Raw genomic sequence first — 72,089 nt, forward strand, 5'->3', positions numbered from 1 at the left:
TAGATTGGTATCAATTAACAGGTTCCTAGCAAACCATGCAAGCAAATCTACTCCATTCATTAACACATTGAGAAATTGCTTAAAGAAAAGCCAATTCAAGTGGACGCCTGAGGCCGAGCAAGCTTTCAGTGATATAAAAGAATGTCTGATAAATCTGCCTGCGCTCACAGCTCCACTACTTAGTGAAACTTTAACATTATACCTGTCAGCAGGAGAACGCGCCATTGGCGCAGTATTGTTGGTGGATCGCAAGGGAATCCAAACACCAATTTATTATGTAAGTCGGGTGCTGACAGATCCTGAGACGCGCTACACCATCATAGAAAAGTTAGTTTTATCACTAACGCATGCGTCGCGCAAGCTTCACAGATATTTCAATGGTCATCCTATTGAAGTCCTGACTGATTACAACATCCAGCAAGTCTTGCGGCGTCCCGCGCTCTCAGGAAGGCTGACAAAATGGGCGCTGGAATTAGGGGAGCACACGATCACCTATAAGCCTCGTCCAGCAATCAAGGGACAAGTCTTAGCTGATTTCATCGCAGAACTCCCTGAAGGAAAAGTTGAAGAGGCTCAGCGCGAAGTGGACCCTCCGCAAGCCAATAATGAAGAAAACGTTTGGAGATTATTCACTGATGGAGCTTCAAACAACGAAGGGTCCGGCGCAGGCCTCAAACTGGTGGATCCAGAAAATCATGAATACACCTACGCAATCAGGTTGGATTTCAAGAGCACCAACAATGAAGCTGAGTATGAAGCCCTGCTGGCTGGTTTGCGCATCGCGCACAAGTTCGGAGTTAAAAAGCTAGAGGCTCATGTAGATTCATACCTGGTAGCAGCACAAGTCAATGGCCTTTATGATGCCAAGGAGAACACCATGCCTCTGTATCTAGAGCAGGCGAAGAAACTCACTGAACAATTTGACTTTTTCAGAATCATACACATTCCGCGCAGTGAAAATAAGTCCGCCGACGCGCTAAGCAAAATGGCATCAACCAGCTTCGATCATTTTGGCAAAGATGTCAGGGTGGAAGTAATGAGCAACCCGTCAGTGGGAGCGAAGTCTGTCCTTGTAATTCATACAACACCTTCATCATGGATAACTCCAATAATGGAATTCTTGAAGGAGGGAAAGGTACCAGACGATCGCGCGCAGGCGAGGAAGATAAGACATAAGTCGCAGAACTACGAACTGCTTGATGGTACGTTATATCGACGCTCTTATCTTGGACCGCTCATGAAATGCCTAGACGCTGAAGAAGCAAGCTATGTGATCAGAGAGATACACGAAGGAATCTGTGGAATACATGCTGGCCCGCGCATGGTGGTTGCCAAGGCAATGAACGCAGGTTACTATTGGCCAGGCATGTACTTGGACGCGTTAAAAGAAATCCAAAAATGCAAAGGCGTGTCAGAGCTATGCGCCAAACACCATGCGGCCAAAAAACAACTTGATTCCGGTGACCTCTGCATGGCCTTTCCACAAGTGGGCAATCGATATTGTGGGTCCCTTACCGCAAGCGCCAGGGCGAGTAAAGTTTTTGGTAGTGGCAGTAGACTATTTCAAAAAATGGGTTGAAGCCAAGCCACTGGCAAAAATCACAGCTGAGGCAATGAAGCAGTTTATTTGGAGCCACATCGTATGCCGTTTTGGCCTGCCCATGGAAATCGTGAGCGACAATGGCAAACAATTCACTGACAGGAAGATATCCAGTTGGCTCAAGGAATTGCGCATCAACCAGGTCTTCACTTCAGTATACCACCCTCAAGGGAATGGCCAAGTGGAACGCGCGAACCAAAGCTTGCTAAATGGGCTGAAGAAAAGGTTTGAGTGAGAGTCCCATGCATGGGTTGAGGAGTTACCTTATGTCCTGTGGGCGCACAAGACATTAAGCAAAACCAGCAATGGCGAGTCCCCGTTCAGCCTAACATATGGAACGGAGGCTATGATTCCAGCAGAAATTGGATGCCCATCCTATAGAGTGCTCATGATGAGTAAGACAAATAATGAGCAAGAAAGAAGGTTGGATCTCAATTTACTTGAAGGGCGCAGAGAGGCGGCTATCATCAGTGAAGCCAAATACAAGAAAAAACTAGAAAAATATTACAATCAGCGCGTGAAAGAATGCCCTTCAAGAAGAATGATTTTGTCCTTCGAAACAATGAAGCTAGTCGCGCAATACCCCCGGGAAAGATGTCTCCCAACTGGGAGGGACCTTATCAAATCTCGGAAGAATTGGGAAAAGGCGCATACGCTTTAAAAGATTTAAATGGAAAGAAGATCCCGCGCACATGGAACGCAACACAACTTAGAAAATGTTTCATGTAAAAGTTGTCAAGTTTGTAATAAAGGCTTTTTAAGCCATTATGAATAATGATACGCGCTATTTTCTCTTAATATGCGTTTTATTACCTTTTGCATACATGTTTCACACTTCCCTTTATTAATTTTGAGCAATATGACAACATTGTATTGACGTCAAACTAAAAATAAAACGAAGTAAAACATACATGCGCGAGCTTCAAGCTCAAACGCGTTAACGAGTTTTAACTCTAAAACGTCAGGGCCTTAGCCCAATAATATGAGCCTTAGCTCAGGGCCTTAGCCCAATAATATAAGCCTTAGCTCAAATTACTCATAGCATCCATCATACGTATTGCGCAGCTGGACCATAAAAATACCTAAGCACAACTAAGGCAAAAGCACATGTCAAAGCATAGTTGTTAAGGTCTCAGGTCGGGGCCGCGCATGGGGTTATAATGGATATAAGCAGAGTAACACACTAACACGTAAAGGCTAAAAAACTCATTCATAATTCCCTATAATAAATGCACGATAACGTCGCGCAAAAGAGGAACAATGAAATGCTAAGGCACGTGTCAGCATATTCAGAATATTGCAAAATAACTTAAAATATGACAACTGTTAAGGATTAAATAAAATAATTTCCTTACAGCCTTGTCCAAGTTTCAATGAGTAAGCATACCTTATATTCAACGAGCACAAACATGCAATATAAAGAGACGAATTGGGAATGCGCAAGATGCGAATAAGGGAAAAACAAAATTTCATTCCATAAACATAGAAGTTTACAAATTTACAAATGATGAGGTAAAAACTACAAAAAAAAAAAAGAAAAACAAGAAGGGCTTTTCAAGTCTCTATATCAATATCAGCCTCTTCATCGTCCTCATTATTACTGCCTCCCTCAGCATCTGGCGCAGCCCGCTCCTCATCTCCAAACTTACCATAATCAAGCTGTTCGTCTTGAATATAGTCGTCTTCTATTATGATAGCGTCAGGAGTAGGTCCTTTGGCCACGCCAGAGCCGCTAGCAGAGGTAGCGTTGCCCGCGCCATCATCATTGCCACCAGTCCCTTCACATTCATCAAGTAATTTCTTTAAAGCGCCAAGATCGGGCTGGTCAGCAAGCGCGCTATCTGCAAAGTCACAAGGAAAAGTATGAGTACAAAAGATTATGAAAATAAGTCAAGTAAACTCATTAAGGTTAAAATACCTGCTCAAGGATGGGAATTGGAGTATTCAGGTACTTCTCCCCCACCTCAGCCATGTCAGCGCAGACAACGTCGAGCTGATAAGGATAGTCGGATGGATTCTTCTTTAGCATGCCATATTCATAGCCATCCTTAAACCCTTCAGCTCGACCCACCAAGCGCGACGCTGCATTACAATCCATCACAAGGGTCTGAAACTCATCTGAGTATTTCATCACATAAGCGCAACGAGTCACACCCTGTTAAATCAGCCATTGACGGTCCTGCGTGAGGGAAGAAACAGACGTCTCAAGAGCAGGGATCTGAGAGTTTAACAACTCAACAGTTTCCTTGGCTTGTTTTAGCTTTTCTTTGTCAGACGCCGCTGCCGCCAAGGCTTCATTCTTTTCCGCTCGCGCAGCATCGAGCTCTTTCTTTAGGCGCGCAACCTCACTCTCCAATAAGGATTTGTCAGTATTAACCTGCGCAATAGTTTGGTCACGCGCCTCTGCTTCCAACTCCGGGTCACGCGCTCGACGCGCGTACTTGGCCGCGTCTGCCTCTGCCGCTTGCAGCTTCTCCCGCGCAGCTTGCAGCTCAAGCTCGCGCTTCACAAAAGCAGCGTTGGCACTTGCCCGGGCATCAGAAAGATTCCAAGCAGAAATCTTAGCCTTTTGCTTGGCCTCCGCAAGGGCATCACGTACCTTTATATAATCATTGCGAAGCTCTTGGGAGGCAGCAAAGAACGCAGACCCAGCAAAAATGTGGTCATTAAGCAAGTCCACACGAGCGCGGTCCTCTTGAAACCTCCTTTCAGCCGGAGGAACAGAGTGAGCCCAGAAGTCTTCACATACGCCCATGGATTGAAATGAGCTATCTTCAGTAATATTCCAGCTCGGGCGGTATATGTGATCGGCTTCTTGCAAACACAAAGCAACACAAAGAAACGTTTTAGTTATCTAAACACTAATTCGGAAGTCTGCACAGCGGAGCAAAACAAACTTATACATGAGGAGAATCGGCGGAAAGATTAGCGCCAGTTGATGAGCTCCTGCCTGCCCCACGAGAAGAAGGCTGCGCCACGAAATCTCGTGGCGCTATAGGGCTTGCGCGGCCACCATCAGAACCTTCAGAATTAACCTCCTCATCATCCTCTACAACAGGTCTCTTCTCCTGCGACTGGGAAGAATCAAAAATAGTCTCACGAGGAGGGCTGCGCGCAGGAGGAGGTGAGGGAGGTCTTGACGCTGTTAGAGTAGCGCGAAAAATAGTCTCCTGCTCCTTAGTGATCCCAATGAGGGGAGATTCAGTATTTGTGGGAGCAGGAGCAGAACTAGCGGCGCCAGCGCTAGTGGTACCACCAGCAGCTTGTGTGCTAGCTATAATGCCTATGAAAAAACCAACAAGGAGAAGTGATTCATGACTTGAACTAAAGGAAAAAATCAGACAATCAAAGCGCAATAAATACCTTGGCGCACCGCAGTCCGCGAATTAAGCATCGCCATGAAGTCCATTTTCCCCCTTTTTGAGGGCAAAGCAGAGGACTTCAAGACAACCTTCGGCATAGCCTGGGCACCTTGCTGCGCCTGAGGTTGAGCCACCAACGTTGTCGGCTCTACAAACATTTGAGTGAACAAAGCTTTATTAATAACTATCAGAATCACGCTCATAAAACCACAAAATATAAACAAAGTATACCTGTTGGAGAAGACGGAGCAGCAGGCGCAGCGCCGCTTCCCTTGTCCGCCGCGCGAAGAGATGAGGTGGTGGCACCATACCTCGTGTGGACGGGGGGACTGCCCACACCTCGAGGCAAAGAAGACGAGGAAAACTTGGATGTAAAACCCTTGGTTTCTCAAGTCCTTTCGCTTGAGTAGGAGGAAGATCCTGGGCAACAGAGGCATCACCTTTTTTCTGTTTTTTACTGGCCCCTGCGCCAGTTTTGCCTTTAGCCTTGCGTTTGAGTTGCGGCACTTCAGCTTCTTCCTCCTCCACTTCCTCTTCCACAAGCTCCAACTCATAATTCTCGAGCGCATCTACAATACGCGCAACAGAAATGGTAAAACAAAACGCAGGTATTCTAAGAGCCTAAGCACAAATACAAAGGCTTACCAGGCGCATCGCTGTCAAAACAAAATTCTAAATCGACAGGGATGAACATATCATCGAAGCGATCAGGGAAAGCAACTTCCCCAGCGCTCAGCGCGACAGAGCCACCCTCCATATGCTCGTCATAGGCGGCGTGGATGTATTCCTTGATTTCTGCATAAAACAAGACAAATGATATCAGCAAAACGAATTATACTCGCGCAAAATTAACGCAATGAACAAACAACCCACCTGAGCCATCAACTTGGATGACAGGCTCAGTCCCGCTGTCAATCCACCTCTTGCTCATGCCAACCCCCACCAACGCTTCCTCGCAAATTTTCCTGGCGGGGGATGGTTCAGCAGATAACTTCTTAACCCACGCGCCCGTTGGGTTCCTAAGGACATTATCATCCGCGGGCGCAGAAGTGATCGCGCGCATAGTCATGCGAATTGGGATAACACCAGCCTTGATGAAAAAGAATTTTTCAGCCCAGTCATGAAGGCTTTTGAAAGAAACAGTGCAGCACTTAACCTTCTGACTGCGCGGTGTGAATGAGAACCAAGAATCTTGGATCTTTGGCTTATAAAAATATTGAAAGCGCCGAGGGGTGGGCTCCTCGCGCTGAGCTTTGCACATGAACTCAAAATGAGTCATGCGCACTAATCCACAGGGATGGACTTGGGATATGTGAATCCCATAAAACTGAAGGAGCGCACCTATAAACCTTGTCATCGGAAGACGAATGTTACAGTGAGTAAAAAAATGAGAATATAGAGAGATGTAGCCGGCAGGAGGATCTGCCGCCGTCTGCCCGGCTGCCGGAAGCAGACAACCATACTCAGGGAGAAAACCCTGAGAAGCAAGGAGACTATCAAAATCAGATTGTTTCAGCTTACAGGGAATCTCATCCCATCTCTTCACTGCCTTGTTTTTCCCTCCCTCCTCCGACGAGGCCTCGGCAACCCGTTTACCCTTGCCGGTCTTCTTAAAAGTAGACATAACCACTGATTATACACGGCGTTTACTAGGAGAAATTGTGATGTCTGGGTTATCAGACATACAATTGCAAATTGAACAAGTATGGTCACTGTAAGGACGGAATTCAGGGACAAAGACGAAGGCTCTTAGTCGGATTGTAAACTGAAGAGGCAAGAACTCTGAAAATGACAATGGAGATGAAGAAAAAACCATTCAAAAGGTTTGGTTTTATAGGCCCAGGGGAGAGAGAGGAAAAAGTAATAATCAGATCTACGCTCACGCGCCCCCACTCGCAGGCGTAGGCCAACATAAGCGCGACACGTGTTCCTGACACTGTATGAGGAGACGTGAAAGGCAACTGTAGCACCTCGAGCACGCGAAGGGTCTGACACATAACGTCTCCATCTCTGATGCATGTCAGCATCAACCAACCACGTGCATTGACGATTCGTTTTAACCAAAGGGATAGAATTTCGCGCAACACACATATGAGAAATGAAAAATAAAAGACAGACCCTGTTAAAGAGCAAACTATTAAGTCTAATATCTATCTTACCTCGCTCGCGCGAGACAAGACACACATTAGACTGGGGGGGCTTGAAGGGGTATGCACCCGCCTTAACATCGAGCGGGGCGGGTCAACCCACAAGATATAGACAAGAGGCTTGAAATCAGGATGTCATGAAGACATAAAGCCAAAACCTATGCGCGTGACGCATATCACATATGCTCACGCATCACATATGCTCACGCATATCACATATGCTCACGCATCACATGTGCTCACGCATCTCATGTGCTCACGCATATCACATCTGCGCATGGCGCATATCACATATGCTTGCGCATCACATGCTCATGCATATCACATCTGCGCATGAAACATCTGCGCGTGAGAATAAAGAGAAGACCTTGCGCATCCCCGGGATAGGCGCATAAAGGACAAAACAACAAATGAGAATAGTCTAATTCAAATCAGGATAAGGACAACCATGATTGTACTCACCAGACAACCTTCCAGAAGGTATCTTTTAAGGAATAAAGAATGTGCTGATGTTGACAGCTGCCAATGAAGGGTGGACAACTCAGCAAAACCCATGTGCCACCACGTGATGGCACATGGGTCAGGTAAAATACCTTGGTCAGAGAATAATCAATGAAAAAGCACCAGGTGTCCCAAGTACACGTGGTGCGCGGCAGTAGGAGGAGGTCAAAAAGGCCCTAATTGGGTCTGAGCCCAATCATTGGAAACCCTAATACTATAAATACCACACCACCTCCACAGTTGGTGGCAAGCAAGAAATACATTCTGAATCCTTTACTCATTTTCACATTCTTATCTTCTGCAATATCTTATTCTCACACCGGAGGGTTACCCCAAAGAGGACCTCTCTGTCCCTTTCTGAGGGGTAAGCTCACGGTGCTGTTCATTTTGTAGGTGAAAGAACTCGTATCTCGGAAAACCATCGGTGATATAGCACACTCGTACCCGAGGAACGTAGATCGAATACAAGTAAGTCGATCCACGCTTCTTCGGTATGATGTAAACATGAATGAATAGACATGAATGTGTGACACATAAAGCTAAAGTAAAAGGTGTATAATAATTAAGTGAAAATGTGAGGTCTAGAGGAATCAATGGAAGTTGTAATGATATCAAACAAAAGCGAAGGTTGGAATGTAGAATGAAGGAGAAGCCATAGCCTTTGACTTTGTTTTGTTGAGGATATTAGTGGCAAACATATTCATTCATGTCAACAAGTATCTTTGTCTTTCTTTCATCAAATAATAATTAACCACACTTTTGTTATTTTCATGTAACTTTTACATATGAAAACATGTTTCATGACCCAATGAAATTATTCATGATTTGACACTTTAGTTGACCAACAAATCTCTTTCGTTGTTTCTCTCATCATCCTTTGAGTCATTTGCAAGATAAGTGTGTGGTTAGAATAGTGTGCAAAAGTTAGGAATCGGTAACTATATTAATATACTCGTTATATTCTCTGGTAATGCAGTGTTATTAGGCTGTATTCGAGGGTCACACTCATCTGAAACCCAAACTCGTGTCAAAGACACGAGCTTTAGTACGTTGACATATGACAAAAGCATGTAAAAATTTGAATGTTAGTTTTTCATTTCGCCCTTTACACTTTGACGTAAATTAGTCAACGATTTTAGTTTGGATATAAAAAGTACGAGGGTTGACCCGTGAACCGGATGAGTCAACCAAAGCACGCTATGTATATTCAAAAATGTTCTTGAGAATTCAACCCGAAAAAGTTTCCCATTAAAACATGACTCGATAGTCGATATTCGATAATGTTTTGTCTGATACTAGAATAGTGGTCCGGTTCAGTTCGGTCCGGTCCGGTCCAAATCCTTTCTCTGGGTATAGTTTTATTCAGTGACTATAAAAATTTAGCCCAAAGTTTGAAGATAATTTCTTGGGCCAATGATACCTTACTGTTAATACTGTGAAGAAAAAAAGCCCAACTGTTGAGAAACTAAAACTAAAGGGGCCAGTGGCCTACTGGCCAATGCCATGGCCCATTTAAGGTTCACTTTGTAGCTCAACCCATTTGGAAAACAACACACAATTTCAACTATACCTTCTGTAAGTTCTGTTAAACAAGATCAAGGGAAATTGCCAAAATGTTTATTTAACCAATGAAAGTTAAAAAAATGTCTATTTACCCAGCTTTTTCTTATACTGTCCATCCTCAATTTCGTCGACCCATTCAATATTTAATCATTAGAGACGAGATTCTCAACCAATAAGATGTTGTCACGTCATAAACTGTCGAGTCGATAGTTTTTTCTCATAACATCTGAGCCGATAGGGTTTTTTAGGTGTCCAGTGATTAATTTTTGGCTTCCGACGAGATTATTTTCTGCTTACAACGAGATAGAATCTTGTTTTTTGAAAACCTCGTCGATTAATGATTAAAAGATGTACGAGTCAACAAGGTTCAGGGTGAACAAATGAATGTTATAAAAAAAAGGGCTGGTTAAATGTACATTTTGTTTATTTAAAAATTGAAATGTAAAATGGACCTTATGATATTTCCCATAAAATCAATTATATTCCTTTCTGCTTTTCAATACTTCAAAGTAATCCTGCTTTTTATATGGCACCATTTACTAAATACCTTAATTCAAATCAGTTATACTCCGTTAATTATTTAACGATGAATACTTAGATACCATTTGTCCTTTAGACTAGACCAAAATCATATTAACAGAATCTCATTACTTTCTTTTTCTTGAATGACATCTACCCACTTTCTAATGAGTAGATAACCATGAAGATAAAGTTAAAAGTATGGGTAACTCATAGTGAATTTTGCTTGTGAAACATATATATGACTCATGACACGACGCGCGTATTTTATGACTACGGTATATATCCGTTAATTATAAGTAATTTTAGGCGTGACGTTATAGTAATTGAAATGCACAATTATATTTGCATGGCTTGTTCATTCGTCAGATCTTAACGACTTAGACACGCATATACATGTTAGACGTATCTATGTAGTAAACAGTTATGTAAGTTTGTAACTAAGTTAGACGCACTGTTATTTTTACACAAGTACGCATGCTTAATTTTTTTTGGGATGTGATCCTCTCACATCAGCCTCACATGCCTATACGGCTCGTATAGGCCTATACGGTCATATAGGGTATACATGCCTGACAAGGGGACAAAAAAATAGCTTTTTGCAGCTTATACGACCGTATAGACTTATACGACCGTATAGGCATTAAATGTCTCGTATTGCATTCAGACAAAACCATAAAAGCTATATGGTCGTATAGAGCTATACGACCGTATATAAAACATTTGCAGAAACATTCAGACTGCCTTAATCGCTGCAGGAAAACGATTTAAAAAAAACCTCAAATTTTGTGGTGCATTTTTATTTTAATGTATGTTGACTAGATGTTAAAAAAATCTCAAATTTTTATTAAATGTAAGCAACAAATATGCCTAGACAGTCTTGAGCTTTTGACGAGCTAAGCTTGAGCTCAACATTTAAACCCGTTAAGATAAATGAACCAAATACGACCCGTATAAATAATATATATTGTATATATGGTCATCAATTAAAAAAAAGTGTCTATAAACGAGCCAAATATGACCCGTATAAATCACATATATTGTATATATGGTCATCATTTCTTTTTTTAAAAAAAGTGTCTATACGGCCGTATAGGCCTATACGACCCGTATAGGCCTATACGAGGCACAATAAACGATGGCAGACAACCTCTGACACGATTCAGGTCCTATACGACCGTATAGCCCTATACGAGCCGTATAGGACAAAAAATGGTGTATGAAGATCCAGGGTGGTGTGGGATGATCCCTTGCCTTTTTTTTTAATATGAATTATATTTTTAGGTTAAATAAGAATGAATTATTGATTTAAGGCATAATCTGTTTTGTTAAAAAAAATAGTTTGTACATGTAAAAGGCTATTTAAGCTCTAATATTTTGATGAAATAGATTTAAGTAAAATTTTTATTTTTGTAACAAATTTTACCTTCTTGTTACTTACACTTTTATCATTTATTAACTTTAACCATTGAATTAATAAGACCAACGAAACATATCACTTCATATGCTTCTTATAGAATGTTTACTTTATATTTAAACTTAAACCTCTCTCTACTAAAATCGTATTCAGTAAAGGACCGTGTGGTAGCCTCTTTATAATTCCATTGCATCTGAATATTTCAAATGAAGAGTGTGTTTGGTTGTTCTTGAAACCTCTTAATGGACAATATTAGAAACATGCTGACATATTCGGATGCTACCTCTTTAATCAGTCAGGTCTCTTAATGGCTCAACACAAAACGAATTTAATTAATAATTCAAGTTGAACCATATAAACTCGGCTATTTACATACTTCATTTATCCTTTTGTGTCCGAGCTCAAAAAACACATAAAATCTGACAAATAATTACACATAATTATTTTTTTTCTTTTTTACCGTATTCAATAAACTCCTTAATCCACATAACATATGCATGATTAGAACCCTCGACCTCTAAGAAGAGAGCACATATTACAAACTCAGATACCGTTGAGCAAAATGCTCATTGGTTAAAAGATCCTTTATTATTGCAACAAGCAAAATCTACAATGATAATTTGAGGTTCAAACTCTCGTCACCTTCTTCGTGCTCTTGATCACGTGGTTTGCAGTCATGATCATTTACGAGGGCGACATTGAAATCATCGCGTTCAAAGGACGAAGAAGGTGACTGAAAACAAAGTAACTTTCTACTTTTATTTGCTTTCTTCATTTCTTCAAGTTCTTGTATTCTCCTATCGCGTGCTTCTCGGTAACTTCTGATCAAGGAAAAGAATATCTCCATCTTCTTTTCATCGTTGTCGTCGTCATGTTTCAAACCCGCGACTATGTTTTTATGATCTTCCATAGAGATGTATCAATTAATAAGTTGAAGAATGAGATGAACAAGTTAATGTGAAAGAGTTCAATATTTATACTACGAAGTGCATAACAATAATAATAATAATTGATATGTTGGGATGGTGGTTTGGAATTTGCCTTTGCTTTTGATTGTCTAAGGCATACGTCATGTTAGGACGTAGGTTATGTTTATGTCATCAATGATTATTATAAATTTTAAATGCATCAACAAGCCGCCATATAAAGCCACCCTATAGTGTATTTCACAAGTTAAAGAGTCCGTTTATGCTTGATTCGGGTTGTAAAGGAGTCGGGTCAAGCCGGTTTGGTTTATAGATGAGCATGACCGAGCTCGGTTTGGTTTAGATCCGAGTTGAGCTGGTTTAGTTTGCAAACAAGCCGATTTCGAACAAGTTTAAAACCATAGATTATTTAAAGATATCAAGAATTGGTAATGGTAAGTTGACAACAATTAGTATTGGCACAAACTAGTTTAAAACTTAAAACTGGATTGGGTTTGTCAGCAAAATTCAAAACCAGTTTATGATCGGTTTCAGTTCAGGTTTTAATTGGTTTTGGTTCGGGTTTTGACCGATTATTGCTCGGTTGTGGTTGGTTTCGGTTCGGTTAACCGGTTTGAAACTTCTTTTGGTGATAAAACTTACAAACCAGTACCGAACCTACAATTTCAATCGGTTCCAATCTGGTTTCTACATAATCGGTTTCAACCCGGTTCGATTTCAGTTTGAAATTTGGTCAATTCGGTTAACCGATTTATTTGTCCACCTCTAGCCGAAAGTATTCACCCCTCACACTATTTATATTTGCACCTAATGAATAAGTAACATTTAATGTCACGTGTCACAATTCTATGTTAATACATGTTTCTTCCTGCTCATTTTATTTTAACATTCGCATTTCATAATATATATATTTATAACTTGTAAAATTAAAGTAACTTGAATTCAATTTGAATTGGGTTAAAAAAAATCGATTTTTATTAGAAACAAACCGGGTTTAGTATTTCATTTTTAACCCGTGTAATACTTTATTCTGTGTAATATACATGTTTACAACCGAGCTTGCTTGGCTTGTAAACGAGCAAATTTTGAAAGAGTTTTTTATGTTATTTTTTCAAACAAGCTTTTAGCAAACTTTACGTTACGAGCTATTGAATAGCCATATGTTCTGGTCTCATAAACTAATAAAATTATAGTAATTTAGGTCATTTTCTTTTGATTTTTAATTTTTTATATAAAGCATAACTTATAGAATATATTCTTTTAATTTTATTGGTAAGGTAGACCACCTTTGAACCACCACAAAAGTAACACTTATCATTTATTGAAAAAGTAATATCTACTATTATTATTTAAAACATTTATAAAATGTGGGGTCAAATTTATATTTGAAGCAAGCATTTCATATGAAAAAATTAATCACTTGAGATCAAACCTGGTGTTTGAATTAAACTGACCGAAAGCGACAGAAGAAACGAAAGCAGTTACTATTGAAGGCTTGAAACCGCGCATGAAAAACCCGAACTCAAGTCTATGATTAGAAGAAACTAAATCAACCCTACTTGTATTTGAAGAACTCGTGCATTTGGAACGACGTAGAACATTAATGTTGTAGAACTCACTAGACGTTAGGCAGTCGATGGGGCAGAGGCTAGCGATTAATCATGATTAATAGAGATTGACTAGGATTAATCAGATTGAAACCTACATGTAACTTTTCAGATATGTACATATATATACCAAGGGGTGCGATCTAGAGAGAACTCCTCTTAAAAAGAGAACTAGTAAATAATTATTTTTAACTATTTAAAAAAAATTATTTTGTGATTTTTTTTTCTTTCCTCATTCTAATAAGATGATATTGATACTAAAAAAAAAAAAAAGTTGTCGGTGTGGTACTGTAGTGCATATGTGCACTAATGCCTATTGCATATATACAATAGTGTTTTATTGCATATAATACAACACAATTGCATTATCCAATACACACTATTGAATATATGCAAATACGACACTAATAATTGTATGCAAAACACATTATCGCATATACGTAATACAACATTAATGCACACATGCACTATATCGTTTTTTTTTAATTTTTGTATATAATATAACACTATTGCAAATAAACAATACAAACAATTATATATATATATATGTTATTCAGCACTATTTCAAATATCAAAATGCACACTATTGCACATATGCATTATAAAAAAAGTCGATGTATTGCATATATGCATTACTCGTTAATTTTTTTTATTTTTTTTTATTTTTATTTTGTGGTGAAAAATAACAACATATAAGAAGGATGAAAAAAAAATTTAAAAATATTTTTTTTAATTAAATTAAAAATACTTCATTATTAGTTTTCTAGTTTTCTCCATAAAATTGAGTTCTCTCATGATCCTCTCCCTATATACCAAATATTATATATATATGTGTGTGTGTGTGTGTGTGTGTGTGTGTGTTAATTTTCAATTTTTGATCGATTGTAACTAGATAACAACTAATAGACGATTAATCGGTGACGTACCAAAACATTAAATCAATAATCGACGTCTAGGCACGATTTTTACACATCTGAACGTATAATTTAAACGTATCTTTAAGGGGGTCTTTGTTTGCTTGTTTTTTTCCCAAGTTAGAATATAAAAATTAATTTATAAAATAAAACCTATTTAAATAAATATTTTGAAAATCACCTAACTATCTACCAAACCTTATTTTGGAGGGGAAAAAACACACCAAAAACATGACATCATTCTCTTCCACGTGATTCACCATCATCATCGTCATCATCTTGTCTTTTGTTGCTGGCCCAAAACAGGCAAAGATTGTAAAACGTGTTACACATATTTTGTATCTCAACGTGTATAAACATGTCTCGTAGCAACAGTTTTTTAGTTACATTTTTTTTCAAACAACAAATTTTATAAAGCAAACAGCCTAACAAACCCGCTAACAGGCAGTTTTTTAGTTACATGATTGTTATCTTATGAAGTATTATATTTGCAAGCCTCTACTTTTCTTTAAAGGCGCCTGGCGCAATAGCATCGATGTATATTCCAAATGGTCATAACACATGTCATACCTCGTTACCCAAGTTCGAATCTCCATGACAGTGGTGCGCCCATAGTTTAAAACACGAATATGAGCCCGGATTCGAACTTGAAACACCCTAAAATGAAACCTATAGAAACATCTTGACCACCCCACCAAAATAAACCTTTTTAAAATAACTACAATGACATGTAATTTGAATTTCAAAACTATTTGAATTTTGTAGCGAATTTAAAGTGCGTTTGAGAAAGTATCTTCTTTGATACACAAATCTACATATGATGTTTAAAAGCTCATTAATATTGTAATCTAAGGTTATTAATAAAATTACCTAGCTAGAGCCTAAAAAAGAGGTTTAATGGATCTAACATTGCCTAAAGTATCTTTATTAGCTCTAATAAGGTGCTTTGATATGGCATCTTTTGATGTCAAATATGACGGTTTTAGTAAAGCATTTTAAAGTGGTTATATGTAATCGTCTTAAAAGGTTTAGCTACAAAAATAGACGGTCTATGATCAAATACTACGGTAGGGTTTAAGGCGTCGCCGAAAAATTTAAACATAGTGTAAATTTACCCGTTTCCGACTGAAATTTTGAGCCCGTCCCCCTTGGTTTTTGCTCGGCAATGTAAATTTATCATTTTTTGCCCGAAATTTTTTATACATAGTGTAAATTTACCCTTTTCCGACCGAAATTTTGAGCCCGGCCTCCTCTGTTTTTTCGCTCGGCAGTGTAAATTTATCATTTTTCAGCCGATATTTTTTATACATTGTGTAAATTCACGCGTTTCCGTCCGAAATTTTGAGCCCACCCCCTTCTAGCCTATGAACTTTTTTATATATATTGAGTCCAGCCCCCTCGACGTGTATGTCCAAGCTTTGCCACCGAAAAAAACGTCATATTAAGTCTAGTTTTTTTTACTAGTGACACTTATTATTGTTAAAAGTTTGTCATTTTCTCTATTCGCATCAATGTAGTCAGTATTCACTAACAAAATTTAGTAGTTTAGGAAAAAGTGTTTTGGTCGAATCCATTTTCTCTATTCACATTAATGGTATGTTTTGAACTGGGTCCTTCATGTTATATCTTAGATTATTCACGAAAATGAAAAGTTATGATAAGTTTTGCAATATATTATCTTCTACTACTATTTGAAATTGAACAAACGCAACTTAGAAAATAAAAAGTTTTCAATATTAAAGATAAGGAAAATATCAGCTTTATCATATGATTTGTTTAAAACATGCAAATAACACAATTTTGGTATTTTTTTTATGCACGCTATTTTGGTAAATATTTTTTCTATTAACACTTTTTAAAAAAAAAATCGTTGATAAGAAAAATAACCATGCAGTTAAAATGTATTACCAGGGTGATTTTCGCCTTGCGATATTAAAATGTTAAATAAAACTTTGGTTTTCATTATGATGAAGGCTCAAATCCCATAGATAACAAAAAAGGGATATTTTAGCTTTTAGAAATAATGTAAATGTAATAATTAAAGATGTATTACTATATATAGTGTCAATGAGTTGGTGGTGGAGTGGTAAGAAAGAGACTCGTTGTTTCATATGACTCATGTTTGATTTCAGCTCCCAACATTTAGTTTCAATGGCACCAGGGATGATGAAATTTAACGAGTTTGATCTCACCACACTGTCGTGCATTCGAACGATGAGAGTTTTTCCCATATCAAAATGTGAGTGTTGATGTGGTAAATTTTGTCAGTAGCTTATTTAAATTTTCGTTAGCCGTTAAAGGAAAACTATAAATAGTCGAAAATTCAACAAGCAAGCATGACTCATTTAGTCAAAACCTATCAACTCGGCTCTTAACGAGTTTCAATTATTATTTTTTTTTCTGGGCATCTTTAACATAATAAAATCTCTTAGTTGACAACTAAATATCATAACATATAATTATTATATTTATATGTAACAAATTAAAAGTTTGGTGCCGCAAGTGTTTTATTGGGCCGCTTGACGGCACCGAACTGGTTCGCAAAATTTGTTTTTGTGTCATTGGTTTAGTCATCATAACGAACGTAACGAAAACCGAGTGTACGCCAACTTTTTTTGTGTTTTTTTTGTCTTAGTTCCGAGATCGACAACGATCGGCTTTTACCAACACTCGAGTTTTACCAACTAACGTCACCCTATTGGTCCACATCAAGTTTTATACGTTTTCGTTTTATACTTGGTTTTAATTCCGGTACAAAAACACACGTCACCGAAACCGGCCGAATTCACGTCGACTTACCAATTCAATGTTTGGGACCGACAACACTTGAGTTTTACCACCGTTTGAGTTTTACTAAGGCAAAAAACTAGTTATACATAACTCATGAATCATGGTTAAAAGCACCAAATGGATTGCTACTACAATATATAAAGCACCATCTAATAATTAGACATATATGGTGGATTCACATTCACCTACAATGATAGTTTGAGGTTCAAACCAACCGAGTCTTCTTCGTGTTCTTGATTATGTGTTTTATCTTGATCATTTGGAAGCGAGACGAGGAAATCTTCGCGTTCAAATGACAAAGACGAGGCGGGCGACTGAAAATGTTGCAATTTTCTTTTTTTACTTGTTTTTTCTATTTCCACAAGTTCTTGCTTTCTTCGCTCACGCGCTTCCCGAAAACTTTTGATCAGTGAAAAGAATATCTCCATTTTCTTTTCGTCGTCGTCCTCGTCTTCATCATCAGGTCTAAAACCCGCAATTATGGGTTTATGATCTTCCATAGAGATGGACCAAATAAAAATAATAATAAGTTGGAGTTTTGAGAAGTTGAAAATTGATATGAAGAAGTTGGTTGTTAAAGTGTTTGTTATTTATACCAAGGATTCAAGGAATTGATGGTGGGATAGTGGTTTGGAATTTGTCATTGATTTTGACTACGTTAAGTTGATGACGTAGGTTGTGATTACGTAACATATGAAATATATGATGATGTGATTATGATACCTTAACAAGCCGCCCATGTAAAGCCACCTTTCATATATTTTTTTAATTATTTAATAATATTTGTAGCATAATTGGTCATAGCTTCATGGGTTTTTGTTACAAAAAAGTTTGTGAGTCCAAGTTTTGTTTGTAATAAAATATTATATGATAGCTAAAGGGCATATTACAGTGGGTTTTTCTGGAATTAACGTTGTCTGCGATTATAGGCGAGGGTGAACTTTTGTCGATTGGTGTGTACCCGGGTGACCGAACATTGTCAGTCCTTTAAAAAAAAGGTTTTCTTTTTATGGGATTTTTTTTTTTTTTCATTTTTAGCGGATATTTAGTACATGATAAATGAGAAAAGAAAATTAACTTGGAACTTAGTTTCTTGTTTAAATCTAAGGGTATGTATTGAATTGTTTTATGTTACTAATTTAAGTATAAAATTACTGAATGTGTTGAATTGATGTACATGTATAATATTTTGATTCTAAATAGACTTGCAAATGCATGCATACGAAGATGTTTACATGAATCGGTGCATGCATTAAGGAAGAAATATGCAGTTGCTATAATGTTATCTAAATCAAACATTTAAGTCATCTTAAACTCAAGTTTAAGGTTGATGTAAAACGAGTAGCTTTTTTAATCTTAGCAAACTATAATTTAGCTAGAGTTTAGCTTGTAAAAACCAGAAACACCCTTTTTGTGTTTTTTCAAATTTTAATAGAAAATAATATTTTTTACACGCGTGTCTAACTTATTAATAGATTCAATAAAAGCCAACGACATGGCGAACGAGCGAAGATTGATGTAAAACTTGTGTTAAAAAGATCAAGGTTGAACTTTAATATGGGTTATAACTTCTAAAATGTTAAAAGGTTGGCCATAATTTAAACAAGTCTATGAGTGAGCTTATCTTGGTTCGCGCTTGACTTGTTTACAAACCTTACTAATAATAATGATTATTAAAATGTTATGACAGTTTTATTAATAATAATTTGGTAAAAAGAAGTTATTTCATTTAATATATACAAAGTGAATAATTAGCGTGGTAAACGTGATAATCAAATACAATAATTATATATACAAGTAGAGTAATTATGTAATTAAATCATAAGATAATTACATAATTAATTTATTTGTATATATAATTACTCAACTTGATTTTTACGTTTTACACATTTATTTCATTTGTATTTGATCTAAACCCCAATATTAATTTATTCAAAACGAATTCGAACCGGCCGGTCCAAAACAGCCGCTCAGGAGGCACAAAACCGTTGACCTGGCCCCCTTTAAAGACTTTTTTAATTATTATAAAAAATCTGTTTTCAATCTTCTACAGAAAGACAGGTTGTTAGTTAGCCCACCTTTAGGACTATATAGAAGCCACAAGAAAATATGGCTATTTAATTATTTATTATATTGTACGGATGGATAATATCATGGTGGTTGTTAAATGTAGAAATGTAACGAACACTAAGCAACATGATTTACATGGTTTAGTCTAAACTGATCTATGTTCACTGATGGTCGGGTTTAGTCTAAACCGAGAGGAGTGTTGATAGTGTGAGGGGTATGAACATGTATGCCTTAACCGGAAACAAAGTACACTCGTCTGGGCGGCTCTATTGTTTTTATAACATCATTTAACCTTATTTGTGAGATGTCAATCTAAAAACAGTGTTAGTCTGGGAAACTGGGTATGACCTTAAACCTTACTAGTATTAATGACGATAATTTACGTACCTATGATGGAGGTTGATGTTTGCTTTAGAGTTTGCTTGAAGACAAGCAAAAGATAAGTGTGGGGATGTGATGGTCGGGTATTTTGTATATATATTAGTGTATTAATTATGTAGTTTTATTGAGTATATTGTTAGAACTTTGGTACTTCATACGTGCTTTTGTATTTCAGGTCATTGATCACTAAAGATGCTAAATTGGAGACTTGTACGAACATGGAATGATATCTCGGGAAGATCGAAGCATGATTTGATGTCTTGGGAAGTGTTACAAGGATTCGGGAAGAGTATGGATGAGAAATCATAAGCCGATGCTAAAACTGAACAAGATGGGTTGACAAAATGCGACCTTGAAGTAAAACGAGCATATCCTGAGCTAGGAAATGAGTTACGGGAGCCATAATATATGAATTTTGGGTTTCTCGACGAGAGAAGTCTGAAAATGAGGTTTTCTTAGGTCGCGATACGCGATGGGATGGTCATATGGCCATCGCGTATCGCGATGGACATAAAAAACGGGAATTTTAGGTTTATATCTCATTCTTCATAAACAAGAACCCTAACTCCGTATTGACGGCTTGCAGAAGCTATTAGGCGATTTTTGGTGAATTCCAGGGCTACCAATCATCTCTTGATCAATCCTAATGGCCTTCCTCATCATAATTGAAGATCTATCGATTACAATGCTCGGCTAGTCTTCTCCGAATCATACTCGGGATGTATAGTTTGTAACTTTTACAGTTTTCTATGTGATTAAGAACATTCTTGTATAATTATTGATGGTTGATATATGATTACTGATGTTTAGTATTTCTGTGTGTTCAGTCGGTTTAGGTTTACGTTGGTCTGAACGATTTGTTACTAGTTGCTAGATAATTAGTCATATACCTGTTTGGTTAGATTGAATACGATAAAACATACAATTACCCTTAACTGAGTCACACTGGCAAGGACTGTTTGATAACCAGTGCCGTGTGTAAAGTAATTGTTGATGTCTAAGGTTTGTCTGATTGATCAGTTTTCAGTTAATCGTTAATAATTAATCTATTAGGTTGCATGAGATACTGTTGGTTGCTTACTTGAATTCCCGGGTGTGATTTGCTTTGTTAATTGTTTGAAATTCGTTTACTTGTTCATTGCTTAGTTCTCTGAATTTACTAAAAATTGCTTGTGTGATCAGCACTAAAAACCAGTTACTTCATAATAGTAAATCTGTTACACGAATTCATTGACCACATACTCCTTGTGATACGATACCCTACTTGCTCTAACTATTTAGAATAATTAGGTTTTTGATTGACTCAAACGACGGTCATCATTCACGTATTGAAAACTGAAATTGTAAGTACAATGAACAAAATATAGGGTCAGCTCAAAGACCTCTGATGTAACACCCCGGCTCGGTTTCGGGCCGACGTGTCACTCGACACGATAAATAAATCCATATTTAAAAGTTTAAAATCATTAAATACCAAAAAGGTTCAATATTATTGACAACGAAAATTAAATAAAGTTGTTTCACTCAAAAGAAAATTATTTAAGTTCCTTATTTTCCAACTTCTAGACTTTCACTTTTACTCTCTTATCACACGTTCCCCGGATTCCCTTGAGTACCTGTAACAAATTAAAGAAAACACAGAACAAAGAAACACGGATGAGCCAAAAATTGCCCAGTAATGGAGGAAAATAGCAGTAACAAACGGTGAAGAACAACGCAATACAAAAAAACGATTACAGGGGAAACAAGTACAACCTATGAGCCGGTAACACTAACAATACGCTGAACTATTAGTTATGAATCAGTACAATAACAATATATCTATGTAAATACCCATGTGAGCCAGTAACAGTAACAGTAACAGTAACAGTAACAGTATGTACATTAGCTGCAGACTAATGCACCAGTAATTAAGTGAGATAGGAATGTGGACACACACACCTAACCATCTCACTCCAGTAACAGTTTACCTAGGATCGATCCATACGCCTCTCAGTAATCAGTATATTCATCGCACAATAAAATAGAGACGCTGTGGACTAATCGCTCCGCCACAGATAGAGCACGTCAAAGGTGCCTCGATTGACGCCCTACGTCCCCAGAGGTGGATAAATGCTCGGGTATTGAGGTCAAATAATATACAATAACAATGGTCAATATCAATATAATATGCCTCAATAACAATCAGTCAATATACGATGGACTATTAGGAACATGCGATAATGAGTGCAATAAAATATAGTATATCGCATGCATGACAATTTCACTTATCAAATAAACAATGACCAATAAGACAATTAGCAATATATAACGGTGACACGATACTATGAAACAAATCTACAATATTATGATACGATTAATGAATCAAGAACCCATATACTATGAAAACGAAGACACAATATGACGCTACTAGTGCAAGGCCAAGAACCCGTGCACTATGAGAATGATGAAAACAACGTTTACGCTACAAGTAAAAGACCACAGAATCCGTATACTACGAGAACGGTGAAAACAATATAAAGCTAAAAGAAGAGAAACACAGAATCCGTACCTTATAAGCGAATTAGCGGTAACCGTAAGCTTGAATTAGATGTCGTGAAGACCTATAATATTATTGTAACTTGAATTATAAGCTTGTTGGGTATGTTTAGTAATTTTGTTATTATTTATGTGGTTCTTGTTTATTATATTAACTCTAGGAATACTGATGCATTAAAACTAATAAAACACATTTACTAATTATGTTCGTATTCAGAAGCTATTAACCCAACCCAAGGTTATTTAAAAGGTGTATCCCATGAAACATCTTATTATATGTTATTTGATAGACAAACTTGTTTGCATATTATATATATGAAAGAATTTATGAGTTTGTAAAAGCTGTAGGGCCATAGGCATTATCAATATAACAATTGTAACATACTTCTATGAATATATTATTTATAAAACCAATCAGTCAAAATATGTTTTTTGTAAATTACCCAAGGTTATTTAAAAGGTGTATCCCATGAAACATCTTATTATATGTTATTTGATAGACAAACTTGTTTGCATATTATATATATGAAAGAATTTATGAGTTTGTAAAAGCTGTAGGGCCATAGGCATTATCAATATAACAATTGTAACATACTTCTATGAATATATTATTTATAAAACCAATCAGTCAAAATATGTTTTATGTAAATTTACAAATTCATATTGGTCAAATTCATAAAGTAACTATAATGATTATATCTGGCCAATTTTATTTCACCAAATAAAGTGCAACAGTACGTAAAAATAATAAGTTTGAATATGCCAAGTTAATGTTCATCTTCTCCAATATGAACACCAGTAAAACCTAAATCCGAAAAAAATCAAGTATTCAGTTTTATTCATGGTGATTAAGTTTCTGTTACCTGAGGTCGAAAGATGAACAAATCAGAAAAGAATAAGGTAGCAGGCAGTGGTGACTGGTTATCTCCGGGAAAACAGAAAACGGTGGCGGCGGTTTCCGGCAATTCGCAGGGCGGCTGCGGCGTCTCCGGTGACAAAGGTAGCAGTGGCGGCAGTTGTCGGCTAGAACTCGTGTAGCGGTGGCTGCGGTGCCAACGGTTTCTCCGGCGAGTGGCAGGGCGGCGGCGGTGGTGTATACGGCAGAGAGATATAGAGATTTAGGGTTGATGAATGGATATCATTGGGATGGTATAATTTATATATATTAAAACAAGTTATAGACACAATCAAATTTTTTATTAAGTTGGTTGTTTTGTTACTCTGTTTTTGCATGAAGGACACCAAACTGATTTATTATATTAATTTTTACTCATATGCACTTATTATCTTTATTATTACTTATAAGTTGATTAGATAATATTTATTTTAAATACCACTTCCGGTTAGTCGATATTATTATTTGATCAGTTTTACTAGCTATTAATTCGTTTAAAAATTCGACAAATTAATTGGTATTTATAGATTTTTGGCTTTCGATCTTCGTATATTACATCTGATGTCTTCAATATTCATTATCACAAGACATGTTTTTAAGTGAAATGAGCCCAAAACCGAGCCCTTACATTTTAGCCAACCTTAATTGCTAAAATATGCTAAACCTGTAACATCCGGCCCCTCGCACCACCAATATTTTCCGCTTTGCCCCCGATGGGTTGCCCATCCGGGAACTCACGACTTTGTTTTTGGTTGCCCAGATGGAGACTTCCCAGGAGGTCACCCATCCTAATACTACTTTCACCTAAGCACGCTTAACCGTGGAGTTTTCATGTGCTCCACAGCCAACTAAGCCCAAAACGCGTTGGTGATTGAAGAGGCATGGCATTTACTTATGAACCAAGGACCTCTCTTGTCCACGGCCGATGTGAGATTTGCCTAAGAGTGGGACGATGTTGTGTTTGCCAAGGGTGTTACAAAACCTAACAAAACAATTGGTTTAACCAGCTTAGAGTATCATGATTTGACCAGTGAATTTATCCGAAACTTTATATTCAGGACGTGTTACGTGTACTCATGCATGGATTAATTTTAGACTTTTCACGGTCTTGATATATGTATTTGATTAGGTAATAACTGTTTCATTATCCCTTTCGTTTTTTATACATTTGATTTTCTAGCTTCGGAATTTATGATAATCGTTGACCGTGTTCTGTGCTTTTACTTGTGTGTTTGTTTATGAAAACAAAGTTTGACTTACAATAACCAGTAAATAACTAAATACATAACCATAGTTTGTATCTCATGACTAAAAAACATGAATTGTTTTAGTATTTATAGTCTTATGGACATTAAAATAATACTTTACTGATTTACTCTTTAATTATATATATTTTATCAAACGATGACTTAAAGTGAACGTGACGTTCATCCCGTGACATCATTCTCTTTCACGTTATTTACGTTTGCCGCAACATCTGTTTATTAATTATTAATTTACTGTATTAAAAGCTGCTAGTGTTTATTATTTAAAATTAGATTTAAATTAAAATACATACATTTCACTGTTTTTTTAATCAAAAGAATGTTATAAATACGGTGTTGTTTTGAAAATATTTACCAAAATAATGTAAAATGTAATTACCAATTAGTCGATTTGACCTTGATGAAAAACTTTATCGACCGATTTTGTTTATACCTCAACAAGTTCTCATTTTGATTCAGTTTGTGATATAAAATACCGTCTTAATTCACATTTTGATAGGCATGTTCTCGTTTAGATTAAGTTTGTGGTTGACAAATACCTGTGCGCCACAATAAACGATTTTGTTATTGACGGTATATTAGATCAGGTTAAACTTTGGATAAGGTTTGAAGTTGAAAGAGAGACCGAGTATTTGCAACGGTATTTTGAACATTTGGACATCTCTCCTCAAAAGAAGATGTCAATACAAGATAACGAAAGGAAAATGTATTGTTCATTTAATCTAATATTGGTGAGGGTATGGTTGGAACTCCCGGAACGGAAGTAGACTTGGATTTAAAACACAGTTCCGGACCTGGTGTACTTGACCCGTGTGTACGAACCGGGTTTTAGTTTCTCATAATAAGCGTAGATAGTCACGAATCCAAACCGAACCCACCGAAACCGGTTTCACCTCTACCCGACCATACCAAGAACCGGTTACTACCCGACTTGGTTCATGACTTTGTTAACAAACTGGCATCGGTTCCTACTCAGTGCCGGTTCCAGAAAAAACCCGGTTTGTGCACCTCTAAACGGAAGCATATGGATATATGTATTTCTTGTTATTGTTATTTTCCATATGATTTGGGCCACAATCAAGGAGTATGGAGTAAATGGGCTAACAAACCAAGTGAAAGATGATGGGCTACTTGCTCATGGTTCTGTGTGTGGGCTCAAGTGATGCATATGGGCTCAAGGCCCAAGTCAAGTAAAGCAAGAAAGAAGTCGAGGGCTTGACTATCGAGGCAGAGAATATGTGCCCGATTATTTCAAACTATAATAGTATTATTATAAGTTATTTGAAAATAATAAACAAATCTCTCTGGATCTGCCACAAAATAAAACGTTTTTGTAGTTATTCGATATGCTTAATATATTGAAGAAACCTGAGTTAGAACCTTAATTTATGAATTTCCTAAAGTGGAATAATGAAAGACCTATGAAAGCTATCTGATGTAAACTTATGTATTGATAACAAATAGGGCGTGCGACTCTATGAGGTTGATGATTTTATTGGACGGGTTGTCGTTGAAAAACTCGAAAATGACCCATAAACTCAACGACGGATCCATCATTTTAGTTGGCGGGGGAAGGGGGGGGGGTTTAAAAGCTTCAATCAAAACATATCAAAGTTACAAGTTTTATATTGTGGGCTAACACCCATTGCCATCTCACCGTGGAGGGTTAAAAGAGGCCGTCGCCCCTTAACAGGCGTTATAGATAATTTTTATTGGTTTCATTTCTCTCCACCAATCACATGCAAACACATATATTTAATTTCTTTACGTTTTCTCTTATTCAAATAAGCTAAACATAACATGAAAGTTAAAGGACAAGTGGTCGTCCCCTGTAAAGTCGTGAGAAAATAAAACAAGGATGGGCCATTGTGGTAATAGAATGAGAGGCATATTGGAATGGGCCATTGCGAGAAAATAAAACAAGGATGTTCGGTTGATCAATGAAATAGAATCACTAATTACCTTGTCAATTTCACATTCACGAAAACACCCAAAATTCATTTCATCCACCCTTTGTATTGTTGTTTCTTTTCTTTTTTCATCACATATCCTCTTTCACCATTTATCACATCCACCACCCTCCCACCACCACTGCCCGCCACCGTCACTACCCTTTCAGCACTGTCGCCGACCACCACGACCACCAACCATCACCCTCACCCATCATCCCCATCTTCCGACGCACACCACCATTACCTCCCACGCCCACAATCACTGCCACTAACTACCATTTTATTTTATTCCATCCTATTATTACTTACCAAATAACAAAACAATAATAACTCATTATATTCTTACATTATAACCAAACATCTCAATAAAACGATAATGGATTTCATTACATCGTTCATTCCACTACACGTTTCTAACGTAAAGATCACCCACCAACCAAACGAGTAGGATTGAGCTCGGTACTGGTACCGAAAATACCAATTCTAAAAATTACAAACTGTTAACACCAACATAAAAGGTAAAAATTCATGAAATACCAATATTAAATTTGCTCATCCTTACACGAAAAACCGAGTCAATAATTTTAATACCGTCCCTAACCTCCATGTCCATTACATCAACCAAAAACTAAACTCCACTAAACCAAAAATCCCCAAATCATTTAACGAACAAACCCTAGCTACCATCACCAACAAACCGATCAATTAACCAAATGGACGATACGTGTGCTGTGTGTGCCGAAAGCCTCGAATGGATTGCGTACGGTGCATGCGGACACAAGGAGGTCTGTTCCACATGCGTTGCTCGTCTTCGCTTCATTTGCAACGATCGCCGTTGCTGTATTTGCAAATCCGAGTCATCGATCATCTTCGTTACCAAGGTATATGTTATAGTTTGTTGATTCACTCAGTTGAAACTTTAAATGTATAATAATAGATGTATGATCGGTTTGTTATATACTTATATATATGCGTTTGTGTATTGGTTGATGAAATGTTGTGGAAATTGGTCTAGGCGGTTGACTATTTGGATAGCATTACTCGAAATCGGTTGAACTGAGCTAGTCGATTTTCGTTATTTTCACTGATTTTCACTGTTTTCACCTGTCTTTGTTCATTTCCAAGTACTTAAATAATACTTTCCGAAATCGGTCAAAGTCGGAGCTAGCCTGTTAGTCGGTTCAACTCGGCCGAGTCGGATTTCCGCTGTTTTCACGTGTTTTAACTGATTTTTGCTGATTTTTAGGCGTTTAAATGTACTGAACGTTTGTGGACTGTTTGGCGGGGAGTTCGTTAATTTAATAAACAAACGGACATGAATGAATTTTGTTGTTCATTTAATTAGACGAACGGACACGGACACATGTTTGTTCGTTCATTTATGTTCCTGAACTTTCGTTTTTGTTCGTTCATTTATATTTGTTTACTTACATTTGTTTATGTTCGTTCAAATCTTAATAAATACGTAAGTAGTTGTATATATAAATATAAACATAAATTGGGGTTTGATTTTCGCTGTTTTCACTAATTTTTAGGAATGTAAATGTACTGAACGCTCATGAACTGTTCGGTGAACGAACATGAACTGACTTTGTGTTTGTTTATTTAATTAAACTTACGGATTGAACACACATTTTGTTCGTTTACTTAAATTCGTTTATGTTCCTTAAGTTGATGTCATCTCAGAAATTGTTGATTATTAACACGGTTGCGTTTTGCAGGCTTTAGGGGACTATACTAAGACGATCAGTGATTTCTCGGTTTTTCCATCTGAGAACAAGGAAGGTCGATCTGGTCCGTATATGTATCATGAAGATACACAGTCTTACTTTGACGATTTGGATCATTATAATATGATTAAGGCCATGTGTAGGCTTTCGTGTAGCGTTTGTGATAAGGTGGAGGATATTTCCAGTAACAAATCCAAGAGAAAAGCTAGGTTTCGTGACATTACTCAGCTTAAAGGTCATCTGTTCCACCAACATAAGTTGATCATGTGCAACCTGTGTCTGGAAGGAAGAAAGGTTGCTTTCCATTTATTATCCTTTTTCCTTTTTTTTATTTTTTTTTCTGTTGATTGTGTTTTGGATATGATAGTATGACAAGTTTTATCAGTGGAAATAAGGGGAACATAGGAAGTCATGTATGGATTATATGTATGTAATTCCGCCTTTTAAGTATTTACTATTAACAAATGAGGCAGTGATGTCTATTAAATTATAAGTACTTGTAGTGAACAATACATAGGATCGCGTGTAATGTGTATAGATGACCGGATATTAATTGCCTTTAGCATCAAGTCAAAGAATTAATACAGTAAGCACAATTTAGTATGATCAAAATGTTAAAATATAATATATGGTTGAATGATAAGGCATGCAGAAAAAATTCTTGTCAAATTCTTGTTCGTTCATGTGAATTAATAGTTTCACTTTTTGATTCTTTATTTAAAAAGCTATTCCTATTTTAGTTTCCTAAATTATCATACAATTTGTTGACATGATTTCATGTTTACATGACAAATCAGGTGTTTAGTTGTGAACAAAAGCTTTATTCAAAAGCACAACTTCAGCAACATATTCACACCGGTGATTCTGAAGTAGATGGAACGGAAAGTGAAAGAGGTGGTTTTCAAGGGCATCCATTATGTGAATTTTGTAAAACACCTTTTTATGGGGATAATGAGCTTTACACGCATATGAATACTGAACATTTTAAGTGTCATATATGCCAAAGGTAAAATAACCGTTTTGTTTATTTATTATTATTTTTTTTATAAATCTGTATGTGCAACCGATACAGGTTGTTATAGCTTTTCATTTTCTGAATTATGCAGACGCAATCCTGGTAAATACGAGTATTTCGATAACTATGATGCTTTGGAGGCAAGTTGTTTTTCTAAATCCTAATTATCTGTAAGGGTGTAAACAAGCTGAGCAGAGCTCATTTTGAGCTTTATTTCTAAAGTCTAAGCTTGTGCTTGGGCTTGACTCCTTTGTTTTTCACTAATTTATTTATACACATTTATAGTTTTTTTTGACATATTTAAATTTATCGTTTTTTATATATTAACATAATATTTATTATTTAATTATTTTAATCATAGTTTTATGTGTAATGATAATTGTGTAACTATATATAATATATGAAATAAAATTTGTATACGCACAGTTTAGGTTTTTTTATTAAACTAGCTTATATAAAGCTTCAGCTCGTTTAAGCTCCGCTCGGTTATAAATCTATTAGCGAGGCGATTTTTGAGTAGCTTGCGAGCGACTTGGCTTATTTACACTCTTAATTGTCTATTTGTCTTAAAAAGCCATAGAATTCAAATTATTACTGTCTTGCTTGATTTCCCCTTTTTTCTGTTTTCTTTCCCCGCACTTAGTGATTTTACTTACCATTTGCAGATTCATTTTCGCCAAGAACATTTTCTGTGTGAGAACGAGGCTTGCCTTATCAAAAAGTTCATTGTTTTTTCGTCTGAAGCTGAATTTAAGGTGAATTTGTGGATCCAAAGCTTGTCGGAATGTGCTACTTTTTTGGTTCTGATTTTCTGTAACTCCTTTTCATTAAATTCCAGGTGCACAATACTCAAGAGCATGGGGGCCATCTGTCAAGATCAAAGAGAAATGCTGTTCTGCAGGTATAATGTCTTTCTATACACCAGAGGTGTAAACGAGCCAGGCCGAGCCAAGGCAAGCCTGACATCACTAGGCTCGTGCTTGGCTTATTTAACTTACAAGTGCTAGAGCTCGGCTCGTTAAACTTACGAGAGCTTGAGCTTGGCTCGGCTTGTTTAATACACAAGAGCTCAAACTCGGCCTGTTTAAGCTACAAGAGCTCGAGCTTGTCTTTTTTATTATCTATAATCAATTTATATACAATTTTATTGTAGTTTTTATAAACATGATATATATTCTTTAGTTTTTATCATATTTTTATGTAAAATGATATTGTTATATCATCATCATCATCATCATCATCATCATCATCATCATCATCGTACCCAGTATATCCCACCAATAGCAATGCTATGGTAGGGTCTGAGGAGGGTAAGATGTAGACAGCCTTACCTCTATCCCATAGGGATATAGAGACTGCTTCCGGTGAGACCCCCGGCTCGATAGTAGTTTTGCATCAAGCCTTGGACATAAGGCACATAGCACTCAATCATCAGGACACCGGCTGATTGGTGCATGTGCCCTTGTCTTTCGGCTATCAACGCCACCACATGATGCCTGATTAACCTTCCGCCACTTTTAACGTTATTTTCATGAGATTAGTAAAATAATGTCAAAATTAGTGCAATTTTACTTTTGCCCACCTGAGGGTTCACACATATATACATTATATGCGCGCACCGCAAGCAGGGCGTGATATTGTTATATGAATATACTAATTAAAAGGAATATATATCTAATATACTAATTAAAAGTTACATAAATAATAGGCTAGTGAGCTAGCTCGGGCTCATTTATTGAGCAAGCTTATATTTAAGCTCGAGCTTGAGCTCATTTAGCTCACAAGTTGCTTGGCTTGTTTACTGGTCAAAATTGATTCAGATTGAAACTAGTAGTTTTAGGTACGAGTTAATTTGGCTGGGCAAGGTGACCTGCAAACACTTTTTTGTTTCTTTTTTGAACTAATAGTTTCAATCTTTGAATAAATACGATTTTGGAGGTTGTTGTAACATGCATTCATGCATGCAATAAAAATGGACTTTAGGTTTCTTACACTTGTTTGACGTAAAACACAACTATAATTGACCCATTTATAAGTTAACGTATGCTTTTTGTAATTTTTTTTCATTGTTGTTTGTTCTCTATAAATTTGGGTACCTAGTTACCAACTAGCTTTACATATAGACGAAGCAATGAACAAGATATTCGACGAGGAAGACGAAATACATTCCTACGTGATGTATCTGAATCCGAATTATCCCGTGCAATTGTAGCCAGTCTGGAAGCTTCATCTTCATCCAATAATAATAATAATATAAATGACAGCATACCATTGGTTCAACTGTTTGAATCACTAGCCACAGATTCTGATCCAAGGTATCGTTCGGCTGTGTCACATAGACCCCAAAACACACCACTTGAGGAATCTGCCTTCCCGCCACTCTCCACGGGCCCCTCCTCTAGGGCCCAAAAGCCCAACGGGCTAACCAGGAACACCATGGCGGAAAATCTCCGCCCACACAAGAAAAAAGTCAACGTGCTTAATGCAGGCAATGCTTGGCCCGCTGCACCTCGTTTGAATACTACTAATAATAAACCCTCATCAAGTTCAGTTTCTAGACCTGCAACCACCTCAAATACCGCATCATTGCTTACATCTGGTCAAAGAAAGTCAACCATCAACCTGGTTCCAGCCCCAACCAGAATCAGCCAATCCACCTCAGCACCAAATCTGGTAGATACGCGTTCGATATCTGATTTTCCTCCAGTTTCAACTCGGCAGACATGTAATGGGCCTGAAAACGTGTGGATGAAGTTTATGCTGCAAACCAGTCCATGGTAGACAAAGTACGAGCGGGTTTGGATAACGACCCAGAAAAATATGCTAATTTTAAAGACGTGTCGGGTCAATATCGGAAAGGTCTTGTTGACGCATCGACTTATTTGGTTTATGTGGATCAGTTTGGTTTGTCTCATCTTATTCCTGAGTTAGCCCGTCTTTTACCCGATCCTCATAAGGAAAAAGAGCTTATTGCAATCTACAATGCGAATCAGGCCATGAGTGGCCCAAAAGTTAACAACCGGAAAAACAAAGGGAAATCCGTTGCTAATAATAAAAGTTCAAGTATTTTAACCAACAACATTTTAAGCACGATTCGGGAAATACACTCAAACTACCGGCCTCCAGACAACGAGGTCGAGACTTTGTCGAAAGATGGGTATCGGGCCGCCAATAATAAAGGGAAATCAAAGGTGGAGGTTGATGACCGGGCATCACCTGGCGGTGGTAGTGGCAGTGGTGGCGGAGAAGGGAAAAGTAAACAAAAGAAGAAAGTGCCAAAGTTTCTTCGGGTTCGGCTTGGTGACGCGTCACTGGCTTCACTTGATCTTAACAACTCTAATGGCGAGCCTGATGCTCCGGTGGCAAAGGGTGTATCGGGTGGTAAAGCGGAACAGGAGGCTACTGATGGTGTACCGGTGCGTGGTGTGTGGCGTAATGGTGGTGGTCATAGGCTAACTGTTAAAGACTTGAGGGAACCTAGAAGGATACATAAGTAATTGAAGCTTAGTTTTGGATATTTTGGCATCTTGGAAGAATGTAACCACAAATGTTTGGTTCAATGTTTTTTGAGGTTGTAAAAGTTTGTGTGTTAGTTAACTGTGTTTTCAAGTTCATGTCTGAAAACATGTGAATTATAAAGTTTGTGTCTGGTTGGTTTCTATGGAGTAACCAAATATTTAGTCATGTGTTAACCTTTTGTCACCTTTTCTTGTATTTCATGTTAGCTAATTAGTTAAAGCCGATGGAATAAACAAAGGGTGCTATATAATATGTACATATGCGGTCATTACATGGGTCGTGTGATAAGCGAAAAATGGTCATACGGACATACATGTTGTATAACTTTGTTAGTGGTGTAACCGTCGCATACCTGGTCTGTCATCACATGGGTCAAGTGATAGCGAAAAAATGGTCATATGGTCATACATGTATAACTTTGTCAGTGGTGTAACCATCACATGACTCGGGTCTGTCAGTACGGGTTTTTGTCAGTATAACACCTTACACGGCACATATGATTTGATCAAACACCAACTCTTATAACCAGCCCTTATAACACATCATACGGTTGTACGATCAATTTACGTTTACGTTTTGACATACGATTCGTGTTTTGACATACAATCGGCGTGAGTGTTGTTACTTGTCAGCAGTGTTGCAAAAATCCTGACTAGGCGCCGATTAATCCCTGATTAATCGCTAGTCCCCACTTCACTGATTAATTTTGGGCTAGCCGGTCAATTAATTGGTCAATAGTCAAATCAGGCCAAAATCAAGATCAATCGGACATAATTGGCCTTTTCGGACGAGTTTCTGGCCAAAATCGACTTTTTCCTGCGAGATACCGGCCAAAATTAGCGGTTTCCGACGAGATTCCAGCAAAAATCAGCGGTTCCTACGAGAGTCCAATCAATTTCCGGCCAAAATGTGTTTGTATATGTATAAAACTAAAAATTGTGTGTATATATATAAAACTAAAAATCATCCATTAAAGTCTGATCCGATTAATTAATCCCGATTAATCGCTAGTCCTCACTCCAACGCCCGACTAGCGACTGACGATTTTTACAACACTGCTCGTTAGTATGTTGTGGCTTCTTAAATCGGTCCTAAACGGCTAAACAAAACATACAACCTTACAATTTTACAATTTATGTGGCCTATGTGGTTTGACAACACATTTATACCTGAGAACAATAAGTCTGAAAGTTTTGTGATATCAACCAGTTTTGTAATTTGAAAATTATTGCATTATATAACATATATTAACACTTTTTATATTTATTTCACTTGATTACTGAACTTTACATTAACAAGTCTGCAGTGGAGATTAACATAAGATTCATGAAACATAAATAGACATTAGAATTCATTCATGCATTCATATTCCCAAAGGTTTTCTCACTGCTGTAGCACATGTACAAGAACCCATCTTCATCCTTAAACGATGTATAAACCGACTCCATCAAATTAGCTGCAAAAATAAATACAATGTTTTTAATAACATTTGGTTATTAACGGACATATATAACCAATAAGGCGATAACTTACACGTCTGAGGTAACGTGTTCTGCACAAATATGAATAGAGCTTTTCCAGGAGCCAGTTGAAGTCGCCCGCTAAGTATATGAATAAACTGCCCTATCGACATGTCTCGTGGTACCAGGAATCTAGTAACAAACAAAATTAGTATTTTCGTCATATTTAGAGCGCGTTTTTGGCATTGTGTGTTAAAAATGGTTACATGATTATTACGTCTAATGTATAAGGAGGTCACCGTAATAGTAACTAATCTACTGTCTACATGTTACCCTCCTCGAACCCTACCGTAGCTTTGCTATTGGTGGGATATATTAAGTACGATAATAAACGGAAAGATGCTTGTTGAATTTGAGTGTAGCAAGTAGTAACAAATTTCAAGGTTGCAAAAATCGCTAGGCGGTCGACTGGGGAGTTGCGAGTACTCGGGGATGGCTCAACGAGAACTCGGCCTAGGCGGGGATTACTCGGGTAAGTCATAAATTAGTCAATTTAATCATTATAAGTCATAATCCTATGATCAAGAATTTAATCATGTAAATTAACAATAATAACCATGGATGAATTCGGTACTGTACCGGTACTGAAAGGTAGCAAAACACAGATACCAAATTTGTACAATAAATTTAGTATTAAGTATTTTCGGCACCGGTACCAGTATCTTGAACAAAACAGTACCGAACTTATTTGTTCGGTACTGGTACGGGTACGGTATCGGTACGCTAACTAGTGATTTGGTCAATTCAATCATCATAAGCCTATGATCAAGATTTTAATCATGTAAATTAACTATGGTAAGATGAAATCGGTACTGTACCGGTACTGAAAAGTACCAAAAACACCAATACCGAAATTAAACAATAAATTCGGTATTCTACCATCATTTTGAACAAAGCGGTACCGACTTTATTTTAAATGGTATTGATACTGATACTGATACGAGTACGGGTACGGTAACTCGAGATTTAAGCAAAGGACATACTTTTTCTTCTCCATCTCAGGAAGATCTGTTTTCGTATACCTTTCAACTACCACCTGCATAATAATAATTATAATAATAATAACAATAATAATAATAATAAGTTTTCTTGATGTTATTTTTACTAATCAACTATTAATAGGTTCAATATAAAATTACACATCTAATGAAACTCCCAAACTCCAATGAAACCCCCGATGTTTAACTACTTCCTTCAATGCTTCATTCCAATCATCCTCTTTATTTATCCATTCTAATCTGACACTATTTGATTCACACCCCAAATATAAAATTACCTTTTTTCTGTCATGCACACCAACTGTTCGACCTTTTGCCTCAACCAAACTTCTTGATTTTTCACTCTTGTTCTTTCTATTTTCCTTTTGGGTGCTTAAGGGGGTATTTTGAGTTGGAGTTCTACCCATTTTGCTTTGTTTTGGAGTTATACCTTCCTCCTCTTATGCCTTAGCGGTTGTTGTGGGGTGCTAGATGGGGGTGAGCAACCCGTAGTTGCTCCCCTCCTTCGAGTGTGAGGGGTTTGGTCTCTGTTTTTTGCTCTAACTCATCTCGAGTCGGGGTCTTTAGGGGTCCGGTGTCTTTTGTGATTTGTTTGTTTCTGTTCTCGTGTGTACATGGCTACCATAAAAAGAATTCGAAACGTAAATACAGGAGGGCTTGGTCCTAGCTCCACTTACGGTTTAAGGTCATGCCCCTTTAAGCATTTCCATGAGTGTAAGGATGGTAGACCTGGGTCCTCGTGGTTTTTCCGCCTAATTGAGCACATGCAAAGTACCCATTTCAAAACGGATACTCGGAAGAACCTTTTAAAAGACGCTATCTCTAAGGATTTGGACCTTTTTATAGATGTTGGGGAAGCCCTTCGGGAGGGGGATAAATGGTTATGTGGGAGGTGCATGACGTTGCATGCCCTTAGCAGGGGGTGCAAGCATGCTGATGGTGTCTATTCTTTTTCTGTGGATTCTGGAGATGCTGGAGAATTCATTGTTGGGATCCAGAAACCTAATCGTGTCTGTGGATAGGGACCCAAGTCCATCTGTAGGAGTGGTTGGGGATGTATCCCTTTTGGAACGGGTTTTCTCCCTTCCCATTCAAACGGTTAAGAGCATCCCCCCAAGTTGTCGTTTGGCGTTTGCTCAGACTTTGGCATGCGCTTTACGCAAGGTAGTGGATTCACCAGGCTCGATTGAGAATTGGGTCAAATTACTATTGTTGCCGCGTTGTACTTTAAGGGTGGTGAAACCTTCCACTAGGCAGGAACGCAGGTCAGGGAATCGAAAGTCTTTGCAATGTAGTAGCATTCAGCAAGCACTTGCGGTGTGGAAAGATGGATCTGGTTTTGCTGACTTGGTTCTTTCTCTCTTTGATAACGTGGGGGGGAGCACTTTTTCTAAAAGAGAGGTCGGAGGGGAGGAGGGTTCTGAAAACAGCCTTAATATTAAACAATGTCTCAGGAAAGTCAGGGATGGTCATTTCACAGCTGCAGTCAAGGTATTATGCTCAAGTGGGGTTGCCCCTCTCGAAGATTCAACCATGAAAGCCCTCATTGATAAACACCCAGTGGTGCCGCCTCCGTCCTTGCCTTCTAGCTCTGTCGTCCTGCCTACTCTCTCTGTGGATGGGGACTGTGTGCTTAGATGTATCCGAACATTTCCTAAAGGGACCTCATGCGGGAGAGACGGGATGCGGGCGCAACACTTGTTGGACGCTCTTAGTGGTGAGGGATCAGTGACTTCCATGGGTCTGCTCTCAGCCATCACTGAAGTCGTCAACTTATGGCTAGGGGGTCTGTGCCCCAAGGTGCTCGCTGAGTTTATTGCTTCGGCCCCCTTACCCCTTTATTAAAGCCGGATAATGGAATTCGGCCCATTGCTGTGGGGGCTATCTGGCGTAGGTTGGTTTCTAAAGTGGCTATGAAGATGGTTGGGAAGGAAATGACTCAGTATTTAGGGGACTTTCAGTTTGGGGTGGGGACACCTAATGGGGCAGAGGCGGTGCTTCACAGCGCGAACCGGTTTCTTAACTCCTTTCACGCGGACGGCTCTTTAGCTATGCTTACCGTGGACTTCTCTAACGCCTTCAATATGGTTGACCGCACAGCCCTTCTCCGAGAGGTTCATCATCATTGCCCGTCTATCTATCTATGGGTCCAGTTCCTTTATGCCCAGCCGGCTAGGTTGTACGTTGATGATGACTGTATAGGGGCTACTACTGGGGTTCAGCAGGGAGACCCCCTTGGGCCCCTCCTCTTTGCCTTAGCATTACACCCTCTTGTTCTCCGGGTACAAAATGACTGTAACCTCCAATTTCATGCTTGGTACTTGGATGATGGGACTATTATTGGTGGTGCCAACGAAGTCGCTAAAGCCCTAGACATTATCAACTCGGAAGGGCCATCATTGGGGCTGCAACTTAATATTAAGAAAACCGAGGTTTTTTGGCCAGCGCGTGTAATGGGGTGAAAGTCAAAGATGGGCTCTTCCCTAGTGGGATTGGTAGACCAGAGAGAGGGGTAAAGCTCCTTGGAGGGGCTGTTAGTCGAGATCCCTACTTTATTAAGGAGTTGGCGAGGCGGAGAGCATCTCGTGCGGTTGATCTTATGAAACTCTTACCTTGCCTTAGGGATCCCCAGAGCGAACTCCTCCTGCTTAGGTCTTGCATGGGGGTTGCTAAGTTGCTTTTTGGGTTACGAACATGCCACCCCCATATGATGGATGATGCGGTATCCTGTTTTGATAAGGGGCTACGAGAAGCCATCGAAGACATAGTTGTATGTGGAGGCCCGTTCTTTGGTGATCTTCAGTGGCGACTTGCATATTTACCGATGCGCTTAGGGGGTTTAGGCCTTCTTTCGGCTCATGATGTTGGGGTTTACGCTTTTGTAGCGTCGAGGGCTCAGTCTTGGAAGCTACAGAATCACAACTTAAGGAATAGCGGAGTTGTCGACCTGGACCCAGACTACGAGCAGGCCCTGGAACGCCTAAATGGCGCTCTCCCAGACTTTGACATTGGCGGTTTCTCTTAATATGGACACCGCCCCACCAAAGCCTCAAAAAACTTTGGCGAATGCCCTTTTTGGAAAAATCGCTCAGAGCCTGGGAGAAGTTTTTGGATTGTCCCCTCGACAGAAGGCGGTTTTTGAATTCTTACAAGGTCCTCATGCCCAAGATTTTCTGACCGTTATCCCGATTGATGGCTTGGGCCAAAGCATGTCTGCGGTCGAGTTTAGGGCATTCTTAAGTACCGTTTGATGGTCCCAATGTACCCAGAAGACGAAATATGTCCGATCTGCCGTAAGGCCTGCCTGGATAAATTCGGAGAGCATGCGGTTCATTGCAAGGAGATGCCTGGGTTCAAATACCGACATGATTGGGTGCGGGACGTTCTTTGGGACATCTTAAGGCGAGCTGGGATATCAACTAAAAAGGAAGCCCCCGTAAACTTCCTTACAGACCCCACGGAAGGGAGATCCACTCTACGACCGGCAGATTTGCTCATCTTTGGTTTGGCCGGGGGAAAACACGCTTGTGTTGACCTCACAGGGGTATCTCCCTTAGCTGGTTTGAGGGATAATGGGTTTGTAGCTGGGCAAGCAATGAAAAGGGCTGAAACGAAGAAGGTGGAGAAACATGCTAAAGCCTGCGAAGAGAACCAACATGTTTTTGTCCCTCTGGCTTTTGATACATTTGGCTCCTTGGCACCGGAAGCTATCCGTTTTCTAACCAGGGTCCAACAGGTTGTGCATAGCAATGTGTCGACTCCAAAGGGGCAGGGGTATGTCTTTAGCAGGTTAGGGTTTGCAATTCAGAAAGGGGTGGCGGCGCAACTTGTTGCCCGCCTACCTGCTATATTGATGTAATATCTATGTTTCTACATATTGGAACCCAATTTTTGACACATCTAAATAAAGAAGATGAGAATAATAATAATAATAATAATAAAAATAAACAGCAAAGCAAATAAACAAATTCGTATAGGATCAAGAGTTGATATATTACAGGAAGACGATCTGGGTATCTAGCAATAATATCTTGTGATTCCTGACAACGTTCTTCTGCAATTTTATAAAATTATGATTAATATTTGATGTTAATAATTGATGAGAAAAAAAAAGAGTTAAGAGAATAAACCGAAAGTGTAAGTATCCTTAAACGCAGTTGATTTGCCCATGTTATTCCGATTGTGATTTTTGGAATTGGATTGGATTGGATTGGTGTTAGCTGAAGTTGGATGTTTGGATAATAATTTATGACACGGCAACTACCTCCTACACATCTTTGCTTATTAACTTACTAGTTTTTATCTCTGTTACGGGGTTGTTTTATATTATTTATTCTAATATATATCTAATTTTTTAATTTATATTTTTTTATTGTATGAAAGTTAATAATACACTTATGGCTTAATGATAAATTGATTCACAAATAAATGAGATGTTATAACCCGGTTTAAAAGCGATATAGTTTTGATGAGACCCAAGCCCGTTTATTTTTTTTACTATGAAATTGGTTTTTTAATTATAAACAATATTTATGAAAGTTAATAATATACTTATGGTTTGATGAGACCCAAGACCCGTTTATTTTTTTTACTATCAAATTGGTTTTTTAATTTAAATAATATATATATATATATATTAAAATAAATAAGATATTATTTTTTATTATATCCTATTTTATAGGATTTTTACATAAATAATTTGGTGAGAATAATTTTTAATTTAATGAGATGTTATAACCCGTTTAAGGAATATCTGGGTTTGGTAAGACTCATACCCATGAATTCGGGTCAAATGCATGAGAAGCCTCCATTTAAAAATCAAGCAATTCTGGTGACTCCAAAAAAAGAGGAACGACCACATCACGACACATAGGATTTTTATGTCTTCGTTTATATATATTATAGATAAAAAACTTATAATAATAATAATAATAATAATGGTCAAACTATGGTGATCGGGTATTTGGGTTGGGTTCGTTTGGGTTGGATTGATGTTGGACTTAGTTTTGATGGGCCTGGGCTGGGTATAGACAGGATTTAGGATTTTTTAAGAGGTTGTACCTTTTAGGTGCATTTTTCGGATATTTTTTAGGTATTTTTCGGATAATTTCGAGTATAGATGGTGTATTTGAAAAACCGGTTTCGGGTATTGGAGAAACCTGGTTCCGGGTATGGAACCGGTTCGGGTTTTCGGGTATTACCGGTACAAATCGGGTTGGTTCGAGTACGGGTTTTGGTACTGAAATGCATACCCTCTTCGTACCCTAGGGGTAGGGTCGGATATTAAAAACACGGGTATAAAGAAAACCGGTTTTGGTTTTTTTTTTTCCGGGTACGACCTGGTATTGGGTTACTCCTCGGACATGTACTCGAAATAGGACCGAAACCGGTTCCACCTTTACACGGCCAAAACTTGACCCTACGCTACCCGAAAAACCCCTGTAACCCCAGTCAAATACACGACTCGACTATACCTGAAATCAGTTCCTATCCGACACAGTTTTGACTTTTGTTAACTATACCCGGAATCGGTTCCAGCATTTTTTTCCCGGGTACGACCTGGTATTGGGTTACTCCTCGGACATGTACCTGAAATAGGACTGGAACCGGTTCCACGTTTACACGGTCAAAACCTGACCATACGCTACCTGGAAAACCCCTGAAACCCCAGTCAAATACACGAGTCGACTATACCTGAAATCAATTCCTATCCGACCCAGTTTTGACTTTTATTGATCATACCCGAAACCGGTTCTTAAAAATACATGTCTTGTGCACCTCTAATTGGACTGATGCTGAGCCCATTTTCTTTGGGATTGGGCCCCAACTATCCACTCCATACCACAAAGTGTAACTTGTAGAGTGGTGTGGTGTCCAGTTAAAGGTCATGGATCGCTGAAGGAAATAAAAATAAATAAAAAAGTAAAAAAACAAACAAACTAGAATGAAGTTGTCTCGATTTGTGAACGAGCCAAGCAAGAGCAAAGATAAGCTTGCCCGTTGGCTCGTTTGTTATGCTCTTTAAAGTTAAAGCCAAAATTTTAAAAAGATATATGCAATAAAATTTATATTTATAAATATAACATCGGTCACATGTTACGAATATTATATTGTGTGTGTCAATTTATTATAACACGATACATTCTATAAATATGTCATATCAATATCGGTCGACAGTAAACTTTATAATAATTTACCATATAAATATCTACACCTTTTAATATTTTATTTATATAAAGTTATATTTAACATTAAGATTACGTGTGAATGAGAGTGTAGGTCCTTTTACTCTTAGGCCGTCTATAGATATTGATGAGATCGGGGTAGTACCGGTACCGAAATCTTAATCCTGAAAATATGAAATATTTGTATCGGTTTTCGTGCAAAATTCGGGAAATACCGGTATGGTATCGAATCATACCGGTATCGAAAACTCAAAACTTGAAACCGATTAAGTACCACATTCGATACTGGTACCAATCACCGGTACTGAAAACGCTCATCCAAGGATGAGATTATGAGAACCACTCTTTGGATCTCGTCGTTATTAACAAATCCAAGCAATAGATTAATAGTTACTTTAGATAATTTCTGTCGTGGCTGGTTAAAAAACCAGAGGTGTGAGAAAAACATGACACGAATCTAATATGAAAATTTATTGTTTTGGGTCAACCCGATTTTCTAAACAGGTCATGTTTACGTCAAATCCAATGGGTCTGCTGGGTGTCCCATTTATTGTAAGATTGGAATACTTACACGTATTCAATATGACACAATATAATGATCTAAAAGTATTGAGAAGCTTCTGTACTATTCAAAAGATCCTATATAATGTCAAAATGTCAAATCATTATTGTGTTGATTTGGAACACTTAAATCATTACAATAATACAATCTTTTTTGGATAGACAACAATGTTTTGGATGGGCCGGCCTATCATGTTAAACCATGGCTAAAAAGTGAAAAGACCTTCATTAATTTTAGTAAATTACACTATTACAATTTTTTTATAACGGCGACTTTCATGTGTGTTTGGTCACCGCACATTTTAATTTAGAGAGTCTCGTTGTCCTACTCTGGTCATATTATGTTATTTTACTGGGCTTATGCTGGCCTTAGAGTTTTGCTTTAGCGTTCACCAGAAAAACCATACTGTCGGTTGTCACTTGACAGTCATTTTGCTACCACAAGAGCAAAACTTTTTGGCGTAACACACGTCGGGACTAATACCCGGGTGAACTCGGGATTCAAACTGACAACCTCACAAGACCTAACTCAATACATATATTACCAATATCCATCTAAATATCACAAATAAGGATCAAACTTAAATCTTAGTTTCGCTAACGGACCTAAACCTCCTACTACTAGAACAACAAGTGAGAGATACAAGTGAGAGATAATTGTACTGATACGTTTTTAATATCTTCCAACAACATTCATTTTGTTTCCATCTTTTCATATACCCTTACAAATTTTACATTTCCACACAGTTATCACTTCTTAAACTTCTTAATTTTTGTTTAGTAATTAAATATTATTTATACTAACTAAAACTAATTCAGTTAACTTATACTTTATTAATAAAAAAAATATATTATCGTTGCATAAAAGAAATAAAAATGATGTAAAAATTATGTATAAAGAAATGTATTCAAAATTAAAACATTACATACTTATTGTGTTAGAGGTGTAAGCGTGCCGAGCTAATCCGAGCTTGACTATACTTGAACTTGACTCGTTTTGATTTACGAGAGCTCGAAATCTTTTTCTAAAGCTTGAGCACTGTCCATGAATGGTTTTTTCCAGCTCGAGCTCAGCCTCGGCTTGTGAATGGCTTTTTCTATCTCGTGCAAGACTTGTGAATTGTTTTTTCAAGCTCGAACCCTGATCGGACATTTTGTATGTATTAATTACTTTATATGCGTTTTTAATTATTTTTTTGTATATTATGAAAAAACCCTTAAACGAGTCTAATCTTGGTTCAAGCTCGCGCAGTACATTATACGAGTTGAAACTCGGTTATGCACTATGAAATTAATACATAAAAATCCAAAAGCTAAAAACTTAAAAATCACAAGGATTGTGAATGCTCAAGCCTAAACATAGTTTTCATACAAGGATCAAGCTCATGCCCGATAACTAAACTAGCTACATATCAGACGGTAGATCTGTTTGTTTGCACCATATATTACATAAGTAAACATTTATGCATAATAAAAATAGATATAACAATATAATAGGTCACTTCTTTTTTTGAATGACAATGAATCTTTTAAATGAGCTACTTGCTAAATTTATCATATCGGGATACACTCGTGTTTCTCTTCAGGGAAAACCGTCACCTAAGGCCAACGCCCGTGAACACTCGCCAGAAGGCACGATAGTGCAGTGAGATAACACTCGTTCAGTTCAAGGATCCAACTAATGAACGACACCTACTCACCTAGTCTCCCATCATCACCCGATGGCGCCAAAACTAAATGAAGAGGAGCATGAATCAAACCTGGATCACATGAAACACTAAATTTTTTTTACTACTTTTCCACTAGCTTATAGGCATTAACAAGTCACTAGTAGCTTATTGACGACTTTCTTGCATGTTAGGCCACCACACTCTCCAATTGGAGAACCTCATTGCCCCACTCTGGCCAGACTATGTTGCCTTAACCGGGCCTACGCTGGATTTAGAGTTTGGCTTGGGCGTTCTTTCGGGAAACCATACCGTCGGGTGCCACCACATGAGCATGACTCTTTGACGAAACACACGTTGGGACAAAATCCTAGTGGACTTAGAATTCGAACCGAAAACCTCACAAAGCCTAACAAAAGTAAAGAATACACATACCAATAACTAGGGGTGCAAATGAGCCGAGCCCAAACTCGACCAGGCTCGAGCTCGGCTTGTTTAACTTATACGTAGCTCAAGCTCGAGCTCAGATCGTTTTAATCTTTATTTATAACGCTAGAGCTCGGCTTGGGCACGACTCGTTTAGTAATTATTAATTAGTTTTTTTATATATTTATAATTATTTTTGTATATTTTTTTTCATTATAACTTTATATATAAAATAATATATCTTATTTAGTTATTTTTTTTCTAAAATTATATATATCAATTAATAATTATTAAATACATATATGTATATTATATATTAATATAAAAAATATATAAATGACATGTTCGTTTAGGCTCGCGAGCTGGCTCGAGCTCGATAAGTGAAGCTCGGACTCAAGTTTCTTTATTAAAAGAGCTTTCTTTTAGGCCGAGCTCGGGATCAAGCTCGCTTAAACTCAAAACGATTGAGCATTTTTACGAGCCGATCTAAAATAGCTTCCAACAACTCGACTTATTTGCACACCTACAAGTAACTACCAAGTGACAAACGACAACTCTTATAAAATAATAACTTCCTTCACAATTTAATAAATTAACCAATTATTAACCCCACCAATCAATTATATCCTCATCATCCTCTTGTACCTCCAATTGGCCAATCCACTCTCCACGGCGGCGCGTGAGCGTCGCACGCACCTCCGACCACCGTATGGACTCAGACCCATTTCTAGGGTTCCGTCATAACCCCAATTCAACCGCCAGCTCATCCGATTCCAACCCAAATTATCATTCACCATCAACTTCTTCAGTTGCTGTTCTTAATCATTCAAATTCTCATTCAAATTCAAAAAAACATAAACTGAACCGGTGTAAAACCGCTCCGGCCATGAAGGTTATGCGTGAACCGCCGGTCGATAAGCCCGGTGACCCGAAGCCGAATTCTGCTTCGCTTCTTCAACAGGTATTGAAAAGTTAACGTATAAATTAAATTAACGTGTTAACCGAGAGAATTATACTTAAATTATACTTCAACTCATATTTACATAATACGGGTTTGGATTAAATACAAATTAAATTAACGTGTTAACCGTGAGAATTATACTTAAATTATACTTCAACTCATATTTACGTAATACGGGTTTGGATCAAATACAAATTAAATTAACGTGTTAACTGTGATAACCAAGCAGTGTAATTATATATATATATATAACATAGTGTAATTATGTAATTACATAGTAGTGTAATTACACGATGCTCGTGCAATTACACTACACTGTAATTACACTATGTTGTATATATATAATTACTTTACTTGATTCTCACAGTTAATACATTAATTTAATTTGTATTTGATGCAAACCTGTATTATGTAAATATGAAGTATAATTTAAGGGTGTGCATAGTTCGGTTTGAAGCTAAAACCGAACCAAAACAGAAACTTTTTTGAAGTTGTTGAAAACTTTTTTGTTTCAGTTTCGGTTTTGCCACTTAACTTGAAAATTTTTGGGAACATAAAAAAAGGCTCAAATTAATAAATAATTAATTATTATACATTTGGGAAAAAAAATTATTTAAGTGACATATTTATTAGTTATATATATATTACTTAGAATAAAAAAATGAGAATCTATAAATTTAGTTTGGGTTCGGTTTGCCTTTGCCATTTGAGCTTGAAATTTTTAGTTTAAGAAAAAGCTGGCGCAAAATAATGAATTTGAACATAAATCATTTTTTTAATTAATAACTAATAATTCGTTATTATATATTTGAGCCAAAATATTTTGGTTAAACTATTCACTATATTCTTATAAAATACTTTAAATAAAACATAAAAAACTGATATCTATAAGTTTGATTCGGTTTTTTCAGTTTTTATTACATGCAAAAACAAAACCGAATCAAAAGTTCGGTTTTTTCAAAAACATAAAACTAAATCGTCAATTTTTATTAACTTTTTTTGGCTTTTGTCTTATGCAAAACCAAAATCGAACGTAAATTCGGTTTTTACAAAAACATAAAATCAAAACATTGGTTTTTGTTTCGGTTTAGTTTTCTTAGTTTTAGGCTTTCGGGTCTGTTTATTTACGGTTTCATGCACACCCTTGATAACAGTTAAATAGTCAATACAAATATCATTTACACACACTTAGTTGTTTATCTGCAGGCTGCAGTTTTGCTTGTGATCTACTTATCTATAGGTGTAATCATCTACTGTTTCAACCGAGACCACTTCTCCGTCCACGAAACTCACCCTGTCGTCGACGGCCTATACTTCTGCATAGTCACAATGTGCACAATCGGTTATGGTGATATCGCACCAGTCACACCGTCTGCAAAGCTCTTCGCTTGCTTCTTCGTGTTAATAGGCTTTGGATTCGTCGATATCATGCTCTCAGGAGTCGTAAATTACGTTCTCGATTTACAAGAAAACATGATAATAAAATTAAACCAAACTAAAATGCATCATTATTCAGAACTAGAAAATGAACATAAATATGAAAATGAACATAAGATATTAAAGTTAAAGCTTTCACCGATCGATTACATATACGATTTTTCCAAAGGGAGAATGCGGATAAGATTAAAGGTGTGTTTAGCACTCGGTGTGGTACTATTATGCATTGGAATCGGGACGTTGGTTTTGAACTCTGTCGAGCGGTTGAGTTGGATTGATTCGTTGTATTTGTCTGTTCTTTCGGTTACAACTGTTGGATATGGTGACCGGGCGTTTCACACGCTTCGTGGGAGGGTATTTGCGTCGTTTTGGCTTCTGTTTTCGACTCTTATGGTCGCTCGGGCGTTTCTGTATCTTGCAGAAGCTCGGATTGATAAGAGCACCGCAGGGTGGCGAACTGGGTGCTGCATAGGCAGATCACGGTCCAAGATTTGCTCGCTGCGGATATTAGTCATAGTGGTTTCCTCAGGTTTGTTTTACGCACTTAAAATCGTTAACTTATTTATTTAAATGTGTTAAATGGGTTGGCGGATAGTAGTTAAGTTGTAAACGTGTTAATCGAGTTGGTGGGATGTGAAAAATGTGTTAGACGGGTTACCGGGTTGACCATGTTTAATTAAATAGGTTAAACATGTTAACCAGAATACCACCCGTTTAATAAAACATGTCAACACGAACATGGTTCGTTTAACTAAACATGTGAACCTGAACACGACATATTTATCAAACTTGTTAGATATGACTAGGGGCGTTAAACGGGTCGTGTTTGCGGGTTGGCGACACGAACCCGAAAATCGTGTAAGACACGTGAACTTGAACTCTACCTGCAAATTTAATATTTTAAACTTACATCTTTATAACAAAAAATACAAATTTAAAAATTAAAAAATAAATGGGTAAACCCGTGAATCTATCAGGTTGACTCGAACCAGACCCGTTGAACTAAATGGGTTTGACCCGAAACTGACAGAACCTGTTCATATCAAACCCAAATCCACGAATTTTGTGTTAGGTTCGTGTCAGATTTTGACAAACCAAAATTGTTTATTTTAATATTGTTTCAGTAACTATCATAATTAATTTTAGGGGGTTACCAACCAAGTGGGAATAATAATTTAGGACTAGGATTAAGACAAGATGACCAATGTTTTAGTTATAAAATTGTTTATTATTATTATTATTATTATTATTATTATTATTATTATTATTATTATTATTGTCTAGTGTGTGTTCTAAATATAGTTAGGTGTTTGGATGCTTTTCACACCTAACTATTTTTTTATATATGTTAACTTTTAAGCACACATAAATCTTTTATTGGTCTATGTTGTTGTTTTAAAAGCAGATAAGATATGGTGCCTTTCACATACATGTATATTGTTTGTTTTAATTAAATGAGTTGTTTGGTAGATAAACATTCTTAAATAAGCAAATCTCAAACATCTAATTTAGTTTGTTTTACAATTAGACAATCCAAAACACCTTCTAAACTATTAATATTAATGGGTGTTTGGTAGGGCTGTAATCTAGCCGAGGAGGCAGGGCGAGCTTGGGCTTGAGCTTGAACTTAAACGAGCTCGACTTGTTTACTTTATCGAGCTAAAAAATCAAGCTCGTTAATTTTTTTAAAAGATTTTTTTTTCCAGATATTGATATATGAAGTACAAAAATATAATTTTAACATACATTTTTAATAAAATTAATAAACTATATAATTTATAACATTGTATGTTTTATTTTTGTTCCTTTTATTTTATTTTTATTTTTTAAAGATCGAGTTGCATAATATATGTAATATTTATATATATTTTTTTGTATGCTATTATTATTATGCTATTTTTTTATATGCATATATTAAAATTAAGGGTTTAACCTAAACAAGCTAAGCCAAGCCAGCTCGTTTAGATTCGATCTTCTTTTGAGAGAGATTCGAGCAAGCAACGTACTTTTTGAACAACCCTAGTGTTTGGTATTTTTAAAAAATGGTAAGAATTTTGAAATGATACTTTTAAAATAAACAAATTCAAAACATTTATTAAATTGTTTTTTAAAATGAATATTTTGGGCCTCTTTATTGTTTTTTAAACTAAATTTTTTTCATGAAACTTTTGAAAGAATTTTAAATTGTTTTTTAGAACAACCAATATTGGAATGTTATATCTGATTATGAAATGTTTTTATTCTTTTAATTAAAAAAGAATAGTTGGGATAGCGGCGCAGCTTGTTGCCTGCTTGCCTTCTGTTTCGATGTAACCACTAATTTTTAGTTTAAAATAATCAGTAACACTTTTGTTATTGCTCTAAAAAAATAAATTAAAAAATATTTAAATATCTTATAAAAATGGATTTAGAATACTAAGAAATACTGAAACAGTGGTTTTGATTTATGAATGCAGTAAATCAGAATACATAGTTTTTAAACTTAAAGAAATGGGCAAGATTGAAGAGAGAGATATATTGCAAATATGCAATCAATTCAACAAGCTTGATAGTAGCAATTCTGGGAAGATAACACTGAGAAATCTTTTGTCAGGTCACAGTATTTAATTTTTTTTATATATTATTTTATTATTATTACCCAAAATGTATAAAGTATTGCTTGTAGATAAAATTATGGCAAACTTTTGTATGTTGTATACAGTTTGTATGGGTTAGTGCCTTCTTATTATGTTGTATAACCATTAGATTTTAAGGCCTATTTTAGTGTTTTAACTCGTATAACCTTTTAAAATAAGGCAAGTTGGATTTTAATAATCTTACATTTTTTTCAGTTGGCCAATAATAATCCATCTTTGAAAATAGTTACCGCTGGTCGCACCTTTCACACTAATTGTTTTCATTGGACATTCGTTAAAAAAACTTTAACTCTGTTAAGTATTTTTCAAATTTCAAACTGATATTTTAGGGCTTTTGATCGGAATGAGGATACAAGTCGGTTGATGTAAAAGCTACCTCGAAATGGTTCTCCAAACGGCTTAATTTCTGGAGCACTGTTTCGAGGTATGTTTTACGTCAATCGATTCGTATCATCTTTCTGATCAGAAGCTCTAAAACATCAATTTGAAATTCGAAAAAAACTTAATGGGGCAAGTTTTTTTTATTTTAACGGTGGTCCAATGAAAATAACTAGCATGAAAGGTAGGATAGGTTCGACCAACTGCAATAAGACGGGATTATTAAAATCTAACTGTCTTAAAATAAACGTAAATAATCGTTACATATGCCATCAGGGGTGGCTCAATGAGGAGTGAAATAAACCAACTGAGTCAGGTTAGACTCAGCTTGCCTACAAATCGAGTAAACCCAGCTCAGCTCGTTTATCTTAACGAGATGAAAAGTTAGAGCTCTAGCTAAGCTTGTAAAAATATATTGAGCCAACTCGTGTCTCATCAAACCAACTCTTATTTAAAAAGTTCAATTTGATATTTTTTACAGAATTTATAATTACAAAACTTGTAAGTTGTAACATATGCATTTTAAAATTTTGGCTTTAATAAGAGTCAAATGAGCAAGCCAACAAACAATGCTTAGGCTCGGCTCGTTCACAAACCAAGTTGATCTCTTTAATCGGGCGTTTTCAAGTTTGGGCTGGATGGCTGTGGTCCAGGCCCAACGCAAATAAGTATTTGCGCAGGCCGCAGCCCGCAGAGGAAGAAACAAACATAGTGAGGGTAAATCGTTTGGATGTTTCTATGAAATATTTTCAATATATTTAAGAAAAAAAAAAAAACGGATCGGACGTCGAACGGGTTGGCTTGGTTAGACCGAATTTGTGAACTGGAAATGGAAAACGTTATAAATAATGAAAAATATATATAACTTGTAAGCACAACTTGAAAATACTTTATTATAGTTTACACATTTAAAATTTTAAAAAAATGTTTAAATTTAAAAAAGACCACAATATTCAACTATACTAATTTTTATGTTTAATCTTGAATTCATTTATAACATAAATACTTTCACTATTTATGCTGGTAAAACAAGTTAACAATGATTTTCACTTTTTTGAGTCCCACAGTCATAAGTTCACTAAAAACTTAGTGTTTATAGAACAAGGTTGTTGCTTTACTCGACGACGAGAGGTTTCGAGTAGTTGTTTTTATGTAGTTCTCTCGAGTAAGCTTCTATCGACGCTATATACTTTTCTAGTTCCGCCATTTCCATTTCCATCGTCGCTATATCCCTTTCTTTCTCCGCTATCTCAACATCTGTCTTCAACTTTCCCATTTTTGCCTCCAACTTCGCAATTTCTGCCTCCAAAACTTTTGTTTCGTTCTCCGCCTTTTCTATATCCATCTCAGCTTTCTGTATATCTAAATCCGTGTGATCCATTTTTATCAACGCCTATAATTAATATATATATATATATATATATATATGCAGTTAAATTCAAGCTTAAATATATAACCCATATACAATCCATTAAAAGTTTAAAACTCGTTATAACCAAATGTGACCCTAGTAACACATGTTATGGCACGTTACAACCAGATATAACACGATATAAGTCGCTGCACCTAAATATGTCCCACTACTACCCGGCACGACCCATTAAAAAACTAAGTTAATTTTGACTGAATTTTATCATATTAACATTTAACAGGCCAATTTCAATGGCATGCTGCAATCACACAAGAACAAAAACTTAACTTATAAATTAGTTAAAAGAAACAAAAAAGACATGATCACTGTTAGTTCTTTTATCCAACACGAAATATATGTCGGTACCGTTCGACGGGCTTCGTTTTTGTTGATGTTATGTTCCTCCAAGATATCATTGTTACTGAAAATGCATTAGAAGATTAAAATACCAATTAAATTATTCAAATAAAATTGTTGTTAGAAGAAAAGAAACAAAAAATAAATTTTATCAGACTATGTGTTGTAGAGGAGGTTTCATCTTTCACCTAGATGTGTTAAGGTAATGTGAAAGGCAATGGGGTAAATTAAATTGAGAAATAAAAATAAAAAACAAGAAAGTCTTGGTAAATAAGCGGTCCACATGTATTAAGTTAGGTCACGTCATCAGACTAACTAACGAGGTTAGCGTTCAGTTAGCTTGGGATTGTTGGAAGAAAATAAGTTGAAATTAAGTTGAGACTGTATTTAGAGATAATATAGAGACTGAGGTATGAGAAGTTTATAGAAGACTAGAATTTAGCGATAAATGTGTTTTTTTAGTTAAATTATAATACAAAGATATACATAAAAAAACGATATAAACGCTCCAATGAAAAAATAAGATTAATATAAAGGATTTACCTGTGATGAGTAGGACGCTGCTTAAGCAGCGGAAGCATTGTTATTGAAGCTTGTAGGCGCTGAACCGTCGACTTGATCATCCGGGCAGTTTTACAACCAGACATGATGTGATGATGGCTTTGTGATGCTGATAGAAGAAAGACCATTTTTAATGTATTTCTAACTCATTAATTATAAATATCAAAACACAAGTTAGATTAATGAATACATATGTTTAAAATTAAATGGTACCTCAAAGTTTCACCTATCACTTTTTCATCATGTGTTTGTTTTATGTTTTACTAATGTGTAAAAGTGTAAAACATAGATATCTATTAGTATTTCTTTTATTTAATACTAGAGGTTTAAACAAATACTTAAATTCGCCTTCGGTATTTGAACGGCAAAAAAAAATTTACTTCTCGAGACTCGAACATAAGACATTTAGGTGATTAAGAGACCTTGTTTTGCCAATTATCGATCGTATTTTCTTAAGTAATATTGGTTTTAAATACTTCAAATTATGCCTTATTGACATATAACAGTCTCAACTTCACTCTTGGCTGATGACAATCACAACTAAAAGTGCATTGTTTATAACGGTCCGTGACTAACGGAGGACTAACTCTGTTAGTTGCAGGTCGCCCGAAAATTGTTTTTGGTCGAAAAAATCACACTTTTTTCCGGAAAACTCAACCTGACCAGTGAACACCACCACCAACTGACTCACTATCAACCAACCACTACCACTTGAGCATAACCAACCGATTCCAATGGTTGTTCCAGGTTCCGGCGACCTCAATAACTGACGCTTTTACTAAAAAAGATTCCCAAAGGCCCGATCTAAGGTTAAAAAGATGTTTGGAACGAAAATGTTGAGTTTTACGGGGGGAAATGTGAGTGTTAAGGCCAAAAACGTTTTTCCGACGACCAGCAATTAATAGTTAGTTCTCTGTTAGTCGCAGACGGTTATAAACAACGCATATTTAGTTGGGACTGGCATGAGTATTTGCCAATATAACATAGTTGGGATTAAACCAATATTCTTTTTCTTAATGATGGCAAATTAAATCAACATGGAAAATAATTTCTATCATCTTTTCAATCTCAGAAATTTATAAATAATCAAAACAAGACCAAAATCGGTCATAAAATTCATAGAAATAATTAAAATTACCTTTGACTTTCGTTAAAAGTGGCCGAGATGCTAAGGGGTTAGGAGATTGATGCATGAAGCCCTATAATTGCAAGTAATGTTTTTTTTTAATATTGCATAAGCAAGACTTCAAATATATCCTAATTAAAAGTTTGGTCCCTAAAGAAAGTAATACAAATTGTCAAAAACTTAATTGGTTCATTTATTTATTTATTTATTATTATTATTATTATTATTATTATTATTATTATTATTTTTAACAGCACATTTATTTTCATCTTAAATCTTCTAAGCTTTGTACTTTTAAAGATTTAAACCTATCACCTTCATTTTAAAAAACCAAGCACTATATCACTATATCATTATAATTAATAGTTCAAACCATTTTAGTATGCATAACATTCACTCTTGGTTATGCATCAAATGGTCTTATAATGGTTCAAACCATCTTAGTCATTTTTAGGTTTTTGAAAAGGTTAGAGATATAAAATATTCCACTAATTAATAGAAATTAATGGTTTATATTGAAACAGAAGGCAAACAAGTAACAACATGTGCCGATACCTTTTCAAAAACATTGATAGCAATTGAAGGTAAGCAGTGATTAGAACATAATCACATATACCTAATCACTAATACAAATCAAAATGCATGTCATTATATCCATATTAAATTTTTATTTGATGATTAAAGTCATGATGTTAATAATTAAGAAAGTTCATTTTTATAGGTCACAATCAAATTGGTTGTAACGAATACTAAGGCCGCACGTAATGGCTAACGCCCATTAAAAAACATTTTCCATTACATCATAATCATCATCACTCATTTTTAGCAAAAAAAAAACAAAAACAAAAAAACAAGTGTAATGAACAATGTCACTAATGTCCATTCATTCGTTACCACTTCTAGCTACATATGACGTTATTGTAGAAATGCACACGCCCCTATAATGCCACTGGATGGTGTAGGGATTTTATCTGTAACACCCTGTTTTGTAGACAAAACCAAATTATATAAAACTCGTATTCTAATTATTGTTAGATGAGTAAGTAAATAATAATACAATAGGTATTAGAGCTATGAGGAATCTACACGAGCGTTATGACGATCAAAATCATTTATATATAACAAAGTATATTATATTTTAATTATGACCATATTCCGTTATTAATGAAACTTAGGTCGAAACGTAGAGCAAAATGAGCTCGTCCCAACGACATGTTCGTAAGTTTATAAAACATTACATTTGAAACGTTATTAGAGAAAAACAAGATTTAAGATAAATTAATTATAACTATAACGTAACTCTTAAATGTAAATATTAGACTCTGTGTTTCGTATTAGGCCATGTGGTATACTCTAATCTCTACATAGGTTAAAGTGACATGGCACTTTAAAGATGGATTAAACCACTCCCCACTTGTGTTAAGTGTGTTAAAAAGGCCCATAGGTTATGCTTTTAACGGGTTAAAAGCAACAATATGTATTAATTACTAATTAAATTGTTATATTAATTATGTGTTAAATGGGTTAAACCATTTCCTTTAAATAATATAGAGTGAAAAAGAAAAAAAATGATGATGTGAAGCTTATGTGAAATTATGATGGGTTAAAGTATACCTCATGGCCTTATATATCACTAGCTACCATATATTAATAATATTAATTATAATGTACTAAAATTTAATAGCAATACAACAATAAAATAAATGGATAAACTCCTAATGTATATGGGTCTGTGAATGCATACTTAAGTAACGTAACGATTAAGAGTCAACATATTATTTCATATGTAGAACCGACCTAATCAATTCAATAAATAGAACACTAGTTCAATTGTAAGTTACATGCATTTCAATCTTCTTCTAGATACTCAGTTAGGTATGTCTTTTAATTTCTAAGTTTAATTTATAAATTTAATATTATATCAGAAGTAGGGTTTAGGGTGATAGCCAAGGTAGGTATTGAGTGGCTCGACTCTGGTCTAGGCATGAACCGATCACTCATGCTTAAACTAAATAAAGTTACTCAAAGTCACCCATGGTAATGGCTAGCTAGTAAATTATACCCACTCTTTACTCATTTAGCATTTAAGATTGTCTTTGTTATAATTAGGGTAAAGTTCCGGTTGATTATTAATGAACATCCATAAAGATTAAGGTGAGTTTTATGAATGTTTTCTAAATGTGAGCATGCTTGTCTAAACTGTAACTGTTATAAACATGCCAACTTATGACTGGATGTACGTATGTGATATATCACGGATAACTCCCACGCATGCATACACATGTATAAATATGTGCCGCTACGTCGGGACTGATTGGCAAACCCACCAGTACGGTGTGGTTGAATCTAATTGTACGTGGGGCTAAACACCAATGAACCCGTAGAGATCTGCGGTGTATGGAAACATTATGAATATTGCATGGGCAGGTACAAGTCATGAATGTGTTAATGTGCTTTTGATAAATTGTTGATATATGTGACCTCGCTGGCATAAGCTGACATGTATTTTAAGCACGTGTCACAGGTAATGAAGCTTGAGGGCTAGTTACCACTACGAACCTACGTGGCTAGAAAATCGTCGAATCCCAAATCTGTAGTGTTTGGGAAAGTTTTGTATCTTAAAAGCTAAGAATAGTTTGATTAAGTTTTGTACTTTCAAATTCCAACCTTAAAGTTATGTATAAATAAAATAATCATGCTATAGATTCAGTTGGTATCAATTGTGTACTTCCAATCCTTATCTGGACGAGGTGACACATTATCCTCCTTTATAACGCCCGTATAATACATTATTACGCATGGCCTAATAACATATTAGCAACAGGTTTAGGCGTATAATATCTAATCTACAACAAGTATTTCAAACATAAAGTATGCAACGTATAATATGAACCGATCATGAACATAAACAATCAATAAGCAAAGCGTAAAATAAAACGAATCACCTTAACGTATTAAGAAACAGAAACCCTACTCAATAACTGAAATAAGGAAAAAGAATCAGTATCGATAATCAATAATGAATGTCAGTAATCGATAATATAGAATCAATATCAATAATCTATAATATGGTTATTGACTCCGGTCTAGGTAAGCTTGTACTTCTTTTCAATCATTTCAACCGATTTTAGATGTGTTACATCATAATCAAAATTATAATTTTTTATTTGTACCACTGCACTTATTATTTGTGATAAATCATGATGTAAGCATTCAAGAAACAAGTCAAATAAGTAGATACTGAGTGCTACAGCCATGATTACCAACCCAATATATGAGACTTCCAAGCCAAGTAGGGTTTCTATATTTAACTCTATATACAACTTATATATCTCCCTTTAAAGCTATCTATACATTTGGTTACATACCTATATATAACAACCTATAGCAACCCACTAACCATAAGTTCATAAATACTTCACAATGGAATTTAAATTTAGTGTCACCAAATCTAGTGAAACTTTTGTTACACCAAGCGAACCAACGCCTTTAGAGGCACTTAATCTATCACGTATTGATAGATTACCGGTTCTCAGATGCAATGCACGAACACTTCACGTGTTTGAGCCACTTGGCCCTCGTGGGGCCGCAGGGCCCACCATACGTGAGGCCCTGACAAAGGCGTTGGTCCCTTATTATCCTCTAGCCGGTCGGCTTTCTAAAGATGGTTCGACCATTGAGTGCACCGGTGATGGGGTTTGGTTTGTGGAGACATCGGCTAATTGTAGCCTTCGCTCGGTTGGTTACTTTGAGGATGTTATGACGATTCCTTTCGATCGGCTTCTTCCTTCATCTCCTCCTGAAGATCTAGGTGTTGATCCTCTTGTTCTAATGCAGGTAGATTAATTACACATTAGTGGGTTGGATTAGTTTTAATTATCTACATTTTTAAAGTCAAGATTTGGACATAAGATAATTTATTTAATATAATGTAAGTGTTTTTACCTTTTACCAACTATATTTAATCACTTCTATTTTTCAAATATTTCTTAATGTTCTTTTTACAAAACAATAATATTTTTATTTTTAAATGCAACTAAATTATGATACTAAACTTTCAACGTAGTATGTATTCTTTTATAATTTACGTAACATTTGAATATTTTTCAAATTATTTATTACTAGTTCGACCAGTAAACCAGTAAGACGTCTGGTTAAATTACTAAAACATTCATAACATGTGATTTAATCTTTTTATATATTTAAGTTTTACATCTTATAATATCTGGTACAGATAACAGAGTTCGAAGGTGACGGTTTTGTAATAGGCCTAATATTTTGTCACACTATATGTGACGGTCTAGGAGCCGCACAATTCCTTAAAGCCGTTGGCGAGTTTGCTAGAGGAGCCTACCCTTTGACCACCACCCCGGTATGGCACCGCGACTTCCTACCGCCACCACAACTACCAACTCCAACCGTCTTACCACCACCAGACTTCACCCTTCCTGATTACCATCTAGTGCAAGCTAATATTGACATTCCACTAGATAATAATATCACTCGCCTCAAACACGAGTTCACAAAAGAATCGTTAACACATTGCTCCACTTTCGAAATCGTAGCAGCTGTTTTATGGAAAACATGGACCCAATCTATAATATTAGGTCCGGAAAGTAAAACAATGAAACTTGTGTTTTTTGCAAATTGTAGGCCACTGGTGGCCCCACCGTTACCAAAAGGTTTCTATGGTAACTGTTTCTTTCCTGTTATTGTCAGCGCGTCTAGCGAGAAGCTAGCATGCGCATCAATAGTTGAGGTGATTAAAATGATTCAGGAGGCTAAAGTTAGTCTACCTGAAAAATTCACTAATTGGGTAAATTCAAAGGAAAAAAGCGACGGCAAAATTGAAGATCCGTTTGCACCCCCATTGGGATACGACACTTTGTTTTTATCAGAATGGGGGAGACTCGGGTTTAATGAAGTGGACTATGGAAACGGACCACCGCTTCACGTTGTTCCATTGCAAGGGTCGCCAATAATACCAGTGGCGATCGTTGGCAGTTTGCCCCGGCCGAATAAAGGAATACGGTTGATGACATGGTGTGTGGAGAATCATCACCTTCAACCTTTTCTTAATTCTATGACATCAATCTTCCCTCATTAACTATAATTGTTTGCTTGTTGTGTGGGTTGTTTTCCATTTGATATTATTGTTTGGTACTTCAAAATAAAGTTCAATTACACATGTAAAATGTTGTTTTATATGTTTGGATTCTTTTAGGTGTAAGTGTTTGGATTCTTTTGTGTTTGACTTGTAAGACAAACAATTTAATTACACTACCAAGTGGTTTTATTATTTTGAGCTAGATTTTAATGACCATTAGTGGCAAAGCTTGAACATATACGTTGAGAGGGGACAAACTTAATATATATATATATATATAAGAATTTATAAATGAGAGAGGGCAGACTCAAAATTTTGGTAAAAAACATGTAAATTTACAAAATATTAAAATTTTTTGGTTGAAAAATAATAAATTTACACTACTGAGCAAAAACAACGGAGGGAGTCGGGGCCACCCCTGCCCAACTAAGCTATCCCTATGCATGTCTAGTATTCTCGAGTTTAGATAAGAGTTATAGAACGTAAAGAAAATAACCCGTTAGAAGAGCGGAAACACCCGCTAACGATAAGTCAACAGGGTAATTGAGAGGGATTGTTATAATCCAAAATTTTAATATATTATGTGTGTGTGTGTGTATAGCTGATTCACGCTTTTAACGAACAAAACTCGAGATGAAATCTCATCTTGTTAAGAATCAAGTCGAGTCCAAGCCTACCTAACTCAAGACAACTCGTGTCGCTTAAAGCTCTAGGTAAAGGGCGTTTTAAGATCAGACTCAAATCGCCCAATAAGTATAAGATCATGTCCGGATGTAAAAGCCGATTTAGGATTCATATTACAACAAGGTGTTCAAACACATTTAGAAATACAAAGCTTTAAAATTAAAAAATTCATGTTGAGTATCACAAAATTGGTCTTTTATGAACCCAAAATCTATCTTTAAAAATAGTATAAAACATTCTACATAAATAATTATAAAAGCATTCGTCACATGAACGCAATGCCAACCTCAACCTATCATGGATCACTTAAGTTAACATTAAAATTTATATTTCATTATTTCTGGTTTGCACCATATATGCATGTTTGCCACTAAGAAAAAAAAAGTGAAAATGATGACAAATTTAGAATGTCAAATTTAACACATGACATGTGTTTAAAGATCATGTATATTCCACTACATAAAGTAACATTACATGTGGCTAAGGATATGAAAGTTTCATATCACAAATGGTGAGGTGATACCTAACATTAGTCATTACACATGTTATGATGTTAAGGATTTGTTTTGTAACGAAGGGGCGTGTTGAGTAAGCTAACAGATCAAAACATGTTCGTGTATAAACGTGTTAGGTTTTCTCGAAGGCTCGTTTGACTTTTCTTGTTTTCTATGTTGTAAACTCTAATTAGGTCTATATATACCATGTATATTGTAATTAATTGTAATCATGTACTGCTGAGCAATAAAAGAAGAAACATTGGTTGCTGCTTGTGGATGTATGTTGCATTGGCCGAATGACGTCTCATGTTCTTGTTCTACTATTTTGTTTGTGTGATTGTTTATTTCTGTTGCATACTTGCTCTGATTGATACCTAACAAAAATAACAAAATGGACTGTGTTAAGAAAAGTATCGATTGGATTTAGGGTAATATGGAATCTCACGGAAATGTGTTTGGATTAACATGGAATGTTTTAGAGAAAAAAAATATACCAAAGCGGGTTCAGATGGGGACATGCATGAGTTGTTGCCGGCAGTGATGGTAGGGGTGGACATGGACTGGCAGCGGCTAGTAAGCGGTCCTCTTTGCACCCATAAAGTTAGCTAGTTTTATAAAAGTGATCAATTTGAACCCGTTCTATAAGCTAATTAGCTCGTTTATTGACTTGCGAAATAATTTTAGTGACCCAAATAAACCCATTTGGCTATAAAATTTCCAACATCAATCTATTTATGTACAAATGAGTCATGATTGTAAGGTGTAGTTTTTGAATTTTCAACAAATGTTAATTATGGTTTTATCCATTTACAAAGTGGATTTCATATATCATTCTTATCAATCATGTTGATTTGATAGAAATAAGATTTCTTAATGATGTGGCTTAATCTCCATGAATAAGATGTGACCCTTTAATACTATATATGATGTGATAATGTCTAGTAAGAATACCACTATTTTAGTAAAAAAAATGTTAATTTTATATATAAAAAAAAGTAACTAATGTTAGTGTGGTTAAATTTTGTGAAAAGTTTTCTTATTCCAATGTGAACATGGAAGTTGATATATATGTATATTATCACTTGTTAGTTGTTACAACTAAATTCACACATGAAAAGTTAAGTCTTTTGAGACCGGAAAGAACTTAACTAGGTAATAAATTCGTTGTTTATGGGTGCAAACGAGCCGAGCTGTTTGTGAGTTACTCGATCTAGGATCGATAAAAAGCTTGAGACGAGTCTAGCCTGAGCCTCAAATAAAACTTGTTTAGTTATCGAACCCCAACCCAAGCCTTGTGTATTTTTAATTTTTTTTTTTTGGACTTCTATGTATTGATTTACACTGCACAATCGAGCACATTTAAGGTACTGCACGAGCTGGGCCGAGCTAAGACTTGTTTAAGTTTTTTTTATTTTTATCAAAATCTATAAATATAATTGAAAACGTATATAAATTAATTAATATATAATAAACGATTTGAGCTTGTAGAAAAGCTCGCGAACCGAGCTCGAGCATTAGAAAAACAACATACACCCTACGGAGCCTCGTTGCAGTGACACATAGACACAAATTTGATCGGTATCGTTTAAACTCGTTACGGGCGCAGACAATATATTCAAAAAATAAATCTATAAAGCCCAAAAATAAAATCAATTTTTGTGAATAATTAGTATTTATACAAATTTAAATTGGTGATGACACATTGACACCTGAAATGTGAAACAATTATCTCACGAAAACAAAATAAAATGAAAACTTCACAGCCTTAGATGGAAAATTAGGCCCATATATTGGGCTGGCTCATCAAGCGGCCCGTTATGAGGGTTCTGCAACTTCTATAGTTCTATCTAGAGGTGTACAAAATCGGTATTAAACCCAAACTGAACCAGTTTGGTCAACGAATGGTCAAAAATGGTTCGACTCAAACCAGTTCGGTTTATAAACCGGGTTAGAAGCAAGATAGGCCGGCATGGTCACGTCGGTTCGGTCCGGTTTATAAAACGGTGTTTTTCAAACCGGTTTGATAGATCTTAAGGAGAACCGATCTTGAAACTGGTGGTTTAAGTCGGTTTGACAACAGGTTTGGGTGAAACCGGTTTTTTGTACACCTCAGCCCTCAGGACTTTTATCACTCTTATATGTTTTATGTATACAAGTTAAATTAGATGTTGTATAGGAAAATAATATATAAACATTTTATATTTTGATATTATTAGTTAAAAAAGTATTATTTTGTTTTAATGAAATACATAACCCCCCCCCCCCCTCCCCTAAAATGTACTCCTAAAATCCATCTACAGTTAACTACATAGGACTTGAACTCATACCATTAGACCATGAGACAACCGGTTTAAAATTATTAAACAATAGATAATTATAAAAGCACTTGCAATGAATTAAACTTCACAATACACTTTTTCATGTTATTAAATAATTGTACATGGTATTCTGGATGCTATTAGGTTAAGTCATACATGTTCCTCATCAGCTTATTAAGGTTCGACTCATGTGTAATAAAAGGTAACAAAGAATAGATGTTAAAGAACAGAGAATTATTATCATACAATACAATTCTCATTGCATTATAATACATGCATCTAAAGAACAGAGAATTATTATCATACAATACAATTCTCATTGCATTATAATACATGCATCTAAAGAACAGAGAATTATTATCATACAATACAATTCTCATTGCATTATAATACATGGATGCATGTAACGTGGTTTCATTGACGTATATGTTATTTAAATTTTATTATGATCATCAATAACTTCGATATATTTGAATCGTACAGGACATGTCTTAACTTTTATGGGAGTCTATAACAGATTCTGAAATTAGGACTCTTTGAATTTAAAAAAAAAAAAAAAAAAACATGTCTTTCCTTAGAATCCCGACACACAGAAATTTGATGGCACCTTTTATACAATTTCTAAATGCGTAATGCATACAATCACATATACTAGCGTTCGAGCAAGTTTTACTAATAATTTGTTCTCCTTGTCAAAACCTGAAATATTAAAGAAAACTAGTTTTTAACCCCCATATTACGGGGGTTGTTTTATATTATTTGTTCTAATATATATTTATTTTTTAAATTTATATTTTTTTATTGTATGAAAGTTAATAATATATTTATGGTTTGATAATAAATTGTTTCATAAATAAATGAGATGTTATAACCCGGTTTAAAAGCTATGTGGTTTTTATGAGACCCAAAACCCGTTTATATTTTTTACTATAAAATTAGTTTTTTAATTATAAATAATATTTATGAAAGTTAATAATATATGTATAATCTCTCGAATTTCCCTCAGCGCTCTCGATCTACCTATCTTTCTGAGTTTGATTGGTTTTCGCTCTAGCTGACCTTTCCCTTTAATCACTGACAAAACCTATCTTTCATTTCTTCTTACCCTAGGAGCTTTCAGCAAAGGACAGATTTCTTTTTACTATCAAATTGGTTTTTTAATTTAAATAATATATATATATATATATATCTTTTTTAAAATAAATCATATATTAATTTTTATTATATCCTATTTATAAGATTTTTACATCAATAATTTGGTGAGAATAATTTTTAATTTAATGAGATTTTATAACCCGTTTAAGAAATATCTGGGTTTGGTAAGACCCATACCCATTAATTTGGGTCAAATGCATGAGAAGCCTCCATTTAAAAATCAAGCAAATCTGGTGACTCCAAAAAAAGGGTGTCGACCACATCGTGACACGTAGGATTTTTATGTCTTCGTTTATATATATTATAGATTTTAAAGGTACCCGAGATCCCAACCTTTAGCTTAACTTTACAATCTTAACTACCCCGAACTCGGACATTAAACCAAAATTACAAAATAAAAAAAAAAACAAAAAGAAAAAAAAACATTTACAACTAGACTAAAGTACAATAAATAAGTTGGTTATGGCTCAATGGTAGAGCACTCACTTTATAAGTGATAGGTAGGGGGATCAAACCTCACTAACACCAACTTATATGGGAGATACGAGGGATGACCCTGGCTTGCCAGGGTTCGAGTCCTGATCTCACCCGGTTTTACCGGCTCCTCGCTGTCGTGCCGTTTGGTGAGAGTGGGGGTCGGGTTTTATCCGGTGAATCCCTCAACAGGTGGACCGCTAGGGGCTCCGTCCGTCCGGAGTAGTGGCCGGCTCGGGCCACCTTTAACTAATGAGGGCCGCGTACGGGGTACCCGGCGTTACTTAGTTGGCCGTTCAAAAAAAAAAGACTAAAGTACCATAAGATCTTTTGTCACATGCATAACTCATTCGACCAACAACCCTACAATATGTCATGCATCAAGCTAAGATTGAGGGTAGTGGGGGGTGGACAGGGGGCGCGGTTCTATGTGGCAGCCAAGGTGGCTCGCGCACACAACTACACCACCCAAGTGAACAGGTGCGCGGATGGCTCCCGTGGTTCGGACCACGGGGCTTGGTCAAACAATTGGGGGTGGGCAATCAAGCCCCACAACACCCTATAGGGCTTGGTTGAGAGACTTTATCCAGTGTCATGTTATCGCCTACGTGTCGGGTTTTGATTGGATCACTTGGGGCTTAACCAAACCCCATTACCCTTAGCCTAAGTTGACAATAATTTTTCTTTAATAATTTATGGGTCACACCATGTTTGCCACTAAATTGGAGTCAAATCATGAACGTCCAATTACAAGGCGTGCAACTCTCAAGTTGGTTCTTGTTAGGCTATGTGTCGTGGAGGGACTACAATTAGGGGCGAATTGTGACACGTGGCGTCCAGTCAGCATGGAGTGGAAATTTGTTTTTGGGGTGTAATGATGTAGGGGCTACAAGTTGGGCCCACAGTTTCTTTTTTTATTATTTTCTTTTTATAACTAAACTAATTAAATAAAAACCAATTTATTTAAATAATTAAATAAAAATGTATTAAAATTAAAAAATAAATACAAAAAAATACATAAACTAAAAAAAATACACGAATAATAAAAATAAATTATAATAAAAAAACACATCGAAATATAAATATACATAAAAAAAATAATCTATTCGTCTTCATCTTCGTCATTGTCCTTCTCCTCGTCTTCGTCTTCGTCCTTGTACTCGTCTTCGTCCTCCTCAACGGGACGATTATCCCACACGAGTTGAACCAAATCCGCCTTCAGTTGGTTATGTATATCACTTGATGTGAGCTGGTGAATGTTATACGTTCGTTGGTCTTGGGTTGGTTCAGGGAACTGTTCTGGAACGCTTCCTGGTATATAGTGTTGATATATTGCTTTTCCCTCGTCTTCTAAAATCATATTATGCAATATGATACACGTATACATGACATCGCTCATTTTTGAAAACGTCCATACACGACAAGGGTTTTTCACATAATGCCAACGTTTTTTTGGAACCCCGAAACACCTCTCGATATCCGTTCTCGCGGACTCTTGCTTCTTCTTAAAATAATCTATTTTTTCTTCGATAGGTTCTTGAAACGTCTTGACGATGATCGAGTACTCTGGATATATCCCATCTCCCAAATAGTATCCGTGACGATAGAAGGTATCGTTGGCATAAAATGGTAAGATCGGTATGCTACGGCTGATGTAATACTCTAACACGGGTGACGCGTTGAAAATGTTTATGTCGTTGTTGGACCCGACTGAGCCGAAGAAGGCTGACCAAATCCAGAGGTCGTGTGAACAAATGGCTTGAAGACTAACCGTTGGCACTCCATGGTCACCACGAGTGTATTGACCTCACCATGCGGTTGGACAGTTGGCCCACTCCCAATGCATGCAATATATACTCCCGATCATGCCTGGAAAAGAATGTTTGCTTTCGTGTACATCATATATGCGAGTCAGGTCATTTGAAGTAGGAATCCTTAGATAACGACGAGAGTATAATTGTATTATCCCTATACAAATAAATTATTAAACAATATTTATATTAAAAACAATAATTAATACAAACAATTTAAATATTACCGATGCAAAAATTCTCCAACACATCTCTCGTTTTAGTTTAAATTTTGTTAAAAATGGAGTTTGTTTAAAACATCGTATTTTTTATATAAAATTTTAGTTTTAACCATTATTGAATTATCTTATTTGAACTACTAGTTTTCAATCGTATTTAAAGTTTTTTATATTTAAAAAAATATAATTACTTAATTATATTTATATAGTTAATCAAAACTAATTATAAATTGAATTTATTTAATAAAAAATGATGAGATTGGGTTGTTAATAGGAGTAAAAGATTGGAGTAGGTTAAATTTTGTAGATTGAAGAGAGAGAAATTAATTTTATAATGTGAGATTGAGATTGAGATTGTGAGATTGTTGATGGGCATAGTCTTAAAGCCTTAAGAATCAATACAATAAGATTAATTATTGAATAGAATCAAGTATGGTAAGGATTTTATTGTAATATAAAATTACGCGATCAGACTTTAGAATTGTTACGAACTAAAACCATTGCAATATATGAGACTTGTTCCACATCGGTTGTATGATAAATTGATGTGATGTTTATAAGTCAAATTGGTTCCCTCGTCCACCGGAACAGTTCTTGGGGTTGAGTTCTTCTATTTGGCTTGCAATAGAAATGAACAACAAATGAGTTACCGAGATGAACCAAATTAACAAACGAAAATAGGCCGAAATAACATATCTAAAGTAATAACTGGCAATTCGGTTTGTTTATTTATTTATTTTTTGTTGAAAAGAATACATTATGGTTTTGCCTCGTTCTAAAACTAGATCGAATGGCACCAATTCGGTTTATTTATTTATTTTTTGTTGAAAACAATACATTACGGTTTTGCCTCGTTCCAAAACTAGATCGAACTGCACCAGTACCGAACCAAGTTTCATTGGACATAGGAGTCGAGCTATATCGACTTTGTGTAATATTTGTTATTTCGGGCCAAAAGTTTCATACCTTGTTGGCAATTTTAGTATCATTGGGCTATTCGGGTAATCAAGATTTACTTGTAGTTTAATTAAGAGTTAGAAGGTATGAAGTGCGCACTTCTTGAAAACTAATGAATTTAATAGTGTGGACCCTCTATGGGTTCATTACCATAAGGGGGTACCAAGGGGCACGGTACATGTGTATGTGTGTGTGTGGGGGGGGGGGGGTTACGGTGCAACGTCTGATAAGGCTTTGGGTAACACTTCTAACTGAAAATGGTCTTTGAAAGTTACTTAATCGAGAAGATATTAGATCAGTATGGGCAATCAAAGGCTTAAAAATTATCTTCAAAAGTTACTGTAGTTCGATGGTAACCAAAAGGTAAGGGTGGCTTTGAAGTTCTTTAGGTAAGGTGTGTTTGGTTGGAAGTAATGGAATGAAGTGGGAATGGAATGAGAGATGGAATGGAATGAACAAGGGAATGAAATGGATCATTACCATTCCTTTGTCTTGTTTGGTTAACCTATGAGAATGAAATGAATAATTACTTTATGTTGTTTGGTATCCAAAAAAATTGTAAGAATGAAATAGAAATAATAAAAATATTCCTATCCCAGAATATATTTTTTTACAAAAAAAAAACGAAATGGCGACGGTGGTGGTGATAGCTCCGGCGACGAAAATTGTGGTGGTGGCGGTTAGGCGGGGTGGTTGTGGTGGTGGGGGTGGCGGTAGTAGCATTGGTAGTGATGTCTATAGTAGGGTGGCGACGACGGTGGTGGTCAGGCATCGACAGTGGTGGTGGCGGTTATGGTCAGGTGGCGGTGGTAGCGTTGGTGGTAAGGTGGTGGTGGCGACGATGACGGTGGCGGTCAGGTGGTGGTGGTGGTTGTTAGGTGGTGGTGATGTTGAGAAAGTGTAGAGTGAGGAAGGAATGAAATGAAAAAAAAAGGGGTGGGAAGGAATGGTTTTGATGGAATGAGATTCCATGTGTAATGGATGATTCCATTTCATTGAGTAACCAATCACCACTTTCTTCATTCCCACGTAATGAATCATTTCATTCCCCTTGTCATTCATGCATACCAAATGCTACATAAATGTCAATAACGGCATTGGAACTTTGGTAGTTGTTCGGTTTACAACCGAAATACAGTTTCCGGTACCAAATCTAACTAATACGGTTACACCATAGTTGTCATAACTTTTTATGTGATGTTAAGGCAACGTTTCACCACAGGCGACCAACTTTTGTGTCGGTTCAACACCTGTATAAGGAAGTCACCTAGTCAAATGTCAATCAACTTTGAATTTTACATAAAAAAAATTCATGTTTTTGAAAATTATGTCTTATACAATTGTTACTTTTGTTTTATTGTTATTATACACGAAATATATTTATCTGAAAGTGGTCCCGTTTTACGACTACATGACTCCCCTGTATTGCTTGGCAAACACGTTCTCACACGTATTATACTTTTCTTGCTACTACTTTTTTACCTGGCGACTTTTTAATTAAGACTACAAGTTATTATTTGTTTAGTTATAAATTATATGCATAAGATAAATCAACTCACAAATGAAATCAAATCAAATTTGTGTTCTGACATTATTAGCTCAGAGGGGGCGTCTATAGGGCTTAGGCTTAATATTCGAAAAACAGAGATTTTTTGGCCGTCATGTGATGATTCGAAGAAAGTGCCGGGTTTATTCCCTGGCGAGATTAGCAGGTCTGTGACGGGAGTTAAACTCCTGGGGGGAGCGGTCAGTCGGGATGCAGGGTTTATTCGGTCTTTGGCAACTAAAAGAGCTTTGAGGGCGGTTGAACTTATGAAAAGCCTGCCGGACCTGAGAGACCCCCAAAGTGAGCTCCTTTGTTGCGCTCGTGCATGGGGGTTGCTAAGTTAGTGCTTGGGCTCCGGACATGTCAACCTGAACATGTCAAAGAGGCTGTGTCCATCTTTGATGTGGGTCTGCGGGGGGCAATTGAAGATATTGTTGTGTGTGGAGGACCGCATTTTGGGGACCTCCAGTGGAGGTTGGCTTCCTTCCCTATGCGTTGCGGAGGCTTTGGAATTTTCTCGGCTGAGGATGTCTCCGCATATGCCTTTGTGGCTTCCAGGTCCCAGTCGTGGAAATTGCAGGACCACATCCTGCGAAACGCTGGTGTTTTGGGGTAGATCCTGACTACTCTTATGCACTTGGTAATATTGGAACAACTCTCCCGGACCTTGATCTAGTTCTCATTGATAATATTAATCTTAAGGAATTTCAACTGAAATGGATTAGACAGAAAATCGGTCTTGTTAGCCAAGAACCGGTTTTGTTCACATCCAGCATTAAAGATAATATTTTGTATGGAAAAGAAGGTGCATCCATGGAGGAAATTAGAGTTGCAGTCGAGCTCGCAAATGCTGCTAAATTCATCGATAAACTACCTCAGGTTTGTAATTGTAATTTCTTGTTAAAACATTTATCTTTTTTTAAACATTTTTAATAAATTTAGTAGGGGTGTTCACGGTCCGGTTTTCGCGGCTTTTAGGTCAAACCGTGAACCAAAACGTTAGGAACGTTTTTTGATTTTCGTAAACCAAAACCGAACTGTTGAACTCTTGCACCGGACCAAACCGAACCGTTTATAACGGTTTGGTTTCACGGTTTGGGCTTGTTCGGTCTTTATACAAAATGGCCAAAATAATCCATGATATGTTAATATTGTACAACTCGTAATAATTTATATAATTTAACAAACTGATTTTTACTTTTTTAAAATCTCATTTAAGAAAAAGGCCAATTAAAGTTTCTTGCATTTTCGATTTGGGCTTAGCCCACCTTTTTTTGTTTACTATCATACATATTTAGTAGTGTTCATGCACACACACACATATATATATAGGGGAGGGTTATCCTAAAAATAAGTAGTTTCCTAGGAATACTAAGAATAAATCATAGCCATTGGATCATATCAATCAATGGTTGAGATTTAAAATTACTAAAAACCGTCATAGTTTCCTAAAATTACTCTTTCACCACTATAACCGACATAGTTTCTTAAAATTGTTCTTTAACCATATGTTGTAATGCCACTTGTCAAAAATCTATTGGTTCTTATCATTCTTAGGAAACTCTTTCTTTTTATTTGAACCCTATTATATATATATATATATATATATATATATATATATATATATATATATATATATTACAAAATACTATATATGTCTAGTTATAAATTTATACACACATATATATATTATGAAATATTAAAAAAATACATATAAATAAATCATGTGGTCCGGTCTGGTTTTATGCGGTTTGGTTTCGGTTCAAATCGTAAACCAAACCGTTCACTACAGTTTGGAAATTTTCAAACCAACCGACCGAGAGCTAAGAAAGAAAACCAACCGCGAAACCAAACCGATGGCCGGTTTGGGCGGTTTCACGGTTTCGAACCGAACCATAAACACCCCTAAAATTTGGATTCTTTTATGAACTTTTAGGGACTAGACACCATGGTTGGTGAGCATGGAACACAATTATCAGGTGGACAAAAACAAAGAATTGCTATCGCCAGAGCGATTCTTAAAGATCCTAGAATCCTTCTTTTAGATGAAGCAACAAGCGCGCTTGATGCAGAATCCGAGAGAGTTGTGCAGGAGGCATTGGATAGGATAATGGTGAACATAACAACTGTCATCGTTGCACATCGTTTAAGCACGGTTAGAAACGCTGACATGATTGCAGTTATTCATCGCGGAAAAATGGTAGAGAAAGGTACATTTTTATATAGTTATTTTGTTTGAATTTCACAACGTGAAACTGTGAAAGTACTAAATTATTAATTTAAACATTGTTCAGGATCACATACAGAGCTACTTCAAGATCCCGAAGGAGCATACTCACAACTTATAAAGCTACAAGAAGTTCATAATGAGTCACATCATCATAACTCAGAAGATCAAGATAACTCGGAAACTGGTAAAGAACTCAGAAGTCATTCAAGTAAAAACATATCCTACCAACGGTCATTGAGCCGAGGGTCAACCAGCAGCCGGCGTCACTCAATGTCCATGTCATACAGTCTGCCACCACAGCTCGGTGTCGTGCAGCCCGAATCCATGGACATTGAAGCAGATGAAACCTCGAAAAAACAACAGCCGAAAGTCCCACTTCGCCGCCTTGTTTACCTCAACAAACCAGAAATACCAGTAATCGTGATCGGTTCAATAGCTGCTATTATTAATGGGGCAATATTCCCGGTTTTCAGCATCCTGCTTTCAAACATGATCAAAACATTTTACAAGCCGCCACACGAAATGAGAAAAGACTCGAAGTTCTGGGCTTTGATGTTTGTAATACTGGGAGTTATATCGTTTCTCGCTTATCCCGGAAGATCTTATTTATTTGCGATTGCGGGGTCTAAACTTATAAAAAGAATCAGATCATTATGCTTTGAGAAAGTTATCAGAATGGAGGTCGGCTGGTTCGATAAGCCCGAAAACTCTAGCGGTGCGATCGGTGCACGGTTGTCAGCTGATGCAGCCAGTGTTCGCGGGTTGGTTGGTGATGCACTTGCTCAAATTGTTCAAGACTCGTCGTCTGCAATCGCGGGTTTAGTTATAGCTTTCACAGCTTGCTGGCAGTTAGCTTTAATAATACTTGCTTTAATACCGTTAATGAGTGCTAACGGGTATGTGCAAATGCAATTCATGAAAGGGTTTAGTGCTGATGCTAAGTTGATGTACGAGGAAGCGAGCCAGGTGGCGAATGATGCTGTCGGGAGTATAAGGACAGTGGCGTCTTTTTGTGCAGAAGAGAAAGTTATGCAGCTTTATAGAAATAAATGCGAGGGCCCGAAGAAAACCGGGATCAAACAAGGTTTGATTAGCGGGATCGGGTTTGGGGTTTCGTTCTTTTTACTGTTTTGTATGTATGCAGCCAGTTTTTACGCGGGGTCCCGGTTTGTTGAAGCGGGAATAACCAACTTCACAGATGTTTTTAGAGTTTTCTTTGCTTTAACAATGGCAGCGTTAGCAGTGTCTCAGTTGAGCTCGTTTGCACCCGACTCAACTAAAGCTAAATGCTCAGCAATCTCCATTTTTGCAATTCTTGACCGGAAGTCAGAGATTGACCCGAGTGATGAATCGGGTTTGACTTTGGAAACGGTCAAAGGGGAAATCGAGCTTCGTCACGTTAGTTTTAAATATCCAACCCGACCCGATGTAGAGATATTTTGTGATTTATGTTTAACGATTCGTAGTGGGAAGACAGTGGCGTTGGTTGGTGAGAGTGGAAGCGGGAAGTCAACGGTTATTCAACTGTTACAAAGGTTTTATAATCCGGATTCCGGTAGTATCACATTGGATGGAACCGAGTTGCATAAATTCCAACTCAAGTGGCTCAGGTCGCAGATGGGTCTCGTAAGTCAAGAACCCGTCTTGTTTAATGACACCATTCGGGCCAATATCGCATATGGAAAGGACAGTGATGCAACCGAGGCTGAAATAATATCTGCTTCCGAGTTAGCCAATGCCCACAAGTTCATTAGTGCCTTACACCAGGTTTGTCTATTTCACATTAACGGGTCAAAACGGGTGGTCAAATTTGGTACTGGCTGAAACGAGCCGGATCTATTAAAAGTAATGCTTTTGTTATGATTAAAAAACAATAGTGATTTTTTAAATCAAGGTGAAACGGGCCATTTTTAACACCGGGTGGTCAATATTGATTTTTTAACCCGTCGTGCCTCAACCGGTGTTAAAAATGGCCCGCTTCACCTTGAGTTAAAAATCACTATTGTTTTTTAATCATAACAAAATCATTACTTTTAATAGATCCGGCCCGTTTGAGGCACGACGGGCCATTTTTGTCATGAACACTTTTTGTCCATTTTTAAAATTTCTTGATAGTAAACAATATGTTTTTATGCCTTACAAAATCAATATTGTTGA

General features: G+C 36.5%; 3 protein-coding genes and 2 pseudogenes across 5 annotated transcripts in view; 4 read left to right on the plus strand and 1 right to left on the minus strand.

Annotated features, from left to right (window-relative positions):
* The first annotated feature begins 27,107 nt into the window (after nucleotides 1-27,107).
* On the plus strand, nucleotides 27,108-32,754 carry LOC143613295 (uncharacterized; annotated as a pseudogene). Its single transcript, XR_013150087.1, has 7 exons — nucleotides 27,108-27,328; nucleotides 28,169-28,471; nucleotides 28,975-29,183; nucleotides 29,284-29,332; nucleotides 29,858-29,947; nucleotides 30,031-30,093; nucleotides 31,293-32,754. The product of XR_013150087.1 is annotated as an uncharacterized LOC143613295 (transcript).
* Nucleotides 32,755-33,956: 1,202 nt separating this feature from the next.
* Nucleotides 33,957-39,514, minus strand: LOC143613302 (autophagy-related protein 8i-like). Its single transcript, XM_077087046.1, has 5 exons — nucleotides 39,360-39,514; nucleotides 39,228-39,283; nucleotides 35,215-35,267; nucleotides 34,245-34,363; nucleotides 33,957-34,167 (listed from the first exon to the last, which is right to left on the minus strand). The coding sequence occupies exons 1-5, from the start codon at nucleotides 39,397-39,399 to the stop codon at nucleotides 34,067-34,069; spliced, it is 369 nt and encodes a 122-aa protein (XP_076943161.1). The 5' UTR covers nucleotides 39,400-39,514; the 3' UTR covers nucleotides 33,957-34,066.
* Nucleotides 39,515-44,693: 5,179 nt separating this feature from the next.
* On the plus strand, nucleotides 44,694-49,142 carry LOC143613296 (two-pore potassium channel 5-like; annotated as a pseudogene). Its single transcript, XR_013150088.1, has 3 exons — nucleotides 44,694-45,029; nucleotides 46,236-46,995; nucleotides 48,923-49,142. The product of XR_013150088.1 is annotated as a two-pore potassium channel 5-like (transcript).
* Nucleotides 49,143-56,284: 7,142 nt separating this feature from the next.
* LOC143613297 (acyl transferase 4-like) lies at nucleotides 56,285-58,202 on the plus strand. Its single transcript, XM_077087044.1, has 2 exons — nucleotides 56,285-56,772; nucleotides 57,170-58,202. The coding sequence occupies exons 1-2, from the start codon at nucleotides 56,359-56,361 to the stop codon at nucleotides 58,040-58,042; spliced, it is 1,287 nt and encodes a 428-aa protein (XP_076943159.1). The 5' UTR covers nucleotides 56,285-56,358; the 3' UTR covers nucleotides 58,043-58,202.
* A 10,180-nt stretch (nucleotides 58,203-68,382) lies between these two features.
* Nucleotides 68,383-72,089, plus strand: part of LOC143613292 (ABC transporter B family member 21-like) — a 4,378-nt gene continuing 671 nt past the window's right edge. The window contains exons 1-3 of the mRNA XM_077087042.1: nucleotides 68,383-68,581; nucleotides 69,639-69,912; nucleotides 69,997-71,699. Of these exons, the coding sequence (XP_076943157.1) occupies nucleotides 68,516-68,581; nucleotides 69,639-69,912; nucleotides 69,997-71,699 (2,043 nt within the window). The 5' untranslated portion in view covers nucleotides 68,383-68,515. The remainder of the gene's footprint in view (nucleotides 68,582-69,638; nucleotides 69,913-69,996; nucleotides 71,700-72,089) is intronic.

This window comes from Bidens hawaiensis, unplaced genomic scaffold (assembly GCF_021521415.1).
Source record: "Bidens hawaiensis isolate Kalapana, Puna unplaced genomic scaffold, B.hawaiensis_p1.1 tig00037149_1, whole genome shotgun sequence".
NCBI classification, from domain to species: Eukaryota; Viridiplantae; Streptophyta; class Magnoliopsida; order Asterales; family Asteraceae; genus Bidens; species Bidens hawaiensis.

Bases quoted from the DNA above. Each gene is read 5' to 3' on its own strand.
- LOC143613302 (XM_077087046.1), bottom strand. From the start codon at position 39,399: ATGGGCAAATCAACTGCGTTTAAGGATACTTACACTTTCG. The intron at 34,364-35,214 runs GTATGTCCTTTG...GTTTGTTACTAG, and splicing joins CCTGAGATGGAGAAGAAAAA to ATTCCTGGTACCACGAGACA. The intron at 34,168-34,244 runs GTAAGTTATCGC...TTATTTTTGCAG, and splicing joins GAACACGTTACCTCAGACGT to CTAATTTGATGGAGTCGGTT.
- LOC143613297 (XM_077087044.1), top strand. From the start codon at position 56,359: ATGGAATTTAAATTTAGTGTCACCAAATCTAGTGAAACTTTTGTTACA. The intron at 56,773-57,169 runs GTAGATTAATTA...TATCTGGTACAG, and splicing joins ATCCTCTTGTTCTAATGCAG to ATAACAGAGTTCGAAGGTGA.